A 60,948-nucleotide genomic window follows, 5' to 3' on the forward strand; every position below is an offset into this window, starting at 1 on the left:
GTGAAGCTCTCAGAGTAACACGTGTACACTTGAGGTTACATACATCTTGCTTAATCTGTAAAATGTTAATAATTAAAAAAATGAGGGATCATAAAAATAATTTTAGTTTATTTGGCTCTGCCCTGAATAAGCTATTTCTCATAAAACAGATGTTTACATATAGTCCACAAGACACAATAATAACTAAATTTACACAAATGAACCCACTCTAAAGAATTACACATGCTTCATTCTTAACACTGAATGTTGTTACCTGGAAGATCTTTTTATGTTCATTGTTTATGAGCCCTGAGTTTGTCCTGAGCAATTAAACTGTCCACTGTTCTTAAAACAAATCCTCCAGCTCCTGTACATTCTTTAGTTACCGGCATACATGGTGTTATTTGTTATGAAGTTCGTTATAAAATCATTTATTCTTCTGCATATTTGGTCCCTTTTCAGCAGAGGCTATATAATGGTGAGATCTTTTCACACCAAGGACAGCTAAGGGACTTCTATAAATAACTATTACAAAAGATGTAAATATTCATTGATTCTCAAGAAGGCAACGTGATGCATTAAAAAGCAGGGGGTGTAAAATTTTGAACTGGGCGATTGGTGCAAATTGTAATGAATTACATTTTCTTCTGGGAAACATGCATCTTATGTAGGTTGATTTAATAATTAATAAATGGAAAAAAATCTGGTCTTTAAACAATCTAATAACAATTTACACTGATCATCCTGTTCAAAAGTTTGCACCCCCCTGGCTCTTAATGTATAAACATAAACATTCATTCATAGATCCTCCAGGTAACAGCACATAGTATTAATCAGAATCAGGTATGTGTAAACTTTTGAACTGGTTCATCTGGGAAAATTCACTTACCTTTATGTCTTGTGTACTATATACAGTATGTAAACATTATGCGAAATAGCTTATGCAGGGCAGGATTTTTATGATCCCTATTTTTTTTAATTATTCATATTTTGCAGATTCTGCGAGGCTTATGTAAACTTATGACCCCAACTGTAAATAAATAAATAAATAAACACAAATGTTTCACTTCAATGGTTGCATCAAAGCACATAAACCTATTTATACATTCATTTTACAGAGAGAGAGAGAGAGAAAGAAAGAAGCCGAGTGTCATTCAAGCTCAAATTCAAGACATTCAAATGTCTTTCAGATAGATAGATAGATAGATAGATAGATAGATAGATAGATAGATAGATAGATAGATAGATAGATAGATAGAAGGCCAGGGCACTGCCTCAGGTCTTCACCCACCTTCAGCCACTTATCGTAAGTGAAGAGGCAGAATGCTACTAGTGGGTAGCCCATGAAGAGCCAGTGGATAAACTGCTGTACTATATATAAAAGGGGATACAGAGGGCTGTTTGCGAGGGCCATCAACTTGGGGCTGTCCTTCACGATCGCCTGAGCCTGAGGGAACACAATCATGCGGCAATGTTAACACGCCCTACAGGAGACAGTTCTTAATCAGTGTGCTTGTCTGCATGAACCACAATATACAATTAACTCAGAGGAAAAAAACAGACGTGTACAGACTTTCAGACACCTAAAATTAGAGATAATAGTTACACTTAAAATAATGCTTATTCAGTGCCTAAATAAACACCTTTAACAACCCTAATCAGTTGATCTTAATAAATCTTAACTTCCCTCTTACACACAGTTCACGAAGAGCTTTTAATACTTAATATGTTGATCCAACGTAGGTAAGAATGTTGGTGAGATCTTAATATCCTTCTTCCTGTTTGTTTAACTGCATATCTGATTTGTAACTGCAGCAATGGGTTCAAATTTTATCAGCCACTTTTTTCTTTTACTGAGCTGGGTTACCTGCTTCTCCACATTGACGATGATGAACTCCAAGGAGAAGCAGAGCAGGTAACCAGAGTGCAGGCCATGCCAGATCGCCAGGAAAAACAGTGTGGCCATCTGTGATGCCATCTTATTCCCCAAAAACTTTAGTCTTTTAAAAATGTGCCTGTACAGTAATGTAACGACACAGAGACAAAGATTAGAGGCCAGCGGCAAAGAGACCAAATATACTCTACACAACGGCCTTTAAATTATTACACTCTATTGTTTTGTTACAGGAAGTCATGTATACCTGGCCACCCAGGCGTTGGTGTTAATGTTAAAGGAGTTGATGGTGCCGGTAAAAAGCGGCGTGGTCTCATATATCCATACTCTCATATTAGCACAGGCATCCCACTTGGGCTGCCCATCCTCACCATGACCGTTGTAGCCGAGCCCTGAGAGGATACACACTCCCTCCTGCATTGAACAAGTACAAAAGCAAGAAAGCACAGTTAAACCAGTTCCAGTGGAATGTAAAACTGAACTATTATATTATAACTCAGCTATTACTGAAAACAAAACAAAAAAACCCCTCAAAATGGTGCCTACAATAAAGTCTTCTTTCTTTAATATCAAAGAAAGTCATACTTTTAAATTAATCAGACTTTATGACACAATTTGCTGAATCATAGCATCTGTGTATGCTAGATTTTTTTTGCCACTTCATTACTGGCACTAGTTTTCCACATTATTATCATATCTAAAGGTACACCGTTGTAAACAAAAACACTGTTCTCAAGAAACTTTATTTTTTAACTATAGAATCCATTCTTAGCACAGCTATTAGATGCTAACTGATATGCTAGCTCTGATATGATTACAGTGTTTCTACCTGGCTGACAAGAGCACTTGTATATATATATTCAATATTCACTACAACGACTAAAAATATTCATTACAACACTGTTAAATATAAATAAGGAATGTCTTTCAAAGGTTCTCTAAGCTGTTCTGTGAAATCCTCTAAAAGAGTTATTAGCATTTTATGCTAGCTAACTCAGCAGGAGTGACTGAACAAAGAGCTAGAGTGTTTGAATTTTTAACGTAAATGCCCTGACCTGAGAGAAAAACAAAAGATTAAACTAGACAATAACAGTAAGATGAGGGAGAGTTTTTGAGCTACTGCAAACATGCTGTACGTCTTGTATTCAGTGTTGAGCTGCAATGAAGCAAATCTCAAAACTATTTATGAAGGAAGTGTGTATTGTCACAGCTTTTAGCAATATACTAGTCTGTATGGTGATTTATTATCTTCAGTTATTAGCAGGCCAGCTAACATTTACGAGCTATAAAGCTGCTGTTAGTTAGCTTTAGCTAATATTTTCACAATTTCCTTTATTCCTTAGTGGAAGGGGAAATAATTTACCACAAATCTACTGAACTTCGACTTCAACTTTCACCAGAATATTCATTTAGATGAAGGGTTGCACTTTTACATGAGTCAAGAATGTCAAGTGAATATTATGGCAAATCTGGCCACCAGACAAACAAGTTCTTCCTCCCAAACAGCTTTTCTAAAGTAATAAACACAAAAAGCCTCTGTTTGTATGTGCTCGTTATAGACTTACAGTTATTAGCCAGCAGGTCACATATTTGTACAGGTTTACTTTAGCCCACAGCAGGATATACACACACCTGTACCAAAATGGCTGAGCCTGGACAAAAAACAGTTACAGATATTAAACAGTTATTATTTATAACAGAACAATATGAAAAAAACAATAGTGCTCATATATGAGTATAAGGATATGAAACAAATAATAAAAGATAATATTGCAAATAATTTCACCATTTAAAAAAACTGACCTCAAATTCATCTGTAAGGAAATAGCTGTCTGGGTAATAGGGCTGAAATATTGTGAAGATAAGCAGGAAGAAGGAACCCAAACAAAAGCGCTTTAATGCAGGGACCGTACTAGGTGAGGGTGAGAGAAAGAGAGAGAGAGCAGGAGACAGAGAGAGAGAGAGAGAGAGAGAGAGAGAGAGAGAAAGATCAGAGAGAGAGCGAGAGAGAGAGAGCAAGAAATCTTTCAGCACTGCAGTTCACAAGAACCATTTCATTACTGCTGACTGCATATGAAGAGAGCTCACCTGTTAGGCACCTGGCCGGGACAGTCGGTCATTTCTCGGGAAACCAGGTGCAAGTAGTTGCGCAGTGTGAACTGAGGTCCTACCAAAAAACCACCGTAGAAATATGAGAATCCGCAAACCTCCAAGAGAGACGGGGTGTTTGGAAGTGCAGAGTTCTTCTGCTCCGTGCTCAACCGAGACTAATGCACAGGACAGGAAGAAAGAGACATAAAAAAAGACAAGTTATAACCTTCACATCAATTTAAAGTAAATGTGGTATTTATCAAACAACAAGCAAAGGCATTTGACTAAGATGGTCATCTGTCACTTAAGTTGTTCACACTGTCCAAAAAGACAGTGAATATGGAATGTGCCTTATTTTTCTAATTTAAAATAGTTAAAAATGTTTTAGTCCTGCATTTAGGTTACAGTATACTGACACAACAGATACATAAGCACAGCTCTAAAGGCACAAACATGATCAGTAACCTCATCTTAGCAAGTCAATAGCTTGAATATATTCAGAATTATCTAGAATTTCATGTTATAATATTAAAATGATAAGATTACTATTATTAAAAGATAACAATAATCCAAATATAAGATCCCCCTTTTGCTGCCAAAACAGCCCTGACCCATCATGCACTGTGTATTCTGACACCTTTCTATCAGAACCAGCATTAACTTCTTCAGCACAGCAATTTGAGCAACAGTAGCTCATCTGTTGGATCGGATCACACAGGCCAGGCTTCACTCCCCACGTGCATCAGTGAGCCTTGGCCGCCCATGACCCTGTGTCCGGTTCACCACTGTTCCTTCCTTGGACCACTTTTAAAAGATACTGAGCACTGCAGACCGGGAACGCCCCACAAGAGCTGCAGTTTGGAGATGCTCTGATCCAGTCGTCTAGCCATCACAATTTGGTCCTTCAAATCCTTACGCTTGTCCATTTTTCCTGCTTCTAACACTTCAACTTTGAGGACAAAATGTTCACTTGCTGCCTAATATATCCCACCCACTAACAGGGGCCATGATGAGGAGATAATCAGTGTTATTCACTTCATCTCTCAGTGCTCATAACGTTATGCCTGATCAGTGTATACAGTATATAGAAATTTACACAGCATTATAGGTCTATGTCTGGAGAACAGGCGTTAAAATATTAAAGATACCAAATTATAAAAGAAAATGGTAATCCATTGTATATAAATAGAAGTGATACTCTAATTTAAATCCAAGTTCAACTAGGTTTATAACTAGGTTAATTTTGAAGGACCAGATATTCAGCATTCTAAAATAACACATTGATTCTCTTATTTAGTTAGACAACAGTTAAAACATGAAACCATAAATCATGAATCAATCAACTCACTGGATCTTTTCCTCCATCATAGTAATCAAATGACAAACCTGCAAAGAGAAAAAGACACCTTCATATCATTTGGGATTCGGTGTGATGAAGGAAGCAAGGAAAGTGCCTTTGACAGTTTATCTAATATTTAGTAACTTGTTAAACATTTGGCTTTTCATGATAAATGGTTCCAAAGCATTTAACGCTGACACTCTGAATAAACATTATATTCAGTGTAAAAGAATGGAATGTACCAATGAGTTTGAGGGTGAGGACACAGTGGGGCATGGTCCACTTGATATCATACTCTTCTGTAGCTGTGTAGTAATAACCAATCAAGAGGTATGTCTGAGAAAGAGAGAGAGAGAGAGAGAGAGAGAGAGAGAGTCACTTGTTAAGTCACTTGTTAATATTGTTAAGGCAAAGACATTTGTAAACTTTGTTATTTTGCTACATGTTTCAAGACAAATTAAAATGGCATAATTTCAAAAGCAACCTTAGGCGGAAAATTATTTTGCAATACTGCAATGCAATAGATCTAGGTTCTTCTGTTTACAATTTTTCACTTAGTTGCACCCACAACTGCCCTTTTTTTTTGACCGCTAACTCTTGTGCCGTGTGTAACACAAACAGAGGTGTCGGAGGATGTTTACCCTCGCAGAATGCATGAGACTCCATGCTATTACAGGGTTGAGAGGGAAAAAAAAAAAATCAGTCGTCCACATTGTACTCCTGACCGCTGTGTAAATGTGTAAATATTAAGTGCTGCCTTACTATCATCGTATTCACAATTAAGATCATATAATGACAGGCTCTGACTTTAACTCTAACTGTCACTAGTTTTTTGTTCAGTTTGGTAGATATGAAGTCACTGACTACTATTTTAGCACTGTGCATGAACAGCATTCATTTTCATTTGTGAGCTGCTTTGCATAACAGTCTTATAAATAAATGCAAATGTAAAATGTAAAGCACGCAGGTATTTATATACGTATTTTTATACGCAAAAAATAAAAGACCATCACAACACATTGCATGTATGGCTAATATGATGCACTGTCTGCATCTCAAATAATTCCAATTCAATTATATTCAATATATTTGTTTTGTGATTTTAACAATGGACATTGTCACAAAGCAGCTTTATAGAAATATATAAATGTCACATTATTCACATTAAAATGTCTCATCATTCACATTGAAACCAGGATATACATTTTTTATTTATAAATGCATCAGTTTATCTCTAATGAGCAAGCCAGAGGTGACAGTGGTGAGGAAAAACTCTGAGATATGATGAAGAAACACTTAAGAGGAACCAGACTCTAAAGGGAACCCACCCTCATCTGGGTGACACAAGAGAGTTGGATTATAAATCGTTTCCCTTCTATAACAGTGTACTATATGATCAAAAGTGCAATTATATAGCCAGGAAACTTACACTTCTTGTTAAAACTATCCTGTAGAAGTTATTACTTAGTTACAACTAATCACTAATAGAGACATGAATGCAAAACTCCAGGGTTTCTAAATGTTCAAACATAGTTCATGTTGGCCATCCTCGACAGCAGCGCGTGGTTTCCAAGTGATGAAAACTCCAACCAGAAGTAGGCCTGTTTGAGTCTGGTTCCTCTCAAAGTTTCTTCCTCATATAATCTCACAGAGTTTTTTCTTGCCAACATCACCTCTGGCTTCCTTACTAGGGTTAGTAATGTGACATTTATATATGTCTGTAAAGCTGTTTTGTGACGATGTCCATTGTTAAAAGCGCTATACAAATAAAACTGAAATGAACTGATTTCAAGCTGTTCCTGGAAATTTGCTGTCCTACAGAATGCAGTCCCCACCCTAATCCAATACACCTACTCAAAATAATCAGTCTACTCACTTAACCAGGTCATCTATGTTGGATTAGAGCTGGAAGTCAATTCTATAGAAAAGCAGCATATATCTTCAGTACCATGTGGTCATTGCAAGACACATAGAGGAAAAATATTGTTACAAATTAAAAACCACAGTGTTGTAAAAGCCTCTCACCATTTGGAATATAAAGCTGGTCAGGACACCAGTGACGGTTCTTCCCATAAGCCTCAGCAGCAGGAACTGGATGATTATGCATAATGCAGAGTGATACACCTGACACCCTGAGAGAGATACAGAGAATAGGTGTGTTAGAGCAGTCAGGTGTGAAAGGGCAGCTACATTTAACCATCTGTGCACATGCTCACACACAAGTGTGTAAACACACACACAAACACAAAAGGCAGAAACAGGGTTTTCCATCCAGCTATAAAAGGTCTTGGAAAGATCTAATCACTCAGACATCCACAGCCAGGGTAATGGTAGCTCAATGGTTAAGTCTGATCAGAAGGTCTGGGGTTTAAGCCCCAGCACCACCAAGCTGCAATTGTTCGGGCCATGAGCAAGACTCTTAACCCTCTCTGCCTCAGGGATGTCGCATCATGGCTGACCCTGCACTCTGACCCCAGCTACACAGACAGACAGACAGACAGACAGACAGGCAGATAGAGGACCCTCATGAGCTGCATGTCAAATCAACATGTCACTGAGACTGTGACATGGATTAAATAGTTAATGATGATAAAAGAATGAATTAATAAACATAAATATAAACATAAGATTCATATATTATGCTGCTGATGCTCTTTTCTTTCCATGCACTGTTAAAGTCTAGTCACTTTTACATCATCTTTTTTTTTTCATAGAAACACATTCTCGTTCAATTTCTTTTGTCCACTTTTTATAAATTGATTTTATAACTGCAAAAACATCCGAATGAAAATGCAGCCAGACACCGTGGGGAGAAAAAGGATGGTAGACATCGACAAAAGACATTCAGCCAAATAATCAGGCAAAGAAAAGACACACCTGCTGTTAAGCCCAGGGCAGCATTAAAAAAAAAATAAAATAAGCAGAGGTTAGTCAATAATAACATCTTTTCACTGGAGCTGTAGTCAGTCTTAAGTCATGTCTCAAATCACACACTGTGCACTTGGACTATGTTCTTGAATTGTACACTATTTACCCATCAGGTGCCAGTAATTTTGTAGGATGGCATTGTCCCAAGTCAAACACATTTGGCACAGAAAGAAAAACAACATATTACTGTGTTCATGTCAACAAAAACCACAGGGACAAGTGCTGGGCCAACCTATCAAACTGCAGTGATCTATGCTGCCTCTTCACCTGCTGCGACTTAGTAAACTACGTTTGTTACCTTTGAAATGTGCATGAACTTTGAGACATAGCTTTGGCAATACCATGCCTTGCCAGCATCCTTCCTGCTTGTGGGTTTTACTGCATAGAGAGGAAATCATTACGACATTCATTCCTTCCTTTCTGACTTTTTATAAAAAGGAAACTGTCCTTCCGATTAATGAAGGGAAACAAACTTACTGCATTGGCAGACTGGGAAATAACAAAATTGAGATTAAATTAAAACCATGTTTTAACTAATGGCCTAAGGTTTGTGGACAGCTGACCAATCACACTCATATGGACTTATTAAAAAAAACCCATTCTAGATTTAGTCACCTCTTTGCTGTTATAATAACCTCTACTCTTCTAGCAAGGTTTCCCACTAGGTGCAGTCGGCATTCCAGTTCTTCCCAAAAGTGTTCAGTGGGGTTGAGGTCAATGCTTTGTGCAGGACACTCAAGTTGTTTCACAAACCATGTCATCATGGAGCTGGAGAATGTTTGGGTCTCTAAGTTCCAGTAAAGAGAAATGTATGGTCAGGTGTCCACATACATTTGGCCATACAGCTCAGTTAAAACATAGCACAGTCCCTGTTCTAAATCTCCTGCCCTTTTCCTATGCACTCCCTCATTTCTTTTCCTTTTTCTCACCAAAGTTGAACACAGCCAAGGACAGGCCTGAGACAACGTGGAATAGATGAATGACAGATGGAGACTGATGGAATAGAAACTTCCGGTACACCAGCGCAAAAGGATAACCTGTGAAGAGAGAGAGAGAGAGAGAGAGAGAGAGAATGAATATTTATTCCAGCATAAGATACAATGCAAAAAGTACTCTAGGTATAACAAAATCAGCTGCATGCTGGGAGTTGTCTGAGGCAGGCTTTGCCCAAGATGTTACATTTTTAGAACTATAATGAGAAATTACAGGCAAAATAGAGGTTAATAGATTAATCTTATTGGAAATGTTTAAATAATTAGCCTTTACACAGATTGTTATTAACATGTAATTAGCATAAATGCTAGAGTAGTCTACACTAGTCAAACAAGTGGAACAGTGAAGTAATGTTATTTTTAGCTTTTCAATGTGTGTACTTATTGCACTACCTCAACCCCTGTGTTTTTCATCTGCTGCTATATTTATATTTATTTCTATTTTGCACTACCTCAACTGCTGCTATATTGTATTTTGGACAATACATGTCAGGCCCCAAAGTTCATCATCATTTTTTTTTTTTATTATTACATTTCATTTACATTTCATTGCACGTCCTTTTTCGTCTTGTCGTTGCTTTGTTTGCACCTAGCTGCACATTTATACTTTATGTGGCTTGGACGAACTTTCAGTCCTAGCTTTGTGTCGTTCTTGTGTTTGATCTTTATGTTGTATGTTTATGTAGCACCAGGTCCTGGAGAAACGTTGTCTCGTTTCACCATGTACTGCGTCAGCTATATGTGGTTGAAATGACAATAAAGCTTCTTGAATCTTGAATCTTGAGTTGAGGAGCAAATCGAGAAAAGCAAGTCAACAAATAAAAAAATTCTTAGGATTTCCATCTAAAAGATCATTTATCTACAGTCCAATCCGGCACACTAAGAAGTACGGGGCAATCTGTACTTCTTAGACAGCAAATCGTGCATCTAATATCAGTTTTTCTTAAATGGGCTACAACAGAAAAAGTCAAACAAAAAGAAGAAAACGGAAACTTTAAAGCCCATGAATTTTTCCACAAAGTAATTTAATGTAATTAGAACTACGGAGGTTATAAAACTAATTAAAAATGCATTATGTAACCAAGTAAGATTTACTGAGCTGGAACGTGCTTTTTAATTAAATGCACCGTGTTGCTTTTAGGTTGGAATTTAACTGCAGCAAAAGCAAAGGAAACAATTGGCCAACTTGTATTTAAATATATATAATAATGCACCTTAGAGAAAAGAAAAACAAAAACTTCAACTAAAATCCATACTCAAAAACATGAGCTGAATTCTATCAGGATCTGAATAATTAACACTTTGTTGAATACATTTGGAAAGTCCCTTCCGTTCAGTTTCCAAAACAAATCTGGCCTATTAAAGTGGCTTAAAATATTATTGATGTGGCGTTCTCAGCAAACAGGACTGAGAACAGGTCTAGACATTGACTTTAACACCAAACCAATCAGACATTCAGATATAATGTCCCTGTTCAGCCAATTGGATCTAGCATTCTGAAGGTGCCTGTATCACTCCACTGCTATTGTCCACATCTAAGCAAGCATTTTTCTGTCTTGGACTTTGTACTGAAACGCTGAAGCTAACTTTCAAGGGTCTTTCGAAGATGGCCAGAGAGTGCCTGCTACAATAACGCAACTCACCATAAACTATTGATGATATCTGACAGCCCCACCCACTGCTTGATGACCAGATAAGACTATGAAATAAACCTTCCTCTATATTTCAAAACAGCTTACACCACTGACACATTCTCATGCAAAAAATATTCTTCTGCATAAAGAGTTATTCGCCTTTTAGCTTGACAGTGAAACTATTTGAAGTCCTGGTGGGATTTGTGTGTTAAGTCGTGTTGTTGAAGAACGCAGTTACACTGCTAATCAATTCTGATCATAGTTCTGGCTGAACCAAACACCTCACATCTTCACTGCAAACCAGATGTACTGCTACTTTGACAAGTGCTTTTAAATGTCATCCATATTCGATATGCTCTATTTTATACAGTAGTACTTCACAGAGAGTGCTTCAGGATGTGTCTGTATAGCACTAGACATAATGGAAGCTTTACCAGTATGTCCATTTGGATGGGATTTATTTTACCTGGAGCGATTGCTACAATCTTTTCACTAGGTAGAGACAGTGTAAGCTTTCCAGAAGTGGCAGCCATTGTGCAAAAGTTATTCACATAACCAAATGACTAAATTTCAGAGACACCTCTTCATGTAAAACTAATCCTCTCTGAATACAGCTTTAGATGGCTAAATATTCCTGTATGGAGTGATGATCTGATTTTGGAGTCGCTTCAGGGTGTACTGAGCCAATTTATAAATTATAACCTCAGAGCAATTTTGTGGAAATGATTCGAAGACTAGCAAGTCTGAAAATATTTAAGTTAGCATGAGGCGGTAAAACAGCCTTGGGCGAGGTAGAACATGACTTCTTTTTACTTCTGGTGAAACCACAAAACTAAAGTCATAGCCCTGTTAGGGGAAAAAGTGTCTTCATTATGATTGTTAGAAGTCAGTGAAGTCACATGATGTGAAACTGAACCATGGGGTGGATGTTGAAAGGACAGCATAACAGAAAGTCTGCTGGGAAAGCTGAAGGTTCATTTCATTACAACTGCAAAGACACCCCAGTGACCCCAACAGCTCTGGCTACACCCCTGATCCTCGCTCTGTATATTCCACACATCTTCCAATAAAAACTAAAAACAAACTAATCCACAGAAAACATTCATTGCATTGCTTTTAAATGTAGCCCGCGTCAGGTGTTTGACAACGTGCCATGATACAGATTTATGAGTCAACAAGTGACCTTGTGTGAAGAACACCATTCAGCTGTTTCCAGCCAGCAAAGGCCAAATGCTTTTTTACACAAAAACAAACTTTTGTATTAGAGAACATTTATAGAACAAAATCAAGCATTTATTGTATATGCATATTTTTGCATTTAATAACTGGGCTTTAACACAGACTTTAACTTACCTGTGAAACACAGTTAGAAGTGTTGAGAGTAACAAGTTCACAATAGTGTAAGAATATGTGATCTTTTTACAATATTGGTCATATAGTATGAAAGCCATAGGTCCTCTTGCCTACACATGGTGTGCTATTTTGATCTCATTCATCAGCATGCATGGCCATGTGTCAGGCCAAAGTCTACACGTTTACTCATCTCTTATAGTATCTCCTGTCACTCTGTCCAAAGTGTGACTCGTACCCCCCCCCCGAGATACAGCTCTACTTTAATCAATTCAGTAATCGAAATAAAGTTGTCAGAAAGGGGAAGAGTGATATGAAGCCATTCAGAACTAAAGTGTCAGACTCCCCCATGCAGCAACTGAGTGAGTGACTTGCTGGGAAACATTGAGCCTTCTCGACCTCCACGTGTTGCAGCAGTGCCTTTCATTATTACCTGCTGTACTGGGAACTAATAAGCGCTCCCAGAATAACCAGCTCTCTGATCTGACACAGGATTTAAACTCAGCTCACGAAGTTACACTGAAACCCAAAGCTGCGGTCAGATCATTTACATAAAACGGAGCATGTAGACAGTTTGACACGCGAATAGTTGAACTGTGCTTACCTGTTAAAATAGAAAGCATTAGTCGAACTGCCGGTTCAGGCGAGCCTAAATATTCCGCCAGGTTCTCCATCAAGGAAGCCGCCATGTTTCGTGTGGGCGGAAGTGGCGCTGACTGGAGTTTCCGTGATTATGTGCGGCAGCTCGGGAGCTCTCCGCTCTCCGCTCTCACTCTCTCTCTCTCTCTCTCTCTCTCACTCACTCACACACACACACACACACACGAGCACAAACACTCACACAAAAACAACCAGAGGTCTCCTGATCCAGCTGCTGTTATAGTATTTCTCTTCTCTCCTCCCTTGTCTCCTCCTCTCCTCACTCTCTCCCACAGCTCTCAGCGCTTCCGCCCTTTCACAAAACCCATATACACGTTTCACACATACACTGTCTATCATTCAACACCACGAGCTGAGAAAACAGCAGTATGGAGCTTCTCAAACTTCTTATAGCCAGGGATTACTTCAGAGCGATAAATTAAATCACACGGTTTTCTCAGTAAACATTGGTTACATAAATACAATGCAAATTCTATTAAACTTTTTCTTTGGCTCATTATTGAAACAATGATTATTATTATTATTATTATTATTATTATTTTTGCCGCTGGAATATTTATGCACGAAATTTGTTTTTAATTCAGATATCAATACATTATACAGTTAGTGCAGTACACAGTGCAAAGGGGAAAAAAAGTTCCTCCAAGACCCTGGTGGTATATAAAACATACAGAAACTACACAAAGTTAAGTACACTGCACAGTACTACTTAAAGTGCATGTGTGTAGACGTGTGCAAGTTTTGGGACACACCTCCAAATCATTGAATACAGGGGTTGGGCTTGCCCCCTTAGTTCCAGTGAAAGGAACTCTTAATGCTTCAGCATACCAAGACATTCTGGACAATTTCATGATCCCAACTTTGTGGAACAGTTTGGGGATGACCCCTTCCTGTTCCATCATGACTGCACACCAGTGCACAAAGCAAGGTCCATAAAGACATGGATGAGAGAGTTTGGTGTGGAGGAACTTGACTGACCTGCAGTCAAGTTGGTGACTGGCCTGGTCAGGACTCCAAACTCGCTCATCCATCTTTTTATGGACCTTGCTTTGTGCACTAGTGTGCAGTCATGTTGGAACAGGAAGGGGCCTTTCACTGGAACTACGGGGCCAAACCCAACCCCTGAAAAACACCTGAATTCAATGATTTGGAGGGGTGTCAAAGCTGCTGTAACAAAAATTTTCAATAAAATCTATCTATCTATCTATCTATCTATCTATCTATCTATCTATCTATCTATCTATCTATCTATCTATCTATCTATCTATCAGGTTGTTGATAAAGAAGGGTAGGTTGGAATTCCCACCGGAACCTCGGAGAACCAACCAATTATCGGGTTAATAATAAAAAATCAGTAATTACTGAGAGATCGTGGTATTGTTAGCGCCATATAGACACATTATAACTGATCTATTATTGCAACTAAGCGATGTTCCTTAATATTTCTTATTAAATAACACTGAGCAAGAATTATCTCATTCTTTATTTTAATTTACGCAATTTAAAGAATTGAACTCAGTTTAAACAAACTATTCGACACTTCTTTCATTCTGATATTAAAACCATTATAGGGGGTTTTTCCTTTCGAAAAAACCTACTGGACAAATACTAAAAGAGCAAATTTTCCAACTTGCTAGACCTTCGCGTGCCAGGGGTTAGTAAATGTGACAGAATGCACAGTCACGGTAGATTCCCTGCGCTGACGAGTAAATAATATTCTTCAAATATTATATATTATGAATATAAATTAACATTTAATGGTGTATATTTTAAAATAGTGGTTACACAAGAAAATAAAATAATCCCATATCAACCGAATGTAAAAGCAAACAGTGCACGCAAGGGCTTATGGGTAAGCCCATAGCCTGGCATTACGTTGTACGTCACTATGTGTAGCCGCGGAAGTACAAGCATATGGGCGGGACTTCAAAGTTACAGCACCGTTTGTCATGTTACAGCTCTATTTATAATAAATTCATAATCTACGTTACATCAAGCAGCACAACCTAATAAACATATTCTTTCCTTTACTCATATGAGAAGTAAAGTTATTTATTTTGTAATATGTCAATAGTTACTTTGATTATTTACACGAATTTTGATATTTAATCAAATTTCATGCACTTTTCAGCAGATGAATGTAACTCATGATTATTTGTTTGTTTATTTGTTTGTTTATACACAAAGTCGTCAGGTTGTAATATATTTGTTTGTTAAAATATTGTAATTTCATCAAATCCTTATTGGAAAATGTATGGTATATGTATTTATTGCATAGTTTTTGGTAGTTTGGTAGGCAAAATGTCACGTGAAGTTAAAACCACTTAAGGATTTGTTTTTATGTATGGACAAATGTATGAAATAATGTTAATTTTTATGTCAGTTTAAATATATAAATTTCATTTATATATTAGGTTTGAAGAATAAACAGTTCATGAAAACAGCGGGTGAATGTGTCTATAGCCAACAGAAACATCTAAGAAAATGTTGGTCCATGATCTACAGAATAGTATTTATACAATGTAGCTAGGTAAAAATAATGTGATCAATAATTATTCATTTCATTTTTTACATGTAGCATATTTATGACCATCATATCTGAAAAGTCTTTCTGAGCATTGAAAGCAAAATTTCAGAATTTATGCCTGTGGAAAACTTAACTCTCTAATAAGAATGTACAACTTGTGAATCTCACACATTATATGCTACAATATAATGATTATGGCTAGTTGATTAATGCTGTCTGCTTGGTAAAGTTTAGAATAATATCTCAAGTTGCAACAACAATGTTTTTTAGTAAAGAAAATTGAGAGGCAACACGGATAAAGAAAACATAGATTAAGAAAAATGGAAAGATTGTCACATAAATAAATGATGTGCTTTTATGTAAGCATGTACGTATATCCCATTAATCTTATACCTGAATGTCCTTAACATGTGCTAAGAATAAGTATGGGCAATAAAATGTTGTGTTTCATTAATAGGGGAGTATTCTAACTATATAGTATATATTACTATACAATATATTAAATATATAGTACTCTCCAAATATCACTGCAGATAAATGCCCGCAAAACCCATTGCTGAATTCTCCACAGTTCTTTTAATATTAGTGATTCAAGTAGGCACAAATATTTTCTTCTCTCTGTGAATTTATTATCACATATTTCAGGCTTTCATTATTGAACCAAACTGCATTAAAATAAAAGAATTAAATGAGAGTGTAAGAAATATTCTATGGGTTTCTGTCATCATATATTTCAGGCTCTGTGTCTCTGACAATAGATTTATTACATCTCAACAAAACTAATCAGGGAATTCTAAACACACACACAAACACACACACACACACTCAGGGATTATAATTTTGCAATTTTGCTCTTCTTCACCCTCTCATATTAAATAGCACTAAACTGTAAGTGAGAGAAGTTTGTTAAGAGAAGTTTGTTCATTCTAAATATATTCATATATTCTTCAGGCAAAAAGTTCTAACAGCAATATGCATTTGTGTGTGTGTGTGTCTGAGAGAAAGGGAGAGAGAGAGAAAGAGAGAGAGAGAGAGGGAGAGAGAGAGAGAGAGAGAGATTTGCTTTGCTCATCAGTCTTGGTTACCCAGCTAACAAAAAAGCGGTAAACACCAACTTCCTAATTGCAAAGCATTACACAGTTTCACTCCACCCCAGAACTCCTGCAGTGCTACATCACTATTCAGACTTCAGGTCCATGAAAACTGAGCTACTGGTGGAGCCTATCAGACTGATTTCAATAGGGAGACAAACCTTTTATTAACTCACAAATATACTGTTATGCCACAGAAACTTTGTGACTTTTTAAGAGTTTAAGTTTAAAATGTGATATTTCTCTTAACACTACTTCCCTTTCTCTTTCTGTTAGCCTTTTTTGTATATTATTATTATTATTATTATTATTATTATTATTATTATTATTATTATTATTATTATTATTATTATTATTATTATTAGAGAGTACACATCTACAGCAACACAAGAAAACAAATACCTCTCAGTGTTATTATTATGAGAATATTCTCCTTATTCTCCTTAAGTGTCATTTGCTTTCAAAAGCTCAACATGAAAGATTGTTAAATAATGTGTCTGAGAAAGTGCAATGTGCTTATATTTCCTGAATTACTCAGTATGAAGAGAGCTGATTGTGTGATGATGTGTGTGTGTGTGTGTGTGTGTTCAGTTAACTTTCTGCTTATTTCCTATACCAACATTTATCCAAAATTCTTCTTTTCTTAGGAAACATAATATACTATTATAATTAATATTCAGTATTAAGAGGTTTTGTTGTAGGGTTGTGTGGACGACAACAACCTCCTTATTAATTTACATAACATTCTACACATGCTGTATCGGCATCACACAACTGACTACACATAAATGCACAATATAATCACACTCTCCGCTGTCACCCAAATGAGGATGGTTTCCCTTTTGAGCCTGGTTCCTCTCAAGGTTTCTTCCTCATAGCATCTAAGGGAATTTTTCCTTGCCACAGTCGCCTCAGTCACCTCAGGCTTGCTCACTTGGGATAACATCTAGGACTGTTTGCCTGTTTATATGTATGTTGTTTTCTTATGTTGTTTCTTATGTAAAGCTGCTTTGAGACAATGCTCTTTGTTAAAAGCGCTATACAAATAAAAATTGAATAGGGTGATTTTATATTAGCTCTCTGAGATGATTAAATAAAGGCACTTCAGCTCATTTTCTATATCATTATCTTTTCATTATTAAAATATACTCACTCACCTTTGCTCTCAAAACATACTTTTTTTGACATGCTTTTGACATCTACAACTTTGCTGGTTCTCAAATAGGTTTTGTACAGGTCCAAGTCCAATTTTGGGGTAATGTTTCCTAGTGTTGCCTGGATTGGCTCCAGATCTCCAGTGACGCTAATGAGCAGTACACAGTTACTGAAGATGAATAAATAAGTGTTTTAAGTGTTTCTGCTTGCCTTCAGTAAAGACTGTAGAAGTTTATTATTATCCTCGTGCTGCCCCCTACTGTTCAAAATCCCACAATTCATCACAGGTTATGTCAGAGGTTCTCATCCATTACTGTCCAGTTAAATACGGCATGTATAGCTCATTTTTAAATTGTAAATAACCAGAAAAAGTAAGGTCACAGAGGGTTATAGAGTGAGGTGTTTAAAATGCAGTGGTAGTCAATTAAAATACAGTTTGTGTGTGTGTGTGTGTGATTGACTAACACTATTCAGTTTGTGCTACAGTAACTCTTGTGGAGGATTGGACAGGTGGACAAGCCCATGTCTCTGTCCCCATTTCATCACTTGTTCTTCGTTGGACCACTTTTGGTACTAACCACTGCGTACCGGGAACACTGCACAACCCCTTCTGTTTTGGAGATGCTCTGTTCCAGTCAACTAGCCATCACAATTTATCTTGCCCAATTTTCCTCCTTTCAACACAACAATTTTGATAACTAACTGTTCACTTGCTACATGTCACTGGTTTGATGTTAGGGCTGATTGGTGTATATCAGCTCTAACAGATAATGTTAGAATGTTAGTTTATATAGTATAGTGAATAATGACATTATAAAGATTAACATTTGTTGATATATTTGATTCGCTGATATGTATCTTGGGGCATTTGCCTCTTTGGATGAGCTGGCATTATTCTTACTCAAGTGGAAATGTCAAAATGCGTCTCCAGTGATCACTTGAGATCATATTTCTTACACAGTTCCCACAGAAGAAGGATGTTGTGCACGTTTATTATGCCTGTTTTCCATTGCGTTTGTTTTCAGGCAGAAATGTCCCACAAATCATTGCTCATGTATTTGTTCGAAACATTTTTATCAAGTGGTCAGCTAACAAAACTTACAAATGAATGAGAGATCAGATGATGGAAAAAGCTATAAAAAAGTAGCTGCTTTAATCTTTAAATATCTGATAAAGCACCACCTTTTTCCATGTAACTAGTGTCTGCGAGGTCTATTCAAACAGTCTTGCAAAGATCATGCAATTTAAAGTTGTTTCCTTGTACATACTACAAATGTGATGTAATCATGTGTCCAGTGAGTGACTGAAACACAACGTCTTCGAGACACATTGTTCACACCTGTACTTTAAGCTGTCCACTTAAGATCGGATCCCCCAGGACACACTAATGCCTGGTGGGAACAGTGCCAAGAAACCCCTGATGCAAACATCTGCTCTCCACTTATTCTTATACAACATTAACCTTAATCATTACTGATCCATTTTTGGGTCATATGCCCAAGGAGGAAGAGCAGAGGTATGAAGGTGACATGAATAACAGTTTTGGGAAGTTTCTGATATCATGAACGTCTGTCAATTACTTTGTTTACTTACACCGATCAGGCATAACATTATGAGCAGTGAGAGGTGAAGTGAATAACACTGATTATCTCCTCATCATGGCACCTGTTAGTGGGTGGGATATATTAGGCAGCAAGTGAACATTTTGTTCTCAAAGTTGATGTGTTAGAAGCAGGAAAAATGGACAAGCGTAAGGATTTGAGCGAGTTCAAATTGTGATGGCTAGACCACTGGATCAGAGTATCTCCAAAACTGCAGCTCTTGTGGGGTGTTCCCGGTCTGCAGTGGTCAGTATCTATCAAAAGTGGTCCAAGGAAGGAACAGTGGTGAACTGGCGACAGGGTCATGGGCGGCCAAGGCTCGTTGATGCACATTGCGAGCGAAGGCTGGCCCGTGTGATCCGATCCAACAGACCAGCTACTGTTGCTCAAGTTGCTGAAGAAGTTAATGCTGGTTCTGTGTCAGAATACACACTGCATGACAGGTCAGGGCTGTTTTGGCAGCAAAAGGGGGATCAACACAATATTAGGCAATTTATCTTGCCCAATTTTCCTCCTTTCAACACAACAATTTTGATAACTAACTGTTCACTTGCTACATGTCACTGGTTTGATGTTAGGGCTGATTGGTGTATATCAGCTCTAACAGATAATGTTAGAATGTTAGTTTATATAGTATAGTGAATAATGACATTATAAAGATTAACATTTGTTGATATATTTGATTCGCTGATATGTATCTTGGGGCATTTGCCTCTTTGGATGAGCTGGCATTATTCTTACTCAAGTGGAAATGTCAAAATGCGTCTCCAGTGATCACTTGAGATCATATTTCTTACACAGTTCCCACAGAAGAAGGATGTTGTGCACGTTTATTATGCCTGTTTTCCATTGCGTTTGTTTTCAGGCAGAAATGTCCCACAAATCATTGCTCATGTATTTGTTCGAAACATTTTTATCAAGTGGTCAGCTAACAAAACTTACAAATGAATGAGAGATCAGATGATGGAAAAAGCTATAAAAAAGTAGCTGCTTTAATCTTTAAATATCTGATAAAGCACCACCTTTTTCCATGTAACTAGTGTCTGCGAGGTCTATTCAAACAGTCTTGCAAAGATCATGCAATTTAAAGTTGTTTCCTTGTACATACTACAAATGTGATGTAATCATGTGTCCAGTGAGTGACTGAAACACAACGTCTTCGAGACACATTGTTCACACCTGTACTTTAAGCTGTCCACTTAAGATCGGATCCCCCAGGACACACTAATGCCTGGTGGGAACAGTGCCAAGAAACCCCTGATGCAAACATCTGCTCTCCACTTATTCTTATACAACATTAACCTTAATCATTACTGATCCATTTTTGGGTCATATGCCCAAGGAGGAAGAGCAGAGGTATGAAGGTGACATGAATAACAGTTTTGGGAAGTTTCTGATATCATGAACGTCTGTCAATTACTTTGTTTACTTACACCGATCAGGCATAACATTATGAGCAGTGAGAGGTGAAGTGAATAACACTGATTATCTCCTCATCATGGCACCTGTTAGTGGGTGGGATATATTAGGCAGCAAGTGAACATTTTGTTCTCAAAGTTGATGTGTTAGAAGCAGGAAAAATGGACAAGCGTAAGGATTTGAGCGAGTTCAAATTGTGATGGCTAGACCACTGGATCAGAGTATCTCCAAAACTGCAGCTCTTGTGGGGTGTTCCCGGTCTGCAGTGGTCAGTATCTATCAAAAGTGGTCCAAGGAAGGAACAGTGGTGAACTGGCGACAGGGTCATGGGCGGCCAAGGCTCGTTGATGCACATTGCGAGCGAAGGCTGGCCCGTGTGATCCGATCCAACAGACCAGCTACTGTTGCTCAAGTTGCTGAAGAAGTTAATGCTGGTTCTGTGTCAGAATACACACTGCATGACAGGTCAGGGCTGTTTTGGCAGCAAAAGGGGGATCAACACAATATTAGGCATGTGGTCATAATGTTATGTCTGGTTGGTGTACATCAATCTAGTAACCTCTTAATGCTCTAATCAGGTCTATCTATTTGTTTCTGTAACTTACTGAATACAGAAATCATTCATTTTCAGTGAAAGCTGGTGACATAAGTGACAGTAACCATTGGCGACAAGATGTGGCCATGTCCAGTGAATCAACAAAATTGCGAAAAGTTGGAAACATGGAGTAAATTGGTGCAACAACTTTTATAAGCCAAGTAGTGACAACACTTATTACCCACATGTGCATAATCACGGAAGCGGGCCATCACAATTTATCTCTTGCCCAATTTTCCTCCTTTCAACACAACAATTTAGAAAACTGACTGTTCACTTGCTACATGTCACTGGTTTAATGTTAGGGTTGATTGGTGTATATCAGATCTAACAGTTAAATTTTGAGATATTTGACAGACCATCTGGAGTTTTCTGTTTTTAAAGCAACATACCTTAATTGACTTGATTGTTTCAGTTTTTAGATTAGATTTATTTGATTTATGCTATAGGTTAATATCTAGTGAATTTTTAGCTCAAAATGGCTTTGAAGAGTCCACAACAAACAGTCGTCCTTCATATTGTCTAGATGTACCTTTGTTCAAATGTGAATAAGGACATTATAAAGATTAACATTTGTTAATATATTTGAGTAGCTGATATACAGTATATCTTGGTGTATATCTTGGCTGATTTATATCTCATCTTTGGATGAGCTGGTATTACCCTTACTCAAGTGGAAATGTCAAAATGAGTCTCCAGTGTTCACTTGAGATCATATTTCTTACATAGTTCCCACAGAAGAAGGGTGTTGACATGAATAACAATTTTGGGAAGTTTTTATATCATGAACTTCTGTCATGCCATCAATTACTTTGTTTACTGACACCGATATGGCATGACATAACATTATGAGCACTGAGAGGTGAAGTGAGTAACACTGATTATCTCCTCATCATGGCACCTCTTAGTGGGTGGGATATATTAGGAAGCAAGTGAACATTTTGTCCTCAAAGTTGATGTGTTAGAAGCAGGGAAAATGGACAAGTCTAAGGATTTGAGCGAGATTGTCGAAGGGCCAAATTGTGATGGCTAGACGACTGGATCAGAGCATCTCCAAAACTGCAGCCCTTGTGGGGTGTTCCCGGTCTTTATTATTAATTCTTCCCTTAGCACTGGCTATGTGCCTAAATCTTTTAAGCTAGCAGTTATCAAACCCCTGATTCAAAAACTGGACCTCGACCCCTGTCAGCTGTCTAACTATAGACCAATATCAAACCTGCCCTTTATCTCCAAGATCCCAGAAAAGGCACAGCAGTTATGTTCATACCTGCATAGAAATAACATTTATGAAATGAATGACAGCACTGGTTAAAGTGGTCAATGACCTGCTACTGGCTTAGACATTAGATACTGGATGGTCACTAACTTCCTCCTGCTTAACTCTGACAAGACAGAGGTGCTTGTAGTAGGACCACATGCAGCTCGTAGTAAGCTTTCTGATTACAGAGTAACGGTGGATGGTCTTTCTGTTCATCTTGTCCAGCAGTAAAAGATCTTGGTGTGATTATTGACTCTGGTCTTTCATATGAAGCTCATGTAGATAACATCACTAGGGTAGCTTTCTTTCATCTCAGAAATATTACCAAGATAAGAAATTTGATGTCACTTCATGATGCAGAAAAACTAGTTCATGCTTTTGTTACCTCTAGGTTGGATTATTGTAATGCCTTACTGTCTGGATGTTCCAGTAGGAGCATAAACAAGCTCCAGTTAGTCCAGAATGAAGCAGCTAGAGTCCTAACTAGAAACAGTCTCAACAGTCTCAATGTTTAAGTCTAGGCTGAAGACACATTTGTTTAGTCAAGCTTTCAATGTACAGTTTTCTTAGGTAAAGGAGCAGATCTGGAAGGTTCATGGACATAGAGTGTTTGGTGTACTGGGATGTTTGGATGCTGTCATCTTACCATCCTCACAAGTCACTCAGGTTTGCGGACTGTGAAGTGGTTGGACGCTTTATGTCCCAGGAAGCCTTCATGTCTGTCACATTCTGGCTCTCTCTTTTAGTTATGCTGTCATAGCTAGTCTTGCCGGAGTCCCTGCCTGCACTTTAGACATAATATCCATTGTCTTTAAGCATCACATGATCAGAAGCATACTTAATACCCTTTCTTTTTCTCTGTCTTTCTCTGTTGAGCTATATACCCCACTCCTGAGCTCCCAGTGTTTTCCAGTTTCCAGTGTGACCACTGCCTCTACCTCTGGTGGGAGTCTCATCTCTTGGTGGTGCTCACTGATGCTGTGGATGGATCTGTGTGGATAGCCTGTTACCCAGGAGATAGCCGTGGACCGAGACACTTGGGGACTTTCACACCATCACAGATCTGCCATTACATCTGTCAGCTTGTGACAGCAAGGAATTAGTGTCTATAATGAGCTCATAAACTACACTGACCTAATTGTTCCTCATGGGCCCTTGAGTGCTGTTGTAGAAAGGACATTAATTAGTTACAGTTACATTATTTACTCTCCAGTGTCACCCAAATGAGGATGGGTTCCCTTCTGAGCCTGGTTCCTCTCAAGGTTTCTTCCTCATATCATCTCAGGGAGTTTTTCCTTGCCACTGTCTCCACAGGCTTGCTCATTAGGGATAAAATAAAATAAGGACAAAATAGTTTACTAATTACATTTAATAATTTATTTTTATTTCTATTTATTTATTTATTTCCTCTCCTTTCTCTGTTTATCTTCTTTAAAGCTGTAAAGCTGCTTTGAGACAATGTCCATTGTAAAAGGCGCTATACAAATAAATTGAATTGAATTGAATTGGATTGAATTGCAGAGAAAAGAAAGGAACAATGGCAAACCAGCAAGAGGGTCATGAGCGGTCAATTCTCATCGATGCACATTGGTGTCAGAATACACAGTAAACGACGGGTCAGGGCTGTTTGTGCTCAGAAGGGGGATCAACACAATATTAAACAGGTGGTCATAATGTTATGTCTGGTTGGCGTACATCAATCTAGTAACCCCTTAATGCTCTAATCAGGTATATCTATATAGGTATACCGAGTACAGAAAACATTCATTTTCAATGAGAGCTGGTGACATAAGTGAAAGTAACCGTTGGTGACAAGATGTGGCCATGTCCAGTGAATCAACAAAATTGAGAAACGTTGGAAACATGGAGTGAATTGGTGCAACAACTTTTATAAGTCAAGTAGTGACAACACTTCAACAGTTTTTGGCACATCAACTAGGTCTGTAACCTTGTACTTGTAACCTTGTACTTATCTTGTTTCTCATCTCATTCTCCATATTTATTCCTAAATCTCTGTATTTAGTATTTTTCTGCTATATTTTGTTATATTGTTATATTCTGCTATATTTTGTAATTTTTTGTTATTTTACATATTTTTGTACCCTAATTTGGGTTTTTTAGTATTTCTGTTATATTCCTTCCTTTATCTATTGCCTGTGTTTGTGGATACTGCTGGAAATTGTGAATTTCCCTTTGGGATGAATAAAGTATCTATCTATCTATCTATCTATCTATCTATCTATCTATCTATCTATCTATCTATCTATCTATCTATCTATCTATCTATCTATCTATCTATCTATCTATCTATCTATCTATTGCCCACATGTGCATCATCACGGAAGCGAGCGCGTTTAAGTTAAGGGGAAGTGCACAAGGAATCTGTGTTGTATCTGAATTGTAACACACCACACTCTGACGCTCCAGCCCTGTTGAAGGCCAGTGAGTTGTCTGTAGGCGGAGCTAGGCACTCCTCTATATAATCCCACTGCACTGACCGCACACTGCTGTCTCTCTCTCCTCCTGAGGTCACCTTAGCTTCACTAAGACCCGAGCAGGCTGTGTGTTGGTGTTTCACCTTTTCTGCAATCATGACTGGTAGGAAATTTTTCGTCGGTGGTAACTGGAAGATGAACGGCGATAAGAAAAGTCTTGGAGAGCTCATCGACACTCTGAACAGCGCAAAGCTCAACGCCGACACCGGTAAGGCAATAACAAGGCGAAATGTTGCAATGAGTCCTCTAGTGTCCTGTTATTTCCGGGTCTACAGAGAGGTAGTTAATATACAGTGTGTGTGATAACGTTCATGTACGCATTTCTGTCAAATCAGTTTATAAAACTGATGCAGAACTCCGGAAAACACCTTACAACTCACATACTCTATCTTATCAGTATTCAGCTAATGCAAATAACCCGTTATAGTCACATGGGGGGGTTTGATCCCTAACGAGTTCTCATCTAAACACACACTGATGCTAATTAGCACCATCTGAAACGTGCATGCCAAAGCTCTAGCTCTAGCTATCTGGCTAATTCCTGTTAGCATGCCACCCAAGGTCGTGTGTGTCCTCAGCGTGTGTGTGAGAGTGTTTTGGGGGAGAAATGGCGGATTGGGTTGTGAACGTTGGATTTACGGGTTAGTCATTCATTTTAGTGCAGATCGTGTCCACAGCCGTGGATTTTGCTCCAGTGATGCTATGGACAGGCCTGACAGCTCCTGGTGGGTGTGTATAGAGAATCGCACGCGCCTGTGTGTGTGTGTGTGTGTGTGTGTGTGTGTGTGTGTGTGTGTGTTTTCCAGCACGTAGCCCGTGTCAGACCCAGGAAACTGACACGAAACGTATTTTCTCAGCATCTTCATGCTTATAGAATATGTGAATGAATGCGTTTCTACCTATGAAAAGTCAATAGCAGGCTCCTTTTAGCAACTTTTTGTACGTTTCAGTGCAACAACTTTTATTTGTATGATATTTTGATATGATTTTAATAAAGTTCAGTTTAATCAACACCTCTGTATCTGTCCATGTTAGAAGATCTTGTAGTCTTCAACAATTCATTTATAATGTCGGTCAGCAGAAAATGACTTGCCTTGTTTTTTCATTCTATACAAGTTGGCATAAAATGTTGGTGTCTATTTGCTGTTCTCACACACACACGCGCGCGCGCGCACACACAGCTGTGGACTTCTACCAGCCAAAGTTCAACATAAAATGTCTGTCCCAGCCAGCTCTCTTGCTTCAAAAACGGTCTTCAACTCTAAAGTCAGATCACCTGAGATTTTGCTCCATTTTAAAAAAAAAAAAAAAAAGAAAAGAATTTATTTTAATCCTATGACCTTTTATCTTCCAGTTTCTGTTTGACCCGTGATCCTTGCAAAATGCTAAGTGACCTTTTCGCTGACGACCTCCGACCTTTTGACAGTGAAGACTAGGATGTGTGACCTTTTAAGGCAGAGTCATTGCTGGGTTTAATTTAGATTTGGCTTTACCCAAGATAGTCCTGCGAATACCTTGTACTGATCCCTGTCTCCAAACGACACACAGTGCATTGAGGACAGTGGGCACAAGAAATAATTCGGGTTATATTGGTGGACGCAGGTTCACCAGGAAGTTTATGAATTTTACATTTTGATTTAGGGAAAATGAACACTCAGTTCTGCACGTGTCCTCCTTCTTAGTCATTCTGCTGCAGAAGCTGTGACTGTTCCTGTTTAGAAAAATAGTGTCATAGAACAGCGGGCTTTGCTGTAGTATTTATCACCCCCCCCAATAGAATTGGTTAGAGTTTATACCCCATAGTGCACCATTAAATAGATTACTGTAAAATGGATAATATATGGTCCAACTGCAATAAAGTTTAAATGGTGCTGTTTGCTGTCAGAGAGGCATTAGGCATAGAAGCAACCAAAAGTCCAAGTATAAGGCTCTACATGCTACCACCACCATGCTTTACTGTAGGCATGGTGTTCTCAGGGTGAAGATTTAAAGCACTTTGTGGAGGGGAAACATTTGCAGAGTCTCCAACATGCTTTTCATGAAAATGTAGCAGTTATGTGAGCATCAGAACATCAGTGGACATGTCTGCAATCGCTCTTTCCCCAAAAATGTGTGTTTGTGTGTCTACCTTCTTTGTGATTACAAGCCACATGGTTGTGACTTTATGCTTGCATCTGACTGATACAAATTTATAGCAACCCTTAAAGCAAGAACGAGTAATAATTAAAGAACGCTTTCTGTAAAGTGTGCCGTCGCCTTGTAGTTAATGGTAGACCGTTGGCTTCTGTATTGTGGTTTTTTGAATGTAAAATTAACTAGCATTTTAACCAAGTTCTTAATAAAACTCTTCTTGCAGATGTGGTCTGTGGCGCTCCTTCCATCTACCTGGACTTTGCCAGGTCCAAGCTTGACTCAAAAATTGGTGTGGCTGCACAGAACTGCTACAAGGTTGCAAAGGGTGCCTTCACTGGAGAGATCAGGTACAGGACCACGCGTATTTATGATGAATCTATATTTTGGTTAGCATTACTTCCCCCCCCCCCACTCACTCCCCCTCTTTCATCCTTTCTCTCCTTCAGCCCTGCGATGATTAAGGACTGTGGTGTGGAGTGGGTGATTCTGGGACACTCTGAGCGGCGTCACATATTCGGAGAGAGTGATGAGGTACATAAGAAGTTATTCCTTGTACACAAAAGATGCTATGAAATCTTAGACTTGATATGGTTGCAGTGAGCACTGTTTAAAACGTACGTGTTGTGGCATAAATCCTTGCAGCTGATTGGCCAGAAGGTAGCTCATGCTCTCGAGAATGGCCTAGGCGTGATCGCTTGTATTGGGGAGAAGTTGGACGAGAGAGAGGCTGGCATCACGGAGAAGGTCGTCTTCGCACAGACCAAAGCCATCGCAGGTAAATGGATATGGTTGTGTGAAGTTTAAAAGGGTTCAAAGGACTAAAATTGGCTATTGCCTTGTTTTTAAATAAAGTGCTGAAAGCTTTCTCTTGTGTTGTAGACAATGTTAAGGACTGGAGTAAGGTGGTGATTGCTTATGAGCCTGTCTGGGCCATTGGCACTGGCAAAACTGCATCACCGCAACAGGTACAACCATCACAAATCATTAGATGAGCAAACTTTTTTTTACAAATCTGCTTCCTGTGGTTTACTGAGCCCCCAAAAATTTCTTCCTGTAGGCTCAAGAAGTGCATGATAAACTCAGGCAGTGGATGAGTGCCAACATTTCCGAGGCTGTTGCTAACTCTGTTAGGATCATCTATGGAGGTAAAGGGCCATTATTTATGTGCATGTTCTATACACATTTCATTGATCAATGATGGGTTCAGGTAAAGACCATTGACACACTTTTCATTCACTTTCAGGTTCAGTTACTGGGGCATCCTGCAAGGAGCTGGCAGCCCAGAAAGATGTGGATGGTTTCTTGGTGGGTGGAGCTTCACTGAAACCAGAGTTTGTGGATATAATCAACGCCAAAGCATAAAAGAAACTTGAAACTGAGTAGCTGAGGAACAACTGCCGCTAACATATGCCCATTTCACCTCCATTCTAGTCCTAGCTTAAAGCACTTCTGCCCCATTCAAACTAAATCTTTATTTCCCTACTCTCCCCAAGTATTTCTGTGCTGCTGCTCCTGCACCAATTTCCTTTTCATTTTGTGCATTATGTATTAACAAAGATGATTTAGTCTTGATGTGATTGGCACTTAAAGTAAAGGCAGTATTATCACACTGAATGGAGACGATGTCAACTCTCCGCACTAATGATAATACTACCTATATGGATTAGAGGAATTAGCACTGGGCTATTTAGGCCATGCCTTTACATGACAATGTTTACCAGCTCTTTCTGTGCATACACTGTTAAGTTTATGGCGAAGAGCCAATAACCATGTGTCTAAGTCAGTAGAATCCCCCCCCCTTACTGTATGTTCTGTGACTTAAGTTAATAAATGCATCAAATTGCTTTCTGGTCAGTGGGTCCAGAAGCTGTTCATGATGTGTCATAACCAGGCACTATAAAGTTAATGCAAGTAAGAAAATTGTAATAAATGTTTGAGAGTAGAACAAACCCCATTGTTCTGGTTTCATTCCATGTATAATCAAATCACTGAAATGGTACAGTTAACTTTTTTTTTTTTTTTTTTTTTTTTTTTTAAAAGTGATCCAAATCTACAAGAGCTGTCATCAAGTATATGGTCATGTATCTGATTAACAGCTGTTGAACAGTTGTTCAAGTCTTATGTTAAAAATGTCCTGAAATACCAAAGTTACCATTTTAATCCAAATAGCAAATACCAGGCCTTTTGAGGGTGGATTGCAACTGCAGTAAGATGCAAAGCATGAATGGATGGATTACTTGAGGGGATAAATGTCATAGCTGTTATACAAACTCCATCCTGTCAGGTGAAAAGTTCATATAGACCAGGACTGGAAAGGACCGGTGTGGGTGCAGGCTTTCACTTCAACCGAGAAGAAGCCACACCTGAATCTGAAAAGCCAAGATCAGTCGATTAAACAGGTGGAATCAGTTGTAGCTTCTGCTTGGTTGGAATGAAAACCTGCACCCACACTGGCCCTTTTGTGGATAAAATTGGGCATCCCTGTTCTAGACAATCCCAACACATCCCTAGAGCTTTCTATCACCCCCAGTGGGGACATCAGCCTCTGTAGCCTACTAGATTTGTTTTTTCTCCCAGTGAAGCTCCATAAATATTAATGAGAAAATGATAATTTTGTTTAAGATTAATCTCATGTATTAACCACCATGAATCAATCCAAAATGACGTTCTATTTAATTAATGGAAGTTTTGCTGTTTGTACACTAGAGGGCAGTAACAGCTTTTTATTCACTACACAACATAAATAGAGCGTGAGGCCTGGTATTGGTAACCATCATTAAAGAGGAGTAGTAACCTTTATTCTCAATCCTAACCTGCTGTATAGCACCAAGAATAGTTATTTTAATATCAGGAATATTTCAGTTAGAAGGTAGAGATCCAATCTTGAAGAGATACTGGGAAATATGTTTTCATTAGTGATTATGAAATTGTATATAAATATGAACTCATTTCTATACAAATAAGTCAAATGTCTCGTCAGGGAATGTCTGTCTTCTTGTCATTGACAGGATTTTAATTGATATTTAAAAATAAAAATGGTAGAATAGTGGTTATTAATCTGGCCCCCAGGGTCTTAAAGATGGCCCATTTTCTGCAGGAGGGTGCATGTCAAGTCAAATAGCTTTATTGCCATTTCAACCACATATAGCTGAAGTGGTACAGAGTGAAATAAAACATTTCTCCAGGACCCTGGTGCTACATAGACAACATAACATATAGCTAAGGACAGAAAGTTTGTCCTAGCTACATAAAGTACAACGTGTGCAAGACGGAAGTGCAGAAACGTTGTGTTGGACATCTTTGGATCTACACTGTACGGACAAAAGGATGTCACCTTTGGAATACTGAACACATCCCATTCCAAAAACCATGGATATTAATATAGAGACATCCCCCTCTTCTGGGAAGGCTTCCCACCACATGGGAACGTTCAGCCACATGAGTGCAAGAGATCAAGGCTTGCTGCACAGCAGTCCAATAAAACTGTACATGCAGCTATTTTACAATCACCCATTAAAAACAAAATGCTGCACCACTTTATATAGCATCAAACACTGTTAATCTCAATACTTTGTTTACCCCAAATACTAAAGTACAGTAATATCTAGCAAGTTAATATAATACTTCTCATTATAGTATTCAACAAACTAAATATTTTTAAAGCTAGATAAATTAAGTTTTATTGCACAATTGTAATACATTGTATGCTACAGTAATGTTACTTAGTGGCCACAAATTAAACAGTCGTAGTTGTAAGATACGAGATGTGAAATGTAAGACGTACTTGTTTTGCACAATAACCACAAAAGAAAATAATTTCTTTCTGATTTATTTCAGCAGTACAATATATACAGATAAAGTATTTACATTGTCCTTTAGCTCAAAGCTGATGTTCAGATGTTAAACTTTTGAGCTGTAAGAAAAGGCAGAGAAGCAATCAGATGATGCGGGAAATACTTACTGCCAAGAACAGAGCAGATATATACGTGACCCTTACATATTCGTTATAAAGCACATGGGGGAGAAAAGAAAAGAAAGAGAAAGGAGAAGGAAGAGACAGAAGTCAAGAGAAAGCAACAAAGGATGAGAACTAGTTAAAGAACACAACCTATGAGAGATGAGAACATTTAAGAGGAAAGGCATCAAAATAAAGCAAAACAATTACTATGGAACTAAAGAGGTATGAAGCAGTCAAAATCAGAAGAGGACCAGAGGAAGAGAGAGCTTAATGCACATTTACACACAGGGATGGGACCATTAGAAGAGGCAAGGATAGTACAGTATATCTTACCACAAAACAAACATTCAAAATAAGAGAACTGTCAATCTAAAAAGACATGAGTAAACTGTTCATTTGATTCATCATGTAAAGCATTTAAGCTAAAATAATTTTTACATTCAGATGAAAACAACCTGGTGTGGAAGGGAATCTGCAAATGATATGTTTAGGTATGTTCTGTTCCCCAGCCTATTACTAAATAAGCTGCCAGAACCAATAAAGCTAAAAATACTACATAACTTGAAACATTACATAGTCACGAAAAATTGTAAAAAGGGGAACAAATCACATCTGAACATACCAATTTACTTTATAACAATTTTGACAGTGCATTTACTGACAATGGTGGGTAAGAAATATTGCAGTATGATCAAGAGCATGAAGACTGCGCATTTAAAAAAAAAATGCACACACATTGCAACAGACTTTAAGGTTATGGTTAAAGGTGTAGCCGAGCGAATACATTTTTTGTGTTAGGTGTGGTCACTTTCCAGCGTCCAGTTCAACTCTGGATACACGTTTCTCTCTCATTTTTCATCTTTTCCTCCCTCGTTTAGCTTCCATTATGCATGACTGCAAGACAAAAGAGAAATCTGATAATGAGAAAAGGAGAGCATGAGAGAAGGAGAGACAGGGAGAAGATTGGGGGGTGGGGGGTGGCAGGGTCAGTGCAGCACAGGACAATCAAGCTGGTCAATATTGCAACAAGTTACTAACACAGGTCATTTATGTTACCATCAAATGAAAGAAAAATATATGATGAAAATGAGACATTCTACAGAACAAACCAATAGACGCTACACTCAGAAAAATGAAAAGCAACGAAGCAAGTTATCAACTTATCCTTACATACTCGTTTAAATGTCTCAGACAAGCAAAAAAAAAAAAAAGAAAAGAAAAAAGAAAAAAAAAAAATACTGCCAATAAAACACACCAGTTAATACAAATAGCCTGTTCCCTATATAGCCAAAAAAGCCCAAAAAACCAAGGATAGTCAAACAGAATCTTTGTTGCACAGAGAAGGGTAACAGTGGTGTTAACTGGTGTGGAAACAGTAGTGAAACTAAATCTTTCTCTCGTTGTGAGCATGGTAGAAAAAAGAAAAACTTTTAGGAGAACGGGCAGTAAATAAGCAATAGGTTAAAGAAGCAAGAAATTGGGGAGGCAATTAAAAACAACAGCACATGGATGAAAAACATTTACACTGAGAAATACAGGGGGCGGGGGAAAAGAAAATGAAGAAAATAAGCAAAACCTGTTACAAATACCTAATCACCCACAAGAAAAAAAAAAACTCTGTTGCAAATAAAAACCTGGATTATTACAATAATGTTTGTTTTTAAATAGTTATCCAGAAGCAATTGCTATACCTTAGTAATTGTTCATACTACTGTTTAATCTTCCATCTCCAACAGAGAAGCAAGAAATTCATGGATATTTATATACCATCCTCTCAATGTTCTATATATATATTTTACATATTTCCATTATTCAAAATCTGATTTAATGAAACTTTGGTTTTAAAAAAGCTTCCATTTAAATGTACACGTCTTAATTACAAGAACACTTACCAGTGTAAACAGGAAAATTCAACCATTTATCCCAGGGGCAGAAAAGGCAAATAGAGGTTCTGTACAATATTTACACTTCAACATATGCTTCACCTGAAGATAACTCAAAGATACTCTAATGATAAACATCTCAGCTCAGTAACGGCACTAAATACACTAAAGTCTTCTTCATGCTCCAACACAGCAAGCTATGCCAAGATTTTTGGACTACAAAGAGAGTAAAACTATAGGTAGGCCGGATTCCTTAAGCTCACCAAAGAACTTTAAAGTTTAACAAGCAAGTGTCAAAGGACTAAAACAGGTACAAAGCAATCCTGCTGCAAGATTCTTTCAAATCTTTCTCTTTAGCTGATCACATTCCCTCACAATCCTGAATTAAATATTAAAAAGAATTAAAGAACCCTTTAACATTTTTGTTCCCAAGGCCAACATCAGGTGGATCGGATCATACTCCTGACACCTTGTTTTATTTTGACATATATATATGGCATCTGAAAATCTTAACAGTATCTGCTGCTGGACCAATACTTCTTACACTATAACCAACCAAGTCCCTTCTTCTTACCACGCATAAATATGCGCACAGGCTCAAGACATATACAAACCCATTATGCTTTTAGCTCCTACATGAGCAAGAGAAGTAAGCTCCAAAAACGATGTCATCCACCAGAGGTGATTACAGCTGCACTTGCCAAATTTCTTCTGCTGCCTTACAGGTTAATCTGCTCCCATGGTCATCTTCACTTCATGTGATGCACTCTGGATTATCTCTCTGGTAGGTCGTTTTGATCTTCCTGGAAAAAACTGCTGTTGATTCGGGCAGGTAGCTCCGCATATACTCAGGCTGTGAACTTCTGGAGAACTACTGTGGTCCTATATTCTGTCGATTTTGCTGCAGATCTGGATCCTCTTTAACTTTGCCTTAAGAGTCTTGGTCTTAGTGCCGCCATTTCAGTGAGCTACGCTCTTTAGAAGTTGAAGGAGATCAGGGAACTTGACAGACAGATTTAGCTGTGTCAGAAACAATGTAGAAGGCTGAAGCAAAACTATCTGCGTAGAACTGTATCTTCACATGCTCCATGATCCATATTGCAAGTCCATACCTGGAATTACTGGGATGAAATGCCCGGAATATTGCTCAATTGCTCTTCTGCTGCTCTCACAATTGATACCAGAAGAAGACACACTTGGAGGCATACAAACCATCTTCTCACCAGACTGGCATCCACCATTAGCAAGATAAAGTCCATTGAAAATGACATATGTGGGATCTTCTAATCTTGAACAGAGAGCTTGGAGCAGCCATCTTTGTCCTGAGATGAACAGGAAGTTTCGTAATCAGCTTTTTGTCTTCACAACTTGGATTTTCGTGCTCTTCATATAACCTTTGAGGCTGTTGGCTTGAGGGAAGAAAAACATGAGAACACAGAACACCGTTAGCTTCAAAATGATCTGCACGGCCTGGGAAACGGGGAAACCCAGAAATGTTCTTCAAACTATCTAAGCTTTTCTGCCTGATAGTTGGAGATAAACTACAGAGCTGATGTTTTATTGCACTTGGCCTATCTCTGATTACTGTGTGGATTTGTCTCATATAGGCAGCTTCTCTCCCAGTGTTAATACTCTGAGGTTTCAAGTATAGGCAGATCAGCTAGTCACTATCACACTAGGTAATTAAATGAATGTATTTACAGTCCATTTCTGTATGTATGTCACACTCTATAAGAGTAATAAGAATATAAATAAGTGTAATCAATGTTGAACATTGTCATCTATCTAAGCTAAGATAAGCTGGCTGTGTTATGCAGATATCTGGTCCCTCATCACTCCTGTCAACTTTTAAATTTTCCCACCCCTCTCTTGCACTTTCTTAAGTGGTGAGACAAGCTGAGCTGGCTTTGCAATCTATCTTATTAGGATCTGACTGAACGAATGTGACTCCAAGCCCTGTCAGGAAAGTCAAACATGTATCTAAACAAGGGAAGGCCAGACTGGACTGTACATACTCCACCGGCACAGAGGGCCTGAACCTGCAGGAGACAGTGAGAGAAACAAGAGCAAATGGGTTTAGTATCAACTTTACTTCAACCGTTTTGAAAGAGCATAAAAACTCAGATTATGTCCTTGTTATTTGTACTCACGTTTTGAGAATAGCCCTCAGTGCTAACTTCCTCTCACGCTCCACAAATTTGTCAATGAGGTAAGCTGCCATACGTGGCGCTGTCTTGTACAGCAAGAAAAAGCGATGGTAGTTTCCAAGTGCCCACGCGGCACGGAGCGCAAGAGCATGAGACACGCAGTCATCCTGACGGAGCTCAGGGGTGAGATACACCAACTCAGTGGTCAAGTCTGATTTAATAATATTTAAAAGAAAAAAAAGAAGTCAAGTTTGAGTTTGGTGACAACACACAGGTTTGATAAAACTGTGGATTAAACTAAAGGTAGTTTATGTAGAGTAAAGCAATAGCAAAAGAATAAAGAAATGTTTAAATGGATAAAGCTTGAAAAGAATGGGTAGCTGACCAAAGAGCAAAAATACCTCCAGAGTTTTTAGTGAAGATGTAGTATAGCAGTCTGTAGGCAGTGAATTCTCCTACGTTGCTCGATGGACACTCCTTGTAAAGCTCTTTCAGCTGTGTCTGGCATTGGTTAAACTCCTCATGGTCACCCTAAAAGAAACATGTAAGATCACAAATTTGCTTTAAACATAAATCTAAACAAATCAGCAAACCAACACACTTCAAACTTAAACATAAAGACACCTTACCTTCTCCAGGGCTATACGTGCATGCGTTTCATAGACCTCTACTGTGAAGTCAGTTCGTACTCCTTGAACCTGAAAAGACAGATTCCACCAACGATAAAGCTTAAAAATGGGGGAAAAATAACTAAACACAGTTCTCATTTATTTTCTTTAACCTGACAAAATTAAACAAGGCCTATTGTATATTTCACAATATAGCTCTATATTATGGTTGTCACCTCATATGGTTAGTTGCTAGGCCTCTAGTAATGATTAACCAAAGTCAGATCTAAATAGTTCAATTAAAAGGAAAGAGTAAACAGCCACATCCTATTAAAACACACACATTTTTGGTATGTCTGCCACATCAGTACCCGAACAGAACAATTTTTTTTTAACTCTGGCTCACTAGGGCACTAAAGACATTACCATGCCTATGCAGTAAATTGTTTGGGTAGGCTTAAATGATATATAAATGATATATTTTATATATAATATAATCATTATAGTTTTACATGTTCAATTATAATAGTAAATCTTTACATGAAACTGGAGGTGGCCCAAGAGATTTATTATTGCTTTCGTGTCCTGTATTTGACTGTAAAGGTACTCAATGACCAACTCTATTCCAGTGAATTTACTCACAGTGAGGTCTTGTCGTATTGACTTCATCTGTTCACAGGCATATGGGTAATCCTGATTGGTCTTCCAGTGAGCCTTCACTGCAGTCAGAGACTTGCGCAACACCTGAAAGGCAGAACAATCAGAAACTAAATAAGTGTACATTGCGCACATAATTGTTCACATACATATTCAATGGAAATATTTGGCCAATGTGTCTAATAATTGCTTTTACTATATTTGCACTGATTTACAGAAGTGACCAACATGTGGGAGATTCATTATACTGAAATGATTTCTGTATATTGCTCATGTCACAAAGCCAGCTTCATCTTAGTGTATGTGTATGGGTTGACTAATACATACAGACACGGGTCGCACGGTGGCAGGATCAGGGGCACAGGTCAAACGCAGATAGTTTTTGGTGATGTCCTGGCAGGTACCCACAATGGGACATTCATCCCAGCTGAGGCCCTCCTGAGAAGCATTTGGGAGCTCAATGGCATTGATATTCAGTACCAGTGGCTCAGTGCGCTTGGTGTGGAATCGTGCTGCCCGGCTCTGCTTCTTGGCCTCACGGTTCGGGTCATGGAAGTCCAGGCCTGCTGTTCCACCCTTACGCTTCTTACCAATAACACCAGCCAGATCATCATTCCTGAGAAAGGAATTCACATTTAGTCATTTTATTATGAAACAGGACACTGGTCTCATTTGTTGATTGGTACAATTAGGCAATTTGGCAAATTCATATATTTAAATGCAAGACATGAAAAAAGAAAGATGGAAGCATCCTACTGCAAAAAGACTTTTTAGAAATAGAAACAGGGAAATGAATCAGGATTTGGAGACAAATGATTGCCTAAAAGTACAATGACATCCTCCTTAAAAGCACAAAATTTAAATTTATTTAAAAACACTTAAGAACATTTAATGTGCAAAAAGTCCCTAATCATTTTCAAAGTTTTTACCTTCGCCCTCGGTTTGCTTTTCCTCCTCTCCCCCTGCCTCTTTCTACTGCTGCTCCTCTCCCCTTTTCCCTCTCTTCCCCACAACCTCTCCCAGCCCGCTGCCGTCGGGAGAGTGGTCGAAAGTCACTTGACATGCTGCTGTCAGACTGAGACCCAGAGTCACTACAAACAGAAATCCATATCAGAAATAGAACAACCATCACATCATGAATTTTAGGAATGGTGGCATGGCTATATCAAATTTTGTATCCATTACCTGCGGCGATGTCTGCTCTTCTCTCTGTAACGGCTATGAGGAGATGGCGAACGTGAAGAAGAGCGGGAAGAGCTGGAGGAGGGACTCCTTTGAGAAAACACATTTCTGTAATTGCCCAGCCGAGCACCACCCCTACCTCTTGTTGCTCCCCCTCGACCAAGAGTGTTCTCTTGAGAGCGCTGAGGTGGTGTCTCCCAACGGGACTGTCTAGGTTTCACCCTGAGGAGAGACCGGTTAGTTCCCCTCTTTCCAAAAGACCAAAGTCAAATAGAATGCACCAGGATAATGAGGCAACTCACTCTGGCAAAGGCTCTCTAGTCCAGTCAATGGTGAAGGCTGAGCCATCTTGCAGTCTGCTCTGTAGAATTTCCTTTAGCACCTTTTCTGTCCTGTCTTTGTCTTCCTCTGTCTCACAAGCTGTGAAGCAACGCTGCACATATTCCTTCATGGCCTGGGGCCAGTCTTGAGGCCTGTATAACACACACACACACGTCAAATGACAGTCTGCTTACTGCATTACATACTACGTCTAAGACTAAGACATGTTGTGCTTATACATCAAAAAAATTATGCCTAGCTGTGTATGCAACAAGTCTCACCCAGCCTGAGATGCTCCTGCAGTGGTAGCTGTTGTTACTGAAGACACAGGAGTTGCTGCTGCTGTTGTGGTGGAAGTAGACAATCCATTTGCCTGCTCACCAGCTCCAAAATTTTGACTGGTCATTACATATGGGCGTTTCTGGATGTTAAACTTCACACCTCCGGTTCCAGGAGCCTCTGTGGGTTGGGACAGATTTATAATTCACTGTACGTACAATCAACCCAAATCTAGCAATCTCCTTATTATTCTACAGCTGCTATAGCTATGCACTTGACTGAACACAACACAATTACCAGGCATTCTGTTTACTATAACCTGGCTCCTGTCCTTGACCAACTGCATTTTAGACACTTGTGTAGGTTTTTCCTACTTGTGTCACCAGGAACTACATTACCAGCTTACATCCAGGTCCATCATTTTGTATAAATCCAGGCACACTTACGTTTCATGCGGTTCCACATATGTTGCCCGCCTTTGTTCACATTTGCATTATTGGCTTTTTTGCTAGAATCTCCTCGACCTGCTCCTCCATACAGTCCTGGTGCTGCCCCCTGCTGCTGCTGTGATGTTTGGTAAGTTGGAGCCTGAAAGCCCTGATATCCCGGTCTATTCTGCCCATAACTGTAAGTCCTCACAGGACTGGAGTCAGTAGGGCTATAAGGCAGAGCTCCATTAGAATTATAATGGGATGGAGAAGGGGGTGGAGGGTACTGAGAATTGGGTGGGGGTGGTATGGGAGGGGGAGGAGGAGGTGGAGGCTGTTCTGTGCTGGTGGGGCTTTGTGGAGGAGGCTGGGGGACATCAGGAGGTGGAGGCTGTGCTTCACATGGATAACCAGAAGCCTGCTCCTTCAATCCAGTCATGCCAGTGTGCTGACAGAAAACAGGCAGAAATGTTGCACAGTGTTACATTTTGCAGTCCATTAACTACAATGCACAACTGGTCACTCACTCTCTACCCTGTCCTTGAAAAGCAGAGGGCCTGCCCTCTAGATATTATTTAGGTGGTGGATCATTCTCTACTAGCATGTCTGTCACTGCTGTGCAGCTACACTGCATTTCAAATGCAGCACTGTTAGCTGATATTAAACACGGTTGACATCCTGACAAGCATACACAGTGACACCATACCAGTTATAACCACACACAGCCCACTCAATTAGAAACAATATATTATGTTTAACAAGTGTATTAAAAGATCCCAGCATTTTTTCCACATTTAATGAACACTACCACATGCAAATACATGCTTAAAAATATACCTTTACATGTTTAATATAATTTGCACTGTACAAAAGTTACCTGTGCAGTAGGAGCACTTGGTTGTTGGTAGGCTCCAGGAACACCATACTGACCAGGGGGATATGGTCCTGCATACTAATAATTAGAAAGCAAATCTATCAGTATAAGTTTTTACTTTACATATTACAAGTACACTACAGAAAGACTAAGTATACGCTAAAATAAAATATCAGTACAAGCTTATTATTGACTTGTGACCTTTTATGCCACAAGTGTCATGTAGCCCTAGTTTTGATTTACCGGAGGCACTGGGTAATAGTAGTTGTATGGGTAAGTGTATCCTGCATACTGCTGCTGGTTCTGTGGGTACCACTGGTAGTATGGTGGTGGTTGCTGCATTGCTGATGTGTCAGTCACTGCTGCTTGATACTGTCCAGCCTAAAAAAAGATAACAAACGAATAAAACACACCACACAGCTTTTAAAGCCTGAATCTATTACGATAAGATATGATGTTGCTTTAATATTCTCTTTTTCTCAAAGAGATATAACCACACTGTTGCATTTAAATTCTTTAAACCATCATTACTAAAAGGTCCAAATAGAAAAGTACAACATGTGCCAGTTTAGGTATCCAAAGTAAAGATCTTGGATAATTAAATAATGTGAGTTTTTCCTGATTTAACCATGGTGGAGCATGGAATACTACAGTCGTCCTGCTTGTGTGACTCATATACTGAAAGTCTGGGCTTGGACAATGAAGGTACAGTGGCCTTAAATAACTTAAGGACAAATTACTATCAATTATATTTGCTATCAAATCCTAGTGGCTGTTTATTTCTCTCTCTATCTATATTTAGAGAACAAAACACAACCCTGTAAGAGAGAGAGAAGTTTAAGCCAAGGGAGTGAGGATTAAGCTAGATGTGCACTAAACACACACAGTGTCAGAATTTTATTGATTTATTTTTGCTTATAGCCACTGTTCAGCATATGCAGCCTGACCTGTGTGTTGGTGTGGTTATTTGCAGATGTTTTGGTGGAGTTCTGGCTCTTGCTGATGGATGCCAGAGCCTGTCTCGCTTTCTCCCACTCAGGGTTTTCATGAACAGGCGCCTCTGTTGCAGTACTGCCCCCATATGGCCTGGAGAACAGAAACAAAAATAATGCCACCAGTTTATAATTGGCATCACAACGAATTTTAACTCAAACAATAGTGTTAAAATTGTTTTCTATAATTGATTATACTGTATAAAAATATAATGATGGAATATAAGTATCATGCTCTAATTGAATTAATCTAGGTAACCCACCAGAATTGCGTGTCAGACTATCTAGCCTTTATTTATCCTGACAGGATCCAGATTTGGTGAAGAACAGACAGGCGTTAGTCAGACCAGCTAGGTCTTCTAATCTACTGTATCGTACGTTACCTTAGCTAAGCTACGATAAACATTAAACATCGTGTAACTCAGTATCCCTATTTTATTTAGCAGAAAAAATTAGATCATGGCACAGCTAAACGCACTTAATAGGAAGCAAATACTTTACCAGGCAGCCGCCGGAGTCTGTGGTGTAGTATTCGTCGCCATTTTGCTGCGGGCAAAGTCGCTGTGCTAGCAGGCGAGCTAAAGAGGTTGCTCAAAAACTCTAGTTAGCCAGCCAGCTATTACCTTTTCGAGAAATATTTGCAAGTACAAAGACGAAGAGATTTTTTTTCGCAATTCAACTCGAAAAATATATCAAATAAAGCTATAAACCTATGTAAGTAAACAAACTACAGCAGGGTTTTAAGCCATGTTAAAACACGACGTCGAGAGAGAAAGTCGACACCTAAAACAAAATGGCTGCCGGTGATTCAACTGACGTTTCACACCGGAAACTCCCACTGGATAAAAGTCCCGCCTCCTGATCGTGTGTGTGTGTGTGTGGTGATTAGTACACATTTATTTATTTATTTATTTAGATAGATAGATAGATAGATAGATAGATAGATAGATACACACAAATAGATAAATAAAATGTTAAAACACACACACACACACACACAAAATACACAATATAACTATACACAAAAAACTGCTTTATTGGTGTACATGGATGCTGTATTGGGTTCTTCTGGCCATAATACTAACTTATATCCGATTTGTGTAGAAAAATGTGATTCTTTAAGTGCAAAATGAAATAAATAAATCCAACCAGGTTAGTCTGACAAGCTGCTAAAACACAGGCCAAGCTGGTCCACAATCAGCTTGCAAGTTATTTTCTTAAAAATGTTTTTATTTAGGTGGTCAGGCCAGCTTGATGTTCAGCAGGATTTCAAAATTATATATATATATATATATATATATATATATATATATATATATATATATATATATATATATATATATATATATATATATATATATTTATTTAATTTTTGAATATTTATTATATTTTTGCTATAGCCCCATGGTTTGACTGAATTTTATATATTGTCATTATGTGTCATTAAAACAAAAAAAACAAAAAACAAACAAACAAACAAAAAAAAAGATTGGACTACTGCAAAAAATATTTTTTGAACTCTGCAACTGATCCAGAATGCAATTGCAAGGTTATTTTTCAAGATCTCCCACACTTCTGTACATGTTCTCCCTGTGTCAAGTCAAGTCAAGTCATGTCAAGAAGCTTTATTGTCATTTCAACCACATATAGCTGACGCAGTACATAGTGAAATGAAACAACGTTTCTCCAGGACCCTGGTGCTACATAGACAACATACAACATATAACTACAAAACAGAAACAACAACACAGAGCTAGGGACAGAAAGATTATCCTAGGTTACATAAAGTGCAACATGTGCAACCAGGTGCAAACAGTGCAAGACAAGTGCAGAAAAAGAAAGTAGAAAAAACAACACAAGACAGTACAGGACACATAGCGCCAAAAAAACATGTGCAACAGAATAGAACATGCAAACTGAAGGACCTGTGAAACCAGTGGTATCTAACAACATATATGTTATTAGACTGTGTGGGTTTAATTTCCAGTTTTCCCCCACCTCCCAGAAATATGGCACTAAGTAGATTGTGAATGAGTATGTAAATATATGCGCATGGATCCTGCAATGGACTGGTGTCCCATCCAGGTCATAAACCTGTCATACAGCCAGTGCTCCTGGGATAGGCACCAGACAGAAGATATATAGGAATGTATTTTTTGGAGCTGAAGTCCCTTTATTTCCATGGAACGCACTGAATGATATAAAAAAATACTTAAAGTGTTTACCATCTTAACAGTTTCAAATAACTTTGCTTTAATGTTACTCTTAAGTTCTCAGCTTTCCATGAGATCAGGCTCCTCATGTGCCTTCTAGACCACCTTTCAAATATAAACTCTAATTCTTATTCACTAACAATGAATAAATACCACTTAGGTTTTTTCCTCTTAAATCTTCTTCAAAGTTTTCAGCAGACTGAAATATGTTTTAAGTTGTTTTATCTTCAGGTGAGGTGGGGCTTTGTTCCACAAGTCTCAGAGTCACTATACTCAGGGTACAAAAGAGAACATTACCAAAGGAACACGTCGGACACGTAGCATGGCGTCAGCCTCGGATTTTCCTTAATTCTGATTGGTTCATTTGTCCCAAACAAATGTTGAACGACAACGCATGTTGCCCAATGAAAGTATAGTAAACAAATAAAACCCCGCCCACAGCGTCACTGCTATTGGACAGAATTGTTTTCAATCTCTCTGTAAGGTTCTTATCGGTTGAAGCGCTCATAAGGAGGCAGCACAGGGGTTTGTTGTTGTTTTTTAGTAGTGGAACTAGATCGTCGACATTTTTAAAAAGACCTGATCTGGAAAAGAATTGGAATTGTACATTTCGGGATCCTGACGTCTTTTTTTTTTGTAGACGCAGTAAGGGAAGGTTTTAGGTGAATCCATCTGCTGAGGGGGAAAAAAGGTGAGTTATTTGTTATTACGCTCCCTCTCATCCACGTGTACTGCAGATAATATTATCAAGATCACTGACGTCATTTCTCAAATAATAAGTCAAATTTCATTACGTTGCTCTTTGCAGATCGTTTGCTCATAAGATTTCAGTACAGTTTATAGACACAATAAAGAAATATCCAGTGATTCGGACATACAAACGACAGACCAGCGGTTTGTTTCCTCCACTTCAGCACGCCAATTAATTAGCTAATTATTAATTATTATTAATAGTAACTAGCTAAATAACTGACACAGGTAGGAAGGAAGAGATGCAAGCAGAGAAAGAGAAAATATTAATCCCGAACTTTCTAGCCTATGCATTTACAGCATACATTTGTAAACAAACCTACGCTTGCTGTTCGGTTCTAATGTCATGACGCAGATCCAGTAAAACTCACACAAGCTATGATGTATATTTTTATGTAACAAAAAAAAATGTTTTTAAATATACAAACAGGATATAAATCTTATTTTATATATGAATCGTAGACATTTATGGCTTCTGCATTAATGTCAGCAGAAAAGAGCATATTTAAAATATAGTTACAGAGGGAAAAAAAAAAAAAAAAAAAAAAAAATATATATATATATATATATATATATATATATATATATATATAAATATTTCTATTTAAAACTTTTTTTTAGATAGAAGTCCTAATCAAAATTTTGCATGTAGAGATAGAAGCAAGTGAAGGCTGGACTCAAGAAGTTGATGAAGTACGAATTTCGTTTGTAAAATTGCATGACTATGTAACACAGAGAAGTGTTAAAAAGTAAAGGAGTACTCATATCATATAAAGCAAATCAGTATTTATTCTTCAGGAAGCCCTAACCTGCAAACACTGGTATTGGAGTACACCCTTCATGGGAGATCAGTCCATTGAAGGCCATTTAGAAACTTTATTTCTAAATGTTTGCTTTCTGTACATGTGCATTATAAGTGATCTGCAGATTTGTACAAACACCCCTTTTAATGATGAGGAAATGCATTCCTATCTGTTAATATACACATCAGCAACCAGTACATCATGAGCCCAGCCTCACAATCAGGAGGTGTACTCATGTGTAGACCTGCAGAATCTATAAAAAGTGTCAACAAATTAAAGAACAGGAAGGTTTGTTTATAGGCAAGTTTACACTTGCTTCATTCCTTTTAAAATCTGAATAAACATCACAGTAAATGTGACTCGACTTCTCACCATACGTAACCTTGCAGAATCAGTCACTACCTGCACAATAATCACAAAAGTTGGAGATAAATGTATATGAGAGAGAGCTTGAGCATGCGTAACAGCAGCTGTTGTGTTATTTTTCCTCTCAAACCATGTGTGCAAAAGTCCAGTGTGTTTAGGATTTATCTTACCACTGTCTATATACTATGTGTGTTTCTGGTCCTCAGATGAGTAGCCAGTACCAGTGCAGTGTTCCATTCGAAGCCAGGAGATTGGAGGGGGCAAGGGTTCGTGCCAAACATCCTGACAAAATTCCGGTTAGTGTGTTGTGTCAGAAGCATGACAGAGTTCTTAAAGCTTAAGGATGTTATTTTATTTACAGTTTTCACTGACGTTCAGAATTGTTTCTTTTATTAGATCATTATAGAAAGAGCTGCTAGGTCCCGTGCCCCTGAACTTGACAAAAAGAAATACCTTGTTCCCTCAGACCTAACAGGTGAGTGTATCTTTCACTGCTTTTTATGTTAAGGAAGTCAAAACTGACTGACTGCCAACACAACTACATCTCTTTGAATGCAAACCACCATTTAATCAGAGCATAAGCCTGTATGCCATCATAAGCAGTGTTAAGAACATAATTATAAGAACAGCATGAGCACGGCAGCCACACCACACACACACACATACACGTGCGTGTGCGCATCTGACAGACGCGCCGCAACACCATTATCAAATCAGCAGGACAGTATCGGACAGTTTACATACTGTCTGATACTGTCCTGCTGATTTGATAATGGTGTTATATGGCTCAACGGCCATATAAACCACATGAAATGAACAACAATGGCTATACAACTAAATAATAGGAAAATGTAGATAGGCTTACTTTTACACTGACGTGTAGGGGAGGTACACGCTGGAGAATAAAGTGCTGCTGTGTGGAGTTGCTCGGTGTGGAGGGAGATGGGCGGCATGAGTGTAGAGACGTTTCATTCTTCCTCGTAGCTGGAGGGCGCTCTCACACAGAAAGTACCACAGCTACGTGACCGCTCAAAAGAGAGGCAATGAAGGGCATTTTAAATGAATGGTAATTTGACTGTTTGAAAAGTGAAGGTTTATTCTTTTTGCCAACTTTTTTTTGTTTGTCTTATTTATTGTATGTTGGTTAGTTTAAATACCAGCAATTTAGCACAAAATATTGCTTGTATTTCAACTTCTGCTATTTCCCATTTGAAAATAAAGTGATCAATGTTTTAAATGCACAGAACAATTTTACAAGAAAACAAGAATTCCCCCATGTCTGGTTAAAAGATTGTAGGGCAGGGTATAATAATGTTATCAGCTATGTGGTCGAGAATTATGTCCATTGTGAAAATGTAGCTGTAAGGTGGATTTTTAAGTGATTCTGCATATGTCTTACCATGATAATTTTTCTCTAATTGTTTGCCTAAGGTGTAGAAAGCTGGAATTTTTTTCTGTTGCTGCTGTTCAGTGTTGAGCAAGAGAGTGCCAGTCAAAAATAAAAATAACAAAATGGAATTTTTATTCACTTTCTAATTAGCATTACATTATTTGTGTCAGATTTCACACATTGTTTTAGGCCTATTTATTATTTTTGGCACAACGATTTAGCGATTATGGACACATCCTCACCCAAACTGGACTAAAATCAGTCCATCTGGTACCAACAACCATATCACGATCAAAGTCACAGAGACCACACTTTTTCTTTGTTGTGATGTTTGATGTGAACATTAACTGAAGCGTTACATTAATGTGAACTGAAACATTACTGTACCATTGTCACCTTTTTTTTCCATTAACTAAAATGATCCACATAAAACGACTATTTTTATAATTGTTTAAAAATCTTTCATTCCTCATATTAGTGACAGTAATACACTTTGTTTTGATATTTGGGTCCGTGTGCACATGATTTCAGTCATTGTGAAATTGCTTAATTTGAATTCCAAATTAGGTCACAGAGAACAGACATCGATTTTTGACTTGTATCTTTCTAAATACTCCTTCTCTTCATGAAACCCTTTATGTACTGTTCTGTGAATAACAGACTGATTGTATCTTTCTCTCAGTTGGCCAGTTGTGCTTCCTGATCAGACAGCGAGTATCCTTGAGGCCAGAAGAAGCAATCTTCTTTTTCGTTAAAAATTCCCTTCCTCCTTCCAGCTGCCCGCTTTCTGTTTTGTATGAGGTATTTCACTTACACACACACACACACTCACTCACTCACTCACTCACACACACTTGGGTGCTTAATGTCAAATCTAAATTCTCACATGTCAAATATATGTTCTGTAAATTGCCACTGTTGCCTATATCAGTGTGTTAATGCAAAAAGTTGTATTTTACATTGTATTAAGATTACCAGTTTCAAGTCCTTATGCATTAACTACACCATACTGTATCCAAGGCATTATAGGTATCTCAGAAAACATACTTTACATGTCAGCATGTAATGATGATTGGGTTAATGATCTCTCTGTCCGTGTTTTTCAGGAACACCATGAGGAGGACCTGTTTCTGTACATGACTTACAGCAATGAGAGTGTGTATGGCGCCTGAGCGGAAAAAAATTTTTGAATGGTTGGAAGAGGGAGCCAGTGATGGACTTTGGGCGTGTGCTAGAGGAAGGGATGGACTTTAAACAGTGGTGTGGCGACGTTTTTATTGTTTTACCACTATTAATCCGTTTTGTTATGAAGCTGAGCTTACAGTGTTGAACATCAGCTTGGTTTAAAGGATGTAACTGGTTTGTGTTTAAACTACTATGAGTTTAATTACATTTAACTATGTAAGTAAGGTGTTGTAATATAGATGGAGGTAATGGAGGGAGAGAAGAGATGTAAATTACAGGAAAAAGTGAATGGGGACACTTCGATGACTATGGTGCAGTGCAAAATGACCCCACAATTCCATGACTCTGTGCCAGGAGTGACTCATCTGTATTTAATGAAAATATATATATATTTTTTTTTGTAAAGGTAAATGATGGATTTTGTGGTCAAAAAAAGAGACAGACATGCAGTGTTGTGCTGGTGTGGGTTTTATTAATTTATCTAATTTTCATGAAATTAAAGTATGTGTTATGCACAAAACATATCAGAATTCAGAACCTACCAAACTTTCTGGCCCATTTCCATACCCTTCCATGTTATAATAACCTCAATTCTTCTGGAAAGGCTTTCTACTAGATTTTGGAATCTGGCTGTGGAGACATCCTGAGATTCAACAAGAAAAGCAATAGCGAGTTTGGGCAGTGATAAGGAGGCGTGGTGCACAGTCAGTGTTTTGAGGGTGTTCTCGTCAGGGCTCTGTGCAGGAAACTGTTCTTCCTCTCCAACCCTTGCAAACCAAGTCTTTATACTTGCTTAGTGCATAGGAGCACTGTCATGTGGAAAAAGATTGGGCCTCTTAGTTCTGATGAAGGGAATCAGCAGTTTGGGGAAGAACAACATACAGTATAAGTGTGATGGTCAGGTGTCCACAAACCTTTGGCCATATCATGTATGTAAAACACTACAAAATCTACCTTGAATTTCCAGTAACTAAAATTACAACAAATTACCAACATAACAGCTTCATTGAGGTATGACTGTTAAGCAGACCCCAACATCACAGATTTGATATTTCAGAGCAAATTACACAGAGTTTCAAAGCAGCCACATAGTGTGTGTCTGAACTGCAGGTTCATCTTTCATAAAATCTGAATCATTATTAAATGTTTTCAGGGGAACCGTCTTAAAACCTGTGCCAGTGTAATGCAAGGACAAACAGTATCAGCGAAGAGTAACAGTAGTCACCACTCTAAGCTTATATAAACGCACAAACAGACATAAGCCATCAATGCAAGAATTTACTATTCCCTTTAATATTGTGTTGATTTTTCAAAAAAAAGTATTTTACCATAAAAAAAAACAGTGAGACATGAGTAACTGTTTATACAGAAAAATGAAGAAACCTCTCAGTTTTCTGAAATTGAATATAAAATATGTAATAACAACAGTGATTTTTTTCAATAATAAAGAATTTTAAGAGTAGTTGATTACATTTTGCTGCTGTTTTTCGGCAACAATTTTCCCTTGTAGTCAGCATTGTTAGCATGTGTGTAGCTCACTGGTTTGGTGTTTGGGGCTTAGAAATAGTTCATGAATCAGGAGTAGCCCATGAATGATGTTCAGTCCATCCACATGTTTCTCTCTGACAATAATTACTTTTCTTTCAATAATAGCAATAGTAATCAATAATAGCACCCTGGAGTGTTTTATTCCTTTTGTGCCATAGCAGTTTGCCTATTATTACAATTTTTCATTTGAACCATACTTTATATTTGTCTTTCTTAAAAACAATAAACAAAAAAACAAAAAAAATAACAACACAGTAAAACCAGAAGAAAAGTACTAAAGACTTTCCTGTAGTATAAACGTTCTGACTGTTACAAAGCACTAACCCTTTAGACTACTTCCAAAAATGTTTAAATAAACAATACATATTTTAATCTATTTATTATTAGCTTTGAATTATTTTAGAGCACCCACCACAAGTCACAGCAAGTGAGCTGTATGTATGTAATAGATAACATATTAGACCAAGCTCATTAACAAAATTCTGTGATTTGAATCACAGTCAGCTTTAGTGTCAGAGCTGCTGATGTAGAGAACAACACCATCTGATGAAGCAACACCATCTGACTAATCAGTACGAGTTAACGTAGATGTCCGTATCAGAAAGAGGACATGCTTCACCAAAAAAAAATGTGTAGCAATATTGCTCTATAATTTCTCGATAATACGATAAGATATAAAACAATACACTTCAAGATCTATAATAATAATGTATAAATAATATTAGTTAATGGGTATTTGCATATTTATTATATTCTGTCATCAATATTTTAAAGAGTATGTGATTAGATTAATGGAACCTTATAGCAATTTTATATTAAAATCAGCCACTGAAAGAGTTAACTCTCAGTGCTAGACCAGATAAAATGGGATGGTCATCCGGTGTAAAACCTGTGCCAAGTCAAATATTTGGACAAGATGATTGTCCAAGATGATTTGAGTGGCCAAACCAAAAATAAATAAAAAAATCCCAATAAACATGGTGGGAGTTTGTATGTGTGTGACTGGGGTGAAGTATGTCTCACAGTTGCAAAGAAACAACCAGGTAAAATTGGGGTGGGGGTGGGGCGTTTGTATGCAAATATGTGAAATGAACCATTTTTATTGCATATGTTGATTATTGTATATGTTGATTTAAATTTTTTTTTCAATTTTAACTTTAAAATGGTAAATTTTACCAGCAACATAACACGAGGGCTACTGGAACCTTATAGCAAATTAAAATTTTAAATAAAAATCAGACACTGAAAGAGTTAACTCTCAGTGCTGGTCCCAATTCCAGATAAAATGGGAGGGTCATCCGGTGTAAAACCTGTGCCAAGTCTAATATGTGGACCAAATGATCTGCTGTGGAAAGCCCAAACTGAGAGTAGCCAAAAGAACAAGAACACCACAATATCTGTTCCAGTCATGCAAAATGGGTAATTCATGTTTAAAACATCTGCACATCTGTAAGGACTGGACATACTGACATCTCACTATTAAAATTAAAATAATAATAATAATTAAAATATTAAAACTGGTTCAAAAGCTGCTTTTTTAGTTTACTGGAAAGTTATCTAGAAGGGGAATGAATTTGTATTCATACTGATAATATTGAATAAAAAAACAAGCTTTTACTTGAACAACTCTTTATTTATCTGACAAATTGACCCAATATATCATGTTAAAACTTTGATAATGTAGGTCATCTAGTTTGAATCATTCAAATCTCATGCAAAAGTGCTGCTGATCTACCTGTTGCTTACTGGTCTCTATGTGGGCTTTTCTTAGGTCTGGAGGAAGTCCTCAAACACTTCTAGTATCAATTAAAGCAGCGATAGTTGAGTAGCTTTAGTTGCCTAAGATTTATAAGAACTAAAAGCCATTATGAACACAGATGCTTATGTGTGGAAGTTTGTTGAAGGATTGGAGGGAGGAAATGTGTAAAGAGAGTGTTCCTCTCTGGCTTGTTTTCTTATTTGTGACTGATAAGCAACTTGCTGCTCAGCCTGTGTGGTAAAATCCAATTTTTTACCGCATTACGGGTTTTTTGATGCCTTTGCTTTGGGTCACCACTGTGCACTGGACAATGGGACCCTGTACACTTTGTACACTATGTTTCTGCCTAAAGCTACATATATAGTCATCAGAAGTTTGAGCATTCAAATCCCAGGGGCCACCAAGTAGCTGCAGATGAGCTTAACCCTCACGTTCTTTGTATTTAAATAAGATAATTAGAAGCTGCTCTGGATAAGAGCATCTGCAAAATGCTGTAAATGTATTAAGAAGTGAAAAGAGAGTCTTTATCTGCAAGGGCATTGAGCTGGAGCAGCCTGAGGTGAGGCAGAGGAGAAAATCTGTGTTAATACTGGAGGCAAATTAATCTGGACAATGATTTTTGTCCAGTTTCCATGGTTTCTAATAGTTGACTAGGAACACTGACATTCCAAAAAAATTCAACTAAACAGGAATTTCCTTTTCCATAGTGACCATAACTTATTTTGATTAAATTCAGCAGTCAAAAGAAGGGAGTGTCTGGGCATTGTTTTAGTATAAAAGTGTGATAAGGAAATGTGGAAAAGCAATCAAGATAGGGGATAAGTATGTATTAGGGCTTTGAGAATTTCTCTAAACAGTGAGTCTCCTGTTTCTTTTTTTGTTGATACATACAGGGGTTGGACAATGAAACTGAAATGCCTGGTTTTAGACCACAATAATTCATTAGTATGGTGTAGGGCCTCCTTTTGCGGCCAATACAGCATCAATTCATCTTGGGAATGACAGATACAAGTCCTGCACAGTGGCCAGAGGAATTTTGAGCCATTCTTCTTGCAGAATAGTGGCCAGGTCACTACGTGATGCTGGTGGAGGAAAACGTTTCCTGACTCGCTCTAAATAATATTTAGATCTGGTGACTGTGCAGGCCATGGGAGATGTTCAACTTCACTTTCATGTTCATCAAACCACTCTGTCACCAGTCTTGCTGTGTGCATTATCATCCTGATACACGGCACCGCCTTCAGGATACAATGTTTGAACCATTGGGTGTACATGGTCCTCCAGAATGGTTCGGTAGTCCTTGGCAGTGACGCGCCCATCTAGCACAAGTATTGGGCCTAGGGAATGCCATGATATTGCAGCCCAAACCATCACTGATCCACCTCCATGCTTCACTCTGGGCATGCAACAGTCTGGGTGGTACGCTTCTTTGGGGCTTCTCCACACCGTAACTCTCCCAGATGTGGGAAAGACAGTGAAGGTGGACTCATCAGAGAACAATACATGTTTCACATTGTCCACAGCCCAAGATTTTCACTGCTGGCACCATTGAAACCGACGTTTGGCATTGGCACGAGTGACCAAAGGTTTGGCTATAGCAGCCCGGCCATGTACATTGACCCTGTGGAGCTCCTGACGGACAGTTTTGGTGGAAAAAGGAGAGTTGAGGTGCACATTTAATTCTGCAGTGAGTTGGGCAGCTGTGGTTTTATGTTTTTTGGATACAATCCGGGTTAGCACCCGGACATCCCTTTCAGACAGCTTCCTCTTGCGTCCACAGTTACTCCTGTTGGATGTGGTTCGTCCTTCTTGGTGGTATGCTGACGTTACCCTGGACACCGTGGCTCTTGATGCATCACAAAGACTTGCTGTCTTAGTCACAGATGCACCAGCGAGACGTGCACCAACAATTTGTCCTCTTTTGAACTCTGATATGTCACCCATAATGTGTGCATTGCAATATTTTAAGCAAAACTGTGCTATTACTCTGCTAATTAAACCTTCACACTCTGCTCTTACTGGTGGAATGTGCAATCAATGAAGATTGGCCACCAGGCTGGTCAAATTTAGCCATGAAACCTCCAACACTAAATTGGCCAGTGTTTCAGTTTCATTGTCCAACCCCTGTACATGGATTTGTCATTGTTTTTGAGAAAAAGTAGTACAGCAGTTACATAAGTCTCTTTTTCTGTTTTTTTTTTCCCTGTCTGACATCACTGAGTACTTAAGAAAAATGAAACCGAAGAAAGTGTGAGACCATGAACACTGACAAAGTAACTGAGATGGAGGTGAAAAAGCTCACTCCAGTAGAAATACAAAACGTTAAGGGTGCTGAAAAAGGCAAAATGGGAGAAACAAAAGGTAAGAAACAAAAACAACAATAAGTTCTTCAGCATTCTACAAATGTTTGTTTGATGACTGATAAGCTACTTGGATCAAAATCTCATGTCCTAATTAGCTCCCAGTTTGTATGTTTTCCTGCTTGTAATTTTCCAGTGCATTCTTTTCTTTTCTTTTTATTTCATCCAGTTTTTAACCTTTTCTTAGAAGAAGAAAAAGGACTGAAGGATCTACCAGTAAAAATGAAGAATAGTGTAGCTTCCACTCCAAAACACACTGCAGGTAAACAACACTGCAGCATGATCTGAAATAAATATTTACTTAAGTAAACTACATGCTTATATTATTTGGGAATTGTCCTGCTTGCACATTTCCTGCTTGTATTTTTCCAGTACCCGAATTTATCTTCTAGTTCTCCCATATTTTAACCAGTTTCCACTTTTTCTTCCCCTATTATTTGAAGAATCTGAACTGAAGAATCCACCAGAAGAAATTTGTACTATAGCTTCATTGCCTGCTTCCACTCCAAAACAAACTGAAGGTAAACAACACTGCAGTATGATCTGAAATAAATATTTACTTAATTAAACTACAGGCTTAAATTATCTGTGGCACAAACTCACAAAAGTTGTGTGATAAGGTCAAGTGCATGTATTTAAATGTCCAGGCATTTCCAATATCTAATTAAGCTCCTAAAAAAGGGAACATCCAATGTGTTTTAGGGAAAGATTTGATGTGTTTATTCAGGTTCCAGATTGAAAATTCAGAATACTAGACCCTAATATATATGTCAGCAGCTCAATCAGTTTTGTTACAAGAGGACAATGATTTATGCCTTTATTCTATCATTTATAATGTATATAATAATACTAATAATAATACTAATAATACTACTACTACTACTACTACTAATAATAATAATAATTTATTATTATTATTATTAATTTATATATATGAATCCTATAGTATAATGTGTGTGTGTCCACCATAAAATCTCGTGTCAATATAATATAACATCAGCAACCACTGCAGTTTTTTTTTAAATCAATAATTAAACAGCAATTACTATGCAGTCCATATTTAAAGAAACAATTACCTTTTAATTTTTAAAAATACATTTATGAATAAAAACGTTATGAAGTTTTGTTGATAAACTTTAAAAAATTGTATTTTTTCAAATTTTATTAGTCAACCATCATCATAAGATCTCCTTTTAATAACACTACCTACAAACTACATAACATATATTTCACCTCAATCAATATCTAATTGTAACACATGGCATTAAATGGTGGTAACAATGTAATCTATATAAATTAAACATTCTAACTTTTTAAACTCATTGGATGATGCTAATGAAATGGGTCCTGGGCTGCCCACTGGACCTGGTGGAAAAGGTGGGTGAGAGGAGGATGTTAGCCAAGCTGAGATCTATTATAAACAACACCTCACACCCCCTGTATGGGACTGTGGAGATACTGTGTAGCTCCTTCAGCAGCAGACTGCTACACCCCCAGTGTAGGAAGGAGCGCTACCGCAGGTCATTCATACCAGCGGCTGTCAATGATATTCCAATGTGCAATATTTTACCATTTTATAATTTTATATTTTATAATTTTATATAATCTTACTTTCTTTTACTATTTGTATTATTTAGTTTATTATTATTTGTATTGTGCAATATTTTTTATTTATTTATTTTCTTTTATAATTTTTTACATAATTTCTTTTCTTTTACTATTTGTCTTTTTAATTCTCTTTCTTTCTATCTTTAGGTTAAAAACCTGCACGTTAACTGTCTGTTGAACTGCTGTGACAATTGAATTTCCCCACTGTGGGATCAATAAAGTTTTATCTTATCTTATCTTGTCTTGTCTTGTCTTGTCTTGTCTTGTCTTGTCTTGTCTTATCTTATCTTATCTTATCTTATCTTATCTTATCTTATCTTATCTTATCTTGTCTTGTCTTGTCTTGTCTTGTCTTATCCTAAATTTCAATTTGTAATTGAAATGGTTAATTAGATGAGATAATTATCATATTTTGTTTACAGTATTTATGAAACACCTCTAGTGAACAGGTTTCACAGATGCACAGACTGACTTGGGTCTCCACTGATCACAAATGCAATAAAACCCAGGTCCCTTTTTCATTAAAGTAGATTGCTTACCAATTGATTTCCACCAAAGATTTTTCAGATAGTTGATTACAGTATTCGTTGACAAGCGTTATCGACGAACAATAATTGTTTCAAGATGGCGGGTTCGGAGGTTGTGATTTGAAATGACGCAGGTGACTGAATTTGAATAAAAATGCGGAATAAAAACATGATCTTTATATCAAAATAAGGAGAAAAGATTGTAGTTTTCATAATATGTTCCTAAATTTAGAAAAAAACATACAACAAAAAACGAATTTTCTGAGAAATTTCATATAAACTTGATGAACTATATCTCGGCGTAGGAAGGATGTATGCGGCGTTAACAAAACCACCAAAAAAAAGCACAATCCAATCAGCTCATGAATATTAATTATAAATTTGCACAACTCTTTTAAATATTTATGCATACCGCTTTTAAATATTTATGCTCAGCGGCCGTGACCTCGATTATCAACATGATGCGATCTACAGGTCATTGTTAGCCGATTAACTCGTGTCGTGTGTTTTACCGGAAAGTAAGATTATACAGACTTTACACAGAGAGAGACAATTTTATGAGCTTTCAAATGGTGTCAATGTTGTGATGATTTGTTGACAAAGTATTGATGTAGGAAGATAAAGATTAGAGTGACTATTGGAAAACGGCGAAATTCCACATGATTCTGTGCCAATTGATTTCATTATTGGTGGTTGCTAATAACAAATTACAAGAACATTTACAACTTGCAACTCCAACTATTGTCAGAGCTGCTGATGCCCACCATATATGATAGCTACACTGGGCCTTTATCAAAAACAACGTACATGTATCTTATTTTATGTAACTGAGCAATTGATGGTTACAGGCATTGCTCAGAGCCTCAGCAGTGGCACCTCTGTAAATTTTACTTATGACCATTCAAGCAGCTGTCTGAGGAGCTACCACTGAGCTACTGCTGCTGTTATAGAACATTTTTCTACATCTGAACAATCAGACCTGAGAATTTAACAGTACTGCGATATAAACATTTTAGAATTTAGAAAATGGCCTGGTTGTTATATCACTATCATTAAACTACAAGGTCAGCCCTGTGTTTCAGTAGCTGTGGATGTTTAGGCTAGACTACTGATGTCTGAAAGGGCTATATAATCAAAGATACCAGGTCTGTGATATTCATATTGTTGTTGGTGTCACATGGACTGGTTTGAGTATTTCAGAAATTGCTGATCTCCCAGGATTTCCATGCAAAACAGTCTGTAAAACATTTTTTATAGAATAATGCGAAACAATAACAATAAAAACAATTCAAAGATCCAGTGAAAAAGAAGCTGAACTCCACTAAACATTGTGCGAAGGTTGTAGGTTAAACCCAACTTAGTTACATCAAATCCCCACCATGTACATTAAATTTTGTAATTTTGGGCCTTACGCGGAAGTGTTTGCGGAATTGAAGGAGGAAGTGACCACAGGTGAAGGATGAAAAGCAAACACACACACTAGCTTGAGGAGTTTCTACATGTCATGGGTTGAGCTACATGATTATTCCTCCTTTGTTTAGATGTTTACAGGAGAGTTCGTCTGTATAAGAGGATTTCTGCTGTTTTCATCATTCTCTCTTTGCTCTTGCTGGCTGTGGTTCTCGCTCTGGCTATGAAGTGTAAGTAAAGCATTAATGGTTTGCTGTCCAAGAGCTGATTTTCACTGGTCTGTCAAATTTAAAATAATTTCACTCTGAAAGTATCAGGAATGCATTTTGCATACTGGCTGTTGACTTATCCAATAACTTATGAATTGTAGTGTGGTGTGTCTAGCCTGTGTCATATCTAGTTCTTCTATACTGACATCAAATATGTCTATAATAACATAGTTATGTATTATTATTTTCTGCAGTATAACTTGTTTTGTGCACACATAGACTGATGTACCTTTAATATGAAAGTATAAAAAATTGTTTTCTGTCTAAAATAAAACATATTTACGACATTTGACAGACACCCTCATCCAGAGCGACTTATATTCATCTCATTTTATATAATTGAGGGATAAGAGGCCCAGTAGTGACAGCTTGGTGGTCCTAGGATTCAAACTTACAATCTTCCGATCATTAGGCCAACAGTTTTACCATTGACCTACCTTTTCCCTGTGTTTCTATGTTCTATGCCCAAACCTCAGTAAATATGTGTCCAGAGAGCGCTGAATCAAAGTGCACCTGTGAACTATGTCAGACCATGTACCCCTCACTAAAGAGCATCCCAGGTAAAACCCTATAACACCAAACCTGCTGATTTAAAAAGCAATGATTTGGAATGATAAATATTCTTTACATATAGTGTTTTATTTATAATGATGCTCTATTGTCCTGTTTTGTCATTGCGAATTTTTATTTTTGTCATTTATGAGCTGTGTTTTAAAATGTGCTGTTTCTCTGCAGGGTGTCAGTGCTGTGAGTGTGAGGAGGATTGGGAGAAGTTTGAGAACTCCTGCTACTTCTTTTCTGAGACATGGCTAAACTGGCAGGAGAGTCGGGAGGAGTGTCAGAAACAGGGCGGAGACCTTGTTGTTATTGACAATGAACATGTGCAGGTTAAGCAGTCAATCGCTCAGACACTCAAACTAAGACTGACATCAATATTAAAGACAGGTTAAAGGTGTTCATCTTACTGGTGTGAATTCTGTCTTTATTACTGTAGGAGTTTCTAAATGAGTATGGGAACGTGAGGTACTGGATTGGGTTACATTATTCAGAAGAGCAGCGATGGATGTGGATTAACAATACTGCATCAACCCAGAGGTGAGTTATCAGTGCTTTGTTTATTACCATGGTTCTGTTTAATAAGAACCCCAGCAAGGCTATTTGCCAGTGCAACATCCACTACAATCAGTGTAGCTGCTGTACTGAGAATTCATCAACCATTTAAAATAACACCTTGTCATTGGTGTATTGGTGTACACCTGGACCTATAGTGGCCCCATTCCAGTGATATAGGGAGTAATGGTGGTTTCACAAAATGTACATTGCAACAGATAGGCAGAAGTGAGTATTTGTCCTTTTCGCTCAACTACTTTTCTTAAATACTAAAAAAATAATTACAGCAAACACAATAAAACAATCTCACAATAAATATAATTTCACTGACAAACATTTCCCTGCACTGGGGATTGGGAGAAGCAGTTTGCTAGGCGCTTCAGCAGGAACCAAGTCAAGGTGATAGCCCACCAGGCAGGTTGTATGTCCCACTGTCTGTCTGACCACAGGCTCTCTTCTTTGGCCACACTTCATGGCCCACAATAGATGTATGGACCATTGTCCTGGCCTGCCAGACCTGACCCAAAATAAGGAGCCTTGGACCTACCTTGTCTACAAGGTCTACTTCACCTTCTCACCATTCCATCTTGTCTATGATCACACCTCTTCCTGAACTTTATCACTGACCTACAATTGTCCCAGGGGATGTGGTGTTCTATCGGATTCAGATCGAAATAGAAGGCCACTGAAAAACACTGAACTCAATGTCACATTGTGACATAGTGCATTATGATGCTGAAAGTGGCTAAATTGATGGTTATGCACATAGTCAGCAACAAGAGTTCTGACATTGAAAAATCTCAGGGATCACATTTGTTCCCAGTTGTGATGGTTGATGTGAACATTATCTAAAGCTATTGTATCTACATGATTTTGTCCATTGTGCTGCTGAGTAGATAATTGCACAAATGAATAGGTGTACAGGTGTTCCCAAAAAGTACACAGTGAGTGTATTTATAAAACAAATACATAGTTTTAAATAAAACTGTAATAAAGAGCTGTATGCATACAAATGATTATTTAAGTATACTTAATTCTGCTATCTCTGCTGCTCACTGAATTTTGTGGAAACCCTAGTGACGGTTGTAAAAATCCCAGAAGATCCGCAGTTTCTGACTTAATCAACACAGCCCATCTGGCACCAGCAACCATGCCATGGTTAAAGTTTCAGAGATCACAGTTTTTCCTCCATTGTGATATTTGAATTACATTTAACAGCAGCTGTTGATATACATCTGTTTGTATGCATTGCACTGCTGCTACATGACTGGATAATTAGATAATTGCATGATGATGCAAGAGTACAGATATTCCTATTAAAGTGGCCAGTCAGTGCATGTATTGATGTAACTAAACTTTGTTTATTTTTATCAGCAGCTACTGGTCCCATGGCCCACCAAATCCAGGCTCTCAAAGCTCCTGTGCACTGCTAAATGGAGGGGGATCAGACCTGAACAACTGGAGTTCAGACAAATGTACTGTGTATTCACAGTACATCTGCCAGAGATGTTAAAAAATTGGGAACCATAACCATCACATATATCTGCTAAATTTGCCTTTGATATCATTTTATTTACAATGCAGTTCATAAACAGTACATAACAATTACAGAATTAGTACATGAAACAATCCTGTTCTGTGATGCACAATCAAGTATCATGTATTTTTCATGATTGAGAAAATTATATTTACACTATAACATGTAGAATGTATTATAGTATATACATATACATACATATACTTGTGAGATGTCATTACAGTTTAAGTAGTGAATAATTAGAGATGCCTTTACAGTGGTTCAATTAAAAATTCCTAATGCATTACAGCCTTACACTTTGTAATGCACCAATATATATATATATATATATATATATATATATATATATATATATATATATATTTATTTATTTATTGTAGAAACTTATTGTAGAACACAGAATTGATTATCTTCGTCAGTTGTGTGCTCTGTGGGCTGCAGTGGTTCAGCAGTGAATCTGCTGTGTGGACCAGGAAGGGGAGGCTGGCATGCTACCGAGAGCTTCCTGTAATCATCAGAATGCTTGCTTTGTCATGCTGGTGTGTGTGTGTGTGTGTATGCGGGTGGGGGGTGCTATAGAAGAGAATTTAGGCAAAAGCATCGATAGTACCCAGTCAGCCCTAGAGGTACACATCTCCTGTATTTAAGTAAAAGTACAGATAGTCTAGTTAAAATGTTACTCCAGTAACATTCAATTAGTCCTCAAGTCCTCAATTTGAATTTCTGCAAAAGTACTTGTATCCATATGTACTTGAGTAAAAAGTACTACATTTATCCTAGCTCTAATATTGTCATTTTTTGCAAACTATTCATTTTTTGTGAGAAGAATCTGTCACACTACTCACACATGCCTGTTAATACAAGATCTGAGAAGTGATCATGATACAGATGCCAGTTAACATTATTCTAAATCAAGGAGCACAAGGGGAACATGGGGGCTGTAAAAGAGTATGACTTGAGATCAGTTAGGTTTTTGCTGTTTTCTGTTTCCTGTTAACTAACCATACACCACACAATTAAGATAAAAAAGATAATGATAGACTTATTCACATACACAAGAAAATACCATAATACATCATGTCCTCACCTCCATGTTTTCTCAAATATGATGCTGAATTCTTGTAAGAAGAAATCATATGTTACTGAGGCAGAGTGTCTTGTGTGTGCAGGTGTTGGGATGGGGTCAGGGTTTTTTTCATTCCTAGGCTACAGTATTTCAGGCTGTGACACTGCAGTTTTAATGCTTTACAGCAAGGGTCCCCAACCATGGACCATTTGGTACCGGGCTGCAAAGAAACAATAATTAAACTCATAATTTTATTTATATAACTTTAAATTATATGTATTTTATTAAAAGAAATCGCCAATTCCGCCCGCGTCTCAGTCCCGCATTTGATGCAGCTGCGGGTTTTTCCATACATCAGTAATGCTGAGTTCACACTGCACGATTTTAGCCCTGATTTTCAGTCGCCGACTGGTTTTGCGAAATGGCTGACAAATGCCCGAAATTGGAGGCAAATCGGAGCTCGTGCACACGAGTGACAATCACACAGTGTAAATTACCAAACATGCAATCTGAGAGAATCGCTGATCAGTCGCCGATGCACGTGAAATATTTGGCATGCTAAATATCTGGACCTGTC

The 60,948-nt window shown here is 37.9% G+C and overlaps 5 protein-coding genes and 1 non-coding gene across 9 annotated transcripts in view; 3 read left to right on the plus strand and 3 right to left on the minus strand.

The window, feature by feature from the left end:
- The window catches only part of lpcat3 (lysophosphatidylcholine acyltransferase 3), a 19,375-nt gene extending 6,250 nt beyond the window's left edge, over nucleotides 1-13,125 (minus strand). The window contains exons 1-11 of one of the 2 annotated variants that reach the window (XM_058394714.1): nucleotides 12,812-13,125; nucleotides 9,161-9,268; nucleotides 7,329-7,435; nucleotides 5,546-5,639; nucleotides 5,313-5,350; nucleotides 3,962-4,140; nucleotides 3,677-3,785; nucleotides 3,439-3,525; nucleotides 2,121-2,287; nucleotides 1,847-1,994; nucleotides 1,271-1,426 (exon numbers count right to left, since the gene is read on the minus strand). In XM_058394714.1, coding sequence (XP_058250697.1) covers nucleotides 1,271-1,426; nucleotides 1,847-1,994; nucleotides 2,121-2,287; nucleotides 3,439-3,525; nucleotides 3,677-3,785; nucleotides 3,962-4,140; nucleotides 5,313-5,350; nucleotides 5,546-5,639; nucleotides 7,329-7,435; nucleotides 9,161-9,268; nucleotides 12,812-12,896 — 1,278 coding nt within the window. In that variant the 5' untranslated portion in view covers nucleotides 12,897-13,125. The other variant, XM_058394722.1, reaches the window with a different exon arrangement.
- Nucleotides 13,126-14,437: 1,312 nt separating this feature from the next.
- LOC131361825 (U7 small nuclear RNA) lies at nucleotides 14,438-14,493 on the minus strand. The gene has a single exon (XR_009206098.1). It is a non-coding gene; the product is annotated as a U7 small nuclear RNA (small nuclear RNA).
- Nucleotides 14,494-25,006: 10,513 nt separating this feature from the next.
- tpi1b (triosephosphate isomerase 1b) lies at nucleotides 25,007-29,090 on the plus strand. The gene is made up of 7 exons (XM_058399318.1): nucleotides 25,007-25,216; nucleotides 27,365-27,488; nucleotides 27,588-27,672; nucleotides 27,784-27,916; nucleotides 28,021-28,106; nucleotides 28,199-28,286; nucleotides 28,385-29,090. Exons 1-7 carry the CDS (start codon nucleotides 25,105-25,107, stop codon nucleotides 28,501-28,503), a joined length of 747 nt encoding a protein of 248 aa, XP_058255301.1. The 5' UTR covers nucleotides 25,007-25,104; the 3' UTR covers nucleotides 28,504-29,090.
- Nucleotides 29,091-30,954: 1,864 nt separating this feature from the next.
- leng8 (leukocyte receptor cluster (LRC) member 8) lies at nucleotides 30,955-41,270 on the minus strand. The gene is made up of 15 exons (XM_058399309.1): nucleotides 40,972-41,270; nucleotides 40,426-40,564; nucleotides 39,722-39,859; nucleotides 39,482-39,556; nucleotides 38,623-39,052; nucleotides 38,179-38,356; nucleotides 37,879-38,049; nucleotides 37,580-37,798; nucleotides 37,324-37,485; nucleotides 36,722-37,010; nucleotides 36,380-36,481; nucleotides 35,759-35,827; nucleotides 35,531-35,660; nucleotides 35,133-35,340; nucleotides 30,955-35,021 (listed from the first exon to the last, which is right to left on the minus strand). Exons 1-15 carry the CDS (start codon nucleotides 41,010-41,012, stop codon nucleotides 34,862-34,864), a joined length of 2,511 nt encoding a protein of 836 aa, XP_058255292.1. The 5' UTR covers nucleotides 41,013-41,270; the 3' UTR covers nucleotides 30,955-34,861.
- A 1,903-nt stretch (nucleotides 41,271-43,173) lies between these two features.
- zgc:92606 (uncharacterized protein LOC100000242 homolog) lies at nucleotides 43,174-52,845 on the plus strand. Its single transcript, XM_058394255.1, has 5 exons — nucleotides 43,174-43,374; nucleotides 44,809-44,898; nucleotides 44,999-45,077; nucleotides 46,675-46,793; nucleotides 47,099-52,845. The coding sequence occupies exons 2-5, from the start codon at nucleotides 44,809-44,811 to the stop codon at nucleotides 47,162-47,164; spliced, it is 354 nt and encodes a 117-aa protein (XP_058250238.1). The 5' UTR covers nucleotides 43,174-43,374; the 3' UTR covers nucleotides 47,165-52,845.
- On the plus strand, nucleotides 52,708-59,577 carry LOC131355759 (natural killer cells antigen CD94-like). Of its 3 annotated transcripts, none has more exons than XM_058394233.1 (8): nucleotides 52,708-52,845; nucleotides 53,014-53,106; nucleotides 53,288-53,365; nucleotides 56,521-56,619; nucleotides 57,135-57,218; nucleotides 57,394-57,545; nucleotides 57,653-57,753; nucleotides 59,143-59,577. In XM_058394233.1, the coding sequence occupies exons 1-8, from the start codon at nucleotides 52,743-52,745 to the stop codon at nucleotides 59,279-59,281; spliced, it is 849 nt and encodes a 282-aa protein (XP_058250216.1). In that variant the 5' UTR covers nucleotides 52,708-52,742; the 3' UTR covers nucleotides 59,282-59,577. The 3 variants fall into 3 exon arrangements, with proteins under 3 accessions (XP_058250216.1, XP_058250218.1, XP_058250226.1); XM_058394235.1 differs by having other exon boundaries at nucleotides 59,146-59,577; XM_058394243.1 differs by having other exon boundaries at nucleotides 53,032-53,106.
- The last annotated feature ends 1,371 nt before the right edge of the window (nucleotides 59,578-60,948 follow it).

The sequence above is a fragment of the Hemibagrus wyckioides genome, linkage group LG01 (assembly GCF_019097595.1).
Source record: "Hemibagrus wyckioides isolate EC202008001 linkage group LG01, SWU_Hwy_1.0, whole genome shotgun sequence".
Taxonomy (NCBI): Eukaryota; Metazoa; Chordata; class Actinopteri; order Siluriformes; family Bagridae; genus Hemibagrus; species Hemibagrus wyckioides.

Bases quoted from the DNA above. Each gene is read 5' to 3' on its own strand.
- tpi1b (XM_058399318.1), top strand. From the start codon at position 25,105: ATGACTGGTAGGAAATTTTTCGTCGGTGGTAACTGGAAGATGAACGGC. The intron at 27,673-27,783 runs GTACATAAGAAG...AAATCCTTGCAG, and splicing joins TATTCGGAGAGAGTGATGAG to CTGATTGGCCAGAAGGTAGC. The intron at 28,287-28,384 runs GTAAAGGGCCAT...ATTCACTTTCAG, and splicing joins TGTTAGGATCATCTATGGAG to GTTCAGTTACTGGGGCATCC.
- leng8 (XM_058399309.1), bottom strand. From the start codon at position 41,012: ATGGCGACGAATACTACACCACAGACTCCGGCGGCTGCCTG. The intron at 38,050-38,178 runs GTGAGACTTGTT...TGTGTTATACAG, and splicing joins GCAGGAGCATCTCAGGCTGG to GCCTCAAGACTGGCCCCAGG. The intron at 35,341-35,530 runs GTATTTTTGCTC...TTATTAAATCAG, and splicing joins CTTCACTAAAAACTCTGGAG to ACTTGACCACTGAGTTGGTG.
- zgc:92606 (XM_058394255.1), top strand. From the start codon at position 44,809: ATGAGTAGCCAGTACCAGTGCAGTGTTCCATTCGAAGCCAGGAGATTG. The intron at 45,078-46,674 runs GTGAGTGTATCT...TCTTTCTCTCAG, and splicing joins TGTTCCCTCAGACCTAACAG to TTGGCCAGTTGTGCTTCCTG. The intron at 46,794-47,098 runs GTATTTCACTTA...CGTGTTTTTCAG, and splicing joins CGCTTTCTGTTTTGTATGAG to GAACACCATGAGGAGGACCT.
- LOC131355759 (XM_058394233.1), top strand. From the start codon at position 52,743: ATGAACACTGACAAAGTAACTGAGATGGAGGTGAAAAAGCTCACTCCA. The intron at 52,846-53,013 runs GTAAGAAACAAA...TATTTCATCCAG, and splicing joins CAAAATGGGAGAAACAAAAG to TTTTTAACCTTTTCTTAGAA. The intron at 57,219-57,393 runs GTAAAACCCTAT...GTTTCTCTGCAG, and splicing joins CTCACTAAAGAGCATCCCAG to GGTGTCAGTGCTGTGAGTGT.